General features: G+C 39.2%; 3 protein-coding genes, 1 long non-coding RNA gene and 2 other non-coding genes across 8 annotated transcripts in view; 4 read left to right on the forward strand and 2 right to left on the reverse strand.

Annotated features, from left to right (window-relative positions):
- Nucleotides 1-2,355: 2,355 nt before the first annotated feature.
- anxa3a (annexin A3a) lies at nucleotides 2,356-7,317 on the forward strand. Of its 2 annotated transcripts, XM_044025396.1 has the most exons (14): nucleotides 2,356-2,398; nucleotides 2,694-2,725; nucleotides 2,808-2,852; nucleotides 2,986-3,064; nucleotides 3,176-3,270; nucleotides 3,957-4,070; nucleotides 4,271-4,361; nucleotides 4,435-4,514; nucleotides 4,633-4,689; nucleotides 4,811-4,904; nucleotides 5,520-5,615; nucleotides 6,470-6,528; nucleotides 6,927-7,049; nucleotides 7,173-7,317. In XM_044025396.1, the coding sequence occupies exons 2-14, from the start codon at nucleotides 2,711-2,713 to the stop codon at nucleotides 7,233-7,235; spliced, it is 1,011 nt and encodes a 336-aa protein (XP_043881331.1). In that variant the 5' UTR covers nucleotides 2,356-2,398; nucleotides 2,694-2,710; the 3' UTR covers nucleotides 7,236-7,317. The 2 variants fall into 2 exon arrangements, with proteins under 2 accessions (XP_043881331.1, XP_043881328.1); XM_044025393.1 differs by lacking the exon at nucleotides 2,356-2,398 and having other exon boundaries at nucleotides 2,808-2,892.
- Nucleotides 7,318-9,944: 2,627 nt separating this feature from the next.
- LOC122769943 lies at nucleotides 9,945-11,891 on the forward strand. The gene is made up of 3 exons (XR_006360482.1): nucleotides 9,945-10,265; nucleotides 11,121-11,180; nucleotides 11,794-11,891. It is a non-coding gene; the product is annotated as an uncharacterized LOC122769943 (long non-coding RNA).
- Nucleotides 11,892-20,193: 8,302 nt separating this feature from the next.
- On the forward strand, nucleotides 20,194-57,692 carry bmp2k (BMP2 inducible kinase). 2 transcript variants are annotated; one of them, XM_044025620.1, is made up of 17 exons: nucleotides 20,194-20,745; nucleotides 21,735-22,028; nucleotides 36,596-36,714; nucleotides 38,313-38,418; nucleotides 39,006-39,148; nucleotides 40,996-41,117; nucleotides 41,227-41,308; nucleotides 42,346-42,478; nucleotides 43,983-44,086; nucleotides 44,359-44,438; nucleotides 44,517-44,665; nucleotides 45,530-45,789; nucleotides 46,429-46,596; nucleotides 47,860-48,119; nucleotides 49,653-49,813; nucleotides 50,265-50,384; nucleotides 55,074-57,692. In XM_044025620.1, exons 2-17 carry the CDS (start codon nucleotides 21,890-21,892, stop codon nucleotides 56,288-56,290), a joined length of 3,363 nt encoding a protein of 1,120 aa, XP_043881555.1. In that variant the 5' UTR covers nucleotides 20,194-20,745; nucleotides 21,735-21,889; the 3' UTR covers nucleotides 56,291-57,692. The 2 variants fall into 2 exon arrangements, with proteins under 2 accessions (XP_043881555.1, XP_043881554.1); XM_044025619.1 differs by having other exon boundaries at nucleotides 20,195-20,745; nucleotides 49,650-49,813.
- A 285-nt stretch (nucleotides 57,693-57,977) lies between these two features.
- trnas-gcu lies at nucleotides 57,978-58,059 on the reverse strand. Its single transcript has one exon. It is a non-coding gene; the product is annotated as a tRNA-Ser (tRNA).
- An 8,885-nt stretch (nucleotides 58,060-66,944) lies between these two features.
- On the forward strand, nucleotides 66,945-67,026 carry trnas-gcu. Its single transcript has one exon. It is a non-coding gene; the product is annotated as a tRNA-Ser (tRNA).
- A 3,350-nt stretch (nucleotides 67,027-70,376) lies between these two features.
- Nucleotides 70,377-72,089, reverse strand: part of LOC122769793 (phosphatidate cytidylyltransferase 1-like) — a 4,432-nt gene continuing 2,719 nt past the window's right edge. Inside the window, exons 5-7 of the mRNA XM_044026626.1 lie at nucleotides 70,950-71,089; nucleotides 70,721-70,779; nucleotides 70,377-70,480 (exon numbers count right to left, since the gene is read on the reverse strand). Of these exons, the coding sequence (XP_043882561.1) occupies nucleotides 70,394-70,480; nucleotides 70,721-70,779; nucleotides 70,950-71,089 (286 nt within the window). The 3' untranslated portion in view covers nucleotides 70,377-70,393. The remainder of the gene's footprint in view (nucleotides 70,481-70,720; nucleotides 70,780-70,949; nucleotides 71,090-72,089) is intronic.

Below are 72,089 nucleotides of genomic sequence, written 5' to 3' on the forward strand. Positions count from 1 at the left end.
CCTCATCATCACCATCACCATAGTCACCACCATCATCATCATCACCACCATCATCATCATCACCATCATCATCATCATCACCATCACCACCACCATCATCATCATCACCACCATCATCACCATCATCATCATCACCATCACCATCATAGTCATCACCATCATCATCACCACCATCACCATAGTCACCACCATCATCATCATCACCACCATCATCATCATCATCATCATCACCATCATCATCATCATCACCATCACCATAGTCACCACCATCATCATCATCACCACCATCATCATCATCACCATCATCATCACCACCATCATCATCATCACCACCATCATCACCACCACCATCATCACCACCATCATCATCATCACCATCATCATCATCACCACCATCATCATCATCACCATCATCATCACCACCATCATCATCATCATCACCATCATCATCATCACCATCATCATCACCACCATCATCATCATCTTCATATTTTTGACTCCTCGACCTCCATCTTGACTCTGCCTAGTTTTTCAGACACAAAATGGCCGACGCTCACTTCACTTCTGTAGCTCAGTGTGCGATCCTTTCTACGAAAAAAAGACTGCGTCAAAATCCCGTCTCTGCTGCTGCCGTCGACGTCCTCTCTTTTTTTTCTTGATTCTTTTATTATCATCATTATTTTTATTATTATCTCATATTTTCTTTTATCGTCACTTTTCCGATGAATTTAGCGTAAAAATAGACGTATTTAGCTTGTGTGGTCGTGAAGAACGCGGCAAATGAAACTTTTCCAAGTGCAATTAAACGTCTCGTCTTCGCGCTCCGTCTTTGCGCTAAAAATGAAAACGGGATTTTCACGCCTTACCGCCGTTCGCCGTTTTCAGCGTTTCTTTCGCACTGAGCTGCGACAGCTGCAGATTTCACGTCGCATTTTCTTCACGTTTTTCAAAACAAATCAAAGTTTGTTTTATTTCAGTTTGGACGTCGATATTTTTCGTCTCTGCAACTGCGAACTTTTGCCTTAATGTTCACACACACACGTTTTTTTTATCATCATTATTTTACTCTGTAATAACGTATTATTGTTATTATTATAATTATTGTTACACTACTGATGTTGAACCACTGTAGTGTTTTTAAACGTGTGCGTGCGACACTGGTCGTCCCTTCGACTCCGCCCCCTCCATCGTCTTTCTACTGTGTGCCTATCATGAGACATGAGAATGGGGAATTGTGGGAAATATCGTTATATTTTTGGTGCTATCGTTCTGTGATGCTTTGAATATGATGCCTGTATTTTTTTGGTGCCTTTTTTTTAATAATTAAAGATTTTAAAAAATTCAAACTGTCATTTTACTTTATTTTTTAAAACTTTATTTTTCTTTACATTTATGGATTTAGAGTCATAAAATCTGTGGAATTAATAAATGATCATCATTTTATTATTTATTTTATTTGTATTTAAAAAATATTTTAAATGCAAATATATTTTTAAAAGTCATCTTTGTCATTTTTTAAATTCAAAAACAATTTATTTATTTATTAAACCTCATTTTAAAGATGTCGTCATATAAACTCACCCTAAAATGAAATGAAATAATCATCAGAATCTTCTTTTTTAATCCTAATTTCATGTCATTCATTATAATCCTGCAGATGTTTGAAATTTAAATTTGAAAAAGGTTGTTTTTGTTCACATGAACTCAATGAAAAGTGAAAAGCACTTTATTAGGTACAGAAAAGCACTTTATTATTTATTTATATTATGTTATTTACTCACTTTATTAAAGTGAGTTTTTACAGATGAAAATCTTCTCTGGGTGAAAGTGCCATGTTGAGGTCAAAGGCCACGAGAGAATAACTCGACTGGTTTAACCGAAACTCACGGCGGCCGAGGAATGAAGATTTTTCTTTAGGGCTCAACCTGTCTCACACCTGTCTCACACCTGCAGGTTAGTTAAAGAAAAACTAAATGTACTTAATAAGTGTCATTTATGTATGAATGAGTTTCAACAAAGGAAAGAAAAACACAAATGAACACGACCACACCCTCAAACACTGTTTTCTATCTGAATTTGTCTCGTTTGTCTTACAATTAAAATACAAGATAAGATGAGTTCATTAAAGTCACGTTAAGTAAGATAAGAAACGTTTTAAGATAAAAGTTAAGATAAGGTAAAGTAGGGCAGTCAATTGTATTAAATGTCATATTTTTATGAAGGTCAGTTTAACGAGCCGTCCCTGAAGGCAACACCTACCTGTGCACAGGGGGCGTGGCCAGGTGACTTTGGCAGGTGTTTCCAGTTAAACCTGAGACTCACACTCACACACACACACACACACACACACAGAGAGATCAGCAGCAGCAGCAGCAGCAGGAACATCTTCAAACGTCAGGTGATTCTTTTCATCTTCACTTTATTTCCATTGTTTTTGTTTGTTTTGACAGGATTTTACATTTTATTTCACGTGTTTAAAAGTGAAAAAAAGAAGTCAAAGATGGCGACAAGGTTTAAAGGGACAGTTCAGCCAGTTTGTGGCTGTTCAGTGACAACATGGCCGCCAGACATGACGTGTGTGTGTGTGTGTGTGTGTGTGTTAAATATTTAGATGAAGATAAACTTTATTTTCAGTCTCTTGTTCATGTTGTCATGACAACAGCTGAAATAAAGTGTGATTTGTTTGTTTCCAGGGAAACGTGTCGTCATCATGTTGTCGTTGTGGGTAAGAAAAAAAACCCCATTGTTCTTTTAGCGTTTTAAATAAAGTTTGATTTATTTCAAATGAGAATGTAAATGTTTTTCAGGACAATCTGGAAGATCTGCTGGATTCTGACTGTCCTGAAAATCAGGTTTCAGAGCGGGTTTTAAGGACTTTAAGACTTTTATATGGTGAAGGGTTAAAGGGTTTTAACTGCTCTTAAGGCTTTTACTCTTGTATTTAAGGGTTTTCTTTTTTAAGGGTTAATCGTTTGTTTGTTAAAGGCAGGAACGGTCATTCATCACGGAGAATTTGATCCGAAACAAGACGCTCAGACTCTGAAGGAAGCCATGGACGGGATCGGTACACGCACGACCGCGTACACGCGCGCGCATCTTACGCCGCACGCACACACACGCACGCACGCACGCACACATATTGTTGTTTGTTGACTTGTTTTTGTTTATTCTTCAGGAACTAAAGAAGATATTCTGATCGACATTTTGACTCACAGAGACAACGCTGAGCGTCAGCTGATCCGCAAAGCTTATCAGGACGCCACAGGCAATGTGAGGACTCTCTGTCTCTGTCTATGTGTGTCTGTGTCTGTCTCTCTGTCTCTGTGTCTGTCTCTCTGTCTATGTGTGTCTGTCGCTCTCTGTGTGTCTGTCTCTGTGTCTGTCTCTCTGTCTCTGTGTCTGTGTGTGTGTCTGTCTGTCTCTGTCTGTGTCTCTCTCTCTGTGTGTGTGTGTGTCTCTGTCTGTCTCTGTGTGTCTGTCTCTGTGTGTCTGTCTCTCTGTGTCTGTCTCTGTCTGTCTGTCTGTGTGTGTGTGTGTGTCTCTGTCTGTCTCTGTGTGTCTGTCTCTGTGTGTCTGTCTCTCTGTGTCTGTGTGTGTCTCTGTGTGTCTGTCTCTGTGTCTGTCTCTCTGTCTGTCTCTGTGTCTGTCTCTGTGTGTGTGTGTGTGTGTCTCTGTGTGTCTGTCTCTGTGTATCTCTCTGTCTCTGTGTGTCTGTCTCTCTGTGTCTGTCTGTCTCTGTGTCTGTCTCTGTGTGTGTGTGTGTGTCTCTGTGTGTCTGTCTCTGTGTGTCTGTCTCTCTGTCTGTCTCTCTGTGTCTGTCTCTCTGTCTCTGTGTGTTCAATCAGATCTTCAGATCGAAAACGAAATATTTTCACTTAGTAAAGGTTAAAAAAAAAAAACCTTTACTAGGTGAAAACATTTAGTTAAGTGAAGTTTGTGTCCTCGTGTCCTCTCAGGATCTGGTGGACGACCTTCAGAGTGAGACCCGCGGTGACTTTGAGGACCTGGTGGTGGCGCTGGTGAGAACTCCAGCAGAGTTTGACTGTCATGAAGTGATGGACGCCATCAAGGTCACTTTCATTTCATTTTACACTTAACTAAGGGAAGGAGTTTAAGGGCTTTTGATTTTTTACACTTAAGGGGTTTCCATAGTTTTTTAAGGGTTTTTACTGTTTTTAATGGTGTGCTTTTTTACAGTTTGAGGGTGTTGTTTACTTTTCTAAGACTTTTTAATATTTGACTTCCTGTTGTCTTCTTGTCTTCTTCACAGGGAGCCGGGACCAAAGACAGCGTCCTCATTGAGATCTTTGCGTCCAGAACCAACCAAGAGATCAAAGCTCTGAACGACGTCCACCTCAAAGGTCTAACGTCAATAAAGTTTGGTCCTCGTCCATGAGTTTGTCTTAAATGTTGGACGTCTTCTTGTCTCTGCAGAGAAAGAATATTTGCTGATTCGAGACCTGAGGGACGAACTGAACGGAGACATTCGTAAAGCGATGCTGCTCCTGGTGGAGGTTTGTGGTCATTACATCAGAATCTTTCAACGTTCTTGTTTTAATCTGCAGATTAAACTCATGTTCTAATCTGGGATTTACATTTTCCCTTAAAGAATACAAAGTGTTTTTGTTTCAGGGAGAAAGAGACGAGAGCGCGGACGTGAACGAACAAGAGGCCGTCCAAGACGCTGAGGTCACTTCCTGTTCTTATTAAAGAACTTTAAACAAATACAATCGTTACGTTATTTTAATTATGATATAATCTCTGTCTGTCTGTCTGTCTGTCTGTCTGTCTGTCTGTCTGTGTCTCACAGGCGATGTACCAGGCCGGAGAGGATAAGTGGGGAACAGATGAATCCACGTTCATCGAGATTCTCTGCAAGAAAAGTTTCCCTCAAATCAGACGAAGTTTGTTTTCAGTCCTTTATTGATCAGTGATCAGTTTATTGATCAGTTTGTTGATCAGTGATCAGTTTGTTGATCAGTGATCAGTTTGTTGATCAGTTTGTTGATCAGTGATCAGTTTGTTGATCAGTGATCAGTTTATGATCAGTGATCAGTTTATTGATTTTGTTGATCAGTGATCAGTTTGTTGATCAGTGATCAGTTTGTTGATCAGTGATCAGTTTGTTGATCAGTGATCAGTTTATTGATCAGTTTGTTGATCAGTGATCGGATCAGTGATCAGTTGATCAGTTTGTTGATCAGTGATCAGTTTGTTGATCGTGATCAGTTTGTTGATCATCAGTGATTTTGTTGATCAGTGATCAGTTTATTGATCAGTTTGTTGATCAGTGATCAGTTTATTGATCAGTGATCAGTTTATTGATCAGTTTGTTGATCAGTGATCAGTTTGTTGATCAGTGATCAGTTTGTTGATCAGTTTGTTGATCAGTGATCAGTTTGTTGATCAGTGATCAGTTTATTGATCAGTTTGTTGATCAGTGATCAGTTTATTGATCAGTGATCAGTTTGTTGATGTGTGATTTGAAAGATTTTCATAAAGTCTTTTTTTTTTTTCAGCTCTTGTCAAGTATAAGAACATCAGCGAGAAAAGTCTGCAGAAAAGCATCGAGTCAGAAATGTCCGGAGAACTGGAGGAGCTGATGGTCGCCATCGGTAATTCATCAATACTTCACTTAGTTCTGATTGTTAGTTTAATTTGTTGATCAGTGTTTGTCAAACATGGAAATGATGACGATCTGTTTAAGATATTTATTTTATTCATGTTCATGTCAGTGAGATCACACATCATCTCAGTGTAGTTCACACAATACACATAACCCAAAGGGAAGGCGGGACAAGCAAAAGCTTATCTAGTCCCGCCCCCATTACCCACACAATACATATATTCATCGTACAATACGTCATTTTTCTTTTTCTTAGGACATTTTGACAAAAACATGTTTGTTGTACACGTGTCCATGATACTCTGTCCTGAGAGACAGTTGTACACGTGTCCATGATACTCTGTCCTTAAAGACAGTTGTACACGTGTCCATGATACTCTGTCCTGAGAGACAGTTGTACACGTGTCCATGATACTCTGTCCTGAGAGACAGTTGTACACGTGTCCATGATACTCTGTCCTGAGAGACAGCTGTACACGTGTCCATGATACTCTGTCCTGAGAGACAGTCTCCACTTGTCTGACATGTTCAACGTCCCAAAATGATCCAATCAATAGAGGTCAATTCATCAGGTTAACTATAACTTGGATGGTGTGAGAGTCCTTTTGTGTTTGTTTGTTTGTTTGTTTGTTTGTTTTTTCTTTCTTGAACAATGGCACTACTTTTGCCACTTTCATTTTGGTGGGAAATGTCCCTGTCTGAAATTATACATATTCCCATTTAAGAAGCTGAAAAATCGTTTTGAATTCATTTAATAATTTAAAAAAAGCTGAATGATTGTCTGTGGACAAAGTTTTCTTTTAATATTTCTTGTAAAAGTGTTTGTTTAAATGTCGTCTGCAGTCAAGTGTGTGAAGAGCAGACCCGCTTACTTTGCAGAGCGACTCCACGACAGCATGGAGGTAAAGAATCACACCTGTTTTTCATCTTTTTAAACACCTGACCATGTGACCCGTTTGTTTGTTTGTTTGTTGTCGTTGTTTGTTGGTTTGTTGTCATTGTTTGTTTGTTGTCGTTGTTTTTGTTGTTTGTTTGTTGTCGTTGTTTTTGTTGTCATTGTTTTTGTTGTCATTGTTTTTGTTTGTTTGGTCGTTTGTTTGTCATTGTTTGTTGTCATTCTTGTTGTCATTGTTTTTGTTGTTGTCATTGTTTTTGTTGTTTGTTTGGTCGTTTGTTTGTTTGTTGTCGTTGTTTTTGTTTGTTGTTGTCGTTTGTTGTCGTTGTTGTTGTCATGTTTGTTTGTTATTGTTTTTGTTGTTGTCATTGTTGTGTTTGTTTCTATTGTTGTTGTCGTTGACAGGGCAGTGGAACCTGTGAGGCGACCGTCTGTCGCATCATGGTCAGTCGCTCTGAGATCGACCTTAAAAACATCAAAGCCGAGTATAAGAAACTGTACAAGCGCTCGCTGCTGTCTGACATTGAGGTGAGGCCACGCCCACTCTGCACCTGTGTTTGATTAAAGCTGCAGTAGGCGACACACACACACACACACACACACACACACACACAAATCCTGACTTCCTCCTGTCGTCATTGTGGTTTTCAGAAAGATTTGTCGGGACACGTCGGCGACTGTTTGAAGGCGATCTGTGGACCGGACGACGACTGACCTTTGACCCTTGATCAGCAGTCTGAGGGCGAAGCCTGTGTCTTCACAGGGAAATAAATAATAATGATTTTAAACATGAAAACAGATATCATGAACATTATTAAACGACTAAAACATTTACATGAAGACAAAGCTTTTATTTTGTGGATTTAAAGTGTCCGTAAACGTATACTTCCTGTTTTGTGTGTTCCACTTCCTGTGGGGAGGTCATCTTTTACAGACATGTTCAGGATGAGTCTGAGGTCTCACATATCAAGTTTCAGGTGGATACAACAATCCCTGTTAGAGCAGAATCAAAAAGTTTAAGTATAGTTCTGTCTGCCGTTACCGGGGGGCGCTGTTTTTAAAATGGAATATTTTGACATAGGCGGCTTCAGGGTCGGACTATCAGCAATCCTAGCAGGTTAAGTTCAGATTGGACCGGGATTGGAAAAGTTGGTTGGGATCAGACCTTCCATCGCAAAGTTAAAAGAGTTTTGTTGTCTGTTGTGAAAAATGTGAATTTGCGCCAACTTTGGCGCCCCCTATCTTGTACGCCATGCGACATTTTAAAAAACTTTCAGCAGCTTCAGCTCGTCAACTTGTCCACAGTGACCGCACCAAGTTTGAAGGTGATCGCCCAAAAGCTGTAGGAGTTGTTAGTTCAAATACCAAATGTCATATTGTCTGCCGTCACCAGGGGTCGCCGGACTGGTTTTTTTTGTCGCAGAAATCCGACTTTGCATCGTCGCCATGGCAACACCGTTAAACGTTGTGCCATCATATTCAGCACGCACCATCTACCATGTGTTTTGAGTCTTCCCACCTATTTTGAGGTTGATACGGTAATCTCTGTAAAAGTTACTTTTTTTGTTTATTTTTTGCCACCACCAGGAGGTGCTGTTTTCAAACTTGACAGTTTTTGCATAGGCATCTCCAGCAATGGCCCGTCATCGATCATCGCAAATTTTGGTTGAGATTGGCCCTTCCATTACGAAGGTATAAGAGTTTCGTTGTGTGTTGTGAGAACTTTGCCGGCGGGCGTGTTTGATCACGCGTGGGACACTAGAGGGCGACAAGTGCTTTTTTTTTCAATTCAATGAAACTTTATCGATCACTTAAATGTTATGAGAACTGTGTGCTGTTGTAAAACCTCACCAAAAGGAACGCAGTAACGCAGCGTTTGCTAACGGAAACAACGCGTTACATTATTAGTTACTGAGTAAAGTAACGGCGTTACTAATAACCAGTGGGGATTTTGGTGTGTAATCCAGAAATATTACTCACACACCTTCACAACAAACACACAGTAGCCAGTGAGAGACACAACAGTGCAGCTGAATGATGTCATCACACAAAGTAATATGTAATATGCAGACGCAACAGGACATAATGATCTAGATCTAGCAAAACAGAAATAAACAAAAACTAAAAGACAGATGAAGGAGCTGAAAGGAAGATGGATTTACAGTATCTAAAAAAAAGTGGGAGTGGCTAGGCGCACAGAAAGAAGCAGGAAAGAGGAAAATATAATATGGAGGATCAGATTTGGTCAGACAGGATTAAACAACACATTATTTCTCATCAATAAAGTCAATACAGACAGATGTGATCACTGTGGGCAGGAGGAATCCATTCATCATGTCACAACACAACGTCACAACACAACGCCACAACACAACGCCACAACACAACGTCAAACACAACGCGCGCACAACACAACGCCAACGCCACACAAACAACAACGCCACAACGCCACAACAACGCGCACAACACAAACACAACAACACAACGTGCCACAACACAACGCACAACACAACACACACGCAACAACAACACAACACAACACAACAACAAACACAACGCCACAACACAAACGCACAACAACACAACAACAAACGCCAAACACAACGCAACACAACACAACAACGCACACACAACGCACAACACAACGCACAACACAACGCCACAACCACAACACAACGCACAACGTCACAAACAAACAAACAACAACGCACAACACAACCACAACAACACACGCACACAACGCCACACAACCAAACACAACACAACACAACGCCACAACACAACCACAACACAACACAACGTCACAACACAACATCACAACACAACGCCACAACGCCACAACACAACATCACAACACAAGGCATGTGAAACACAGGGAAACGTGCCCTCTATAAAACAAATGTGTCAAATTTAGCATGATAATCTCCATATTAGCAACAATACAGAAATCACACAAGCGCACATCACAGAAGGGCAGACACGCCCTTAAATACTTAACCTGCCGTGTCAGGGTAAAATATAAAAATAAAAACTTAAAACATACATTTTTTGTAATTATAAAATGAAAAGGCAAATAAAATAAATAGCAGGTATTTAATAAATTACAGTACTGAACTAAAATATACTGAAGTAACTGACCCTGTTACATATGCATATATGGGTGGTTGTTTTTTTGTGTTTTGTATTATCTATCTATCTATCTATCTATATATATGTATATATATAGATAGATAGATATGTATATCTATCTATATATATATGTATGTATATATGTATATATATATAATTCTGACTTATTTTATTATTTTTACTTTGAAGTAATGGTTCAGTTTGATCAACATTTCGATCCACACTCCATACCAGATGGTGGCGCTAATGTCGTTTGCCAACCGCCGTAAAAGCTCAGAGAAGAAGACACCACGCGCCTGCTCGTCCTCACGCAGGTGTTTTTCAGTCAGCTGATGAGCGCTGATTGCTTCTTCCTCCTCCTCTTATTTAATCTTCCTCCTCCTCACATTCCCGTGATGTCACTTTGAAGAGAAGCTGCACGAGCCGTGGAACGAAAAAGTGTTCCGGGAGGAGGGAACTTGTGGCGGTGACGCGCCAACCGCCGTAAAAGCTCATAAAACAACGCGGGAAGTTTAAACATAGAAGAGAGAAAAAAGAAAACTCCCGCGGTGTGACGTCAGACGCCGAGAAGGTGGCCGCGTGCATCAGCTCCTGTGTTGGACCTGGTCCAGAATGGTGAGTTCTCTTAATGAGGACTCGCACTTAGACCTGCTCAAGTCTGCCTTAGTTATTTGCTCAATTTCAGCTTCATTTTAAGCTGAGTTTGTAAAATATAACATAACAATAATAATAATAATAATAATAATGATAATAATAATGATAATAATTCTTATTACAGCAGTTAAATCATTGGTTTAAATGGGGCTGCAACTCATTTCTATTTTCATTAACCTGTGATTTATTTTCATGTTTGGGCCATGAAATGTTAAATGTGGTTCACTGTTTGTAAATTCAGTTCTATTCTTAAATGAGAGCAAAGAAATGAGGAAATGTTCACATTTAACAAAATAAAAACAATCTGAAACTCAAACACTTGATTAGAGTTTCAGATTTAATTAACACTCCATTATTAAAATAGACAAGAGAAGACTAAAATCAAACTAAAATGGCTGCTGTGCCACTCATGAGTTTTTCACTGGACGGATGGATGGACGGACGGACGGATGGATGGATGGATAGCTTTATTAATCCCTTGTCATGGTAGCAGCGGTACAAATGAATCTAAAATAGAATACACTCACGATCCAAAAACAAAAAGAAGAAATTCAGAAGTTAAATGAAAATGAAATGAAATGAAATTAAAAACAGTGCAATACACAATGAGCCAAAACAGTACTACACACTATATATAATAAGATTATAGTGGATTTTAAGGTATTTGCGGGTAGATTATTTCTGTTTGATGATTGGATGTTGCTGTGATGCATTGTGGGTTACGAATGGTTTCCTGTGCCGTTCTTTAAGGCTTGAGAGACTTATTTGTTTTTTTTATGTTAAATGTTTAAAACACAAACTTTTTTTGTGTTAAAGGAACAACCTGCTTCCTGCTCACGGACACCGGGTCGGAACCGCCATAGACAAGAGCCTGAGGTGAGTGACACCTTAATAATATAATTTACTGCATCTTTGAAAATGTTATGTATTTAACTGATTCAACTGCAATATATTACATTACATGTCATTTAGCAGACGCTAAACATATATGTGTGTGTGTATATATATATATGTATATATATATATACATATACATATATATATATATATATATATACACATATACATATATATGTATATGTATGTATATATATGTATATATGTATGTGTATATATATATATATATCATATTAAGTTAATCACACATGTATAATATAAGTTGTTTGTGTGTTGCACTTAAAAGACATCCCTTAAATCTTAATCAACTTTATTCTCCATCACTTGTGATTATGTTCATGTCTTTGTTTCACTGTTAGAATAGAGTGTTTATATCTCAGGCTGGGTGTAGCATGTGTGTGTAGCGTGTGTGTAGCGTGTGTGTAGCGTGTCTGTAGCGTGTCTGTAGTGTGTGTGTGTAGCGTGTGTGTAGCGTGTGTGTACCTCATACAAACACCTGACCTAGTTATTTCACACCTGTAACAGTATGAACTTGAACATGGTCAAGGCTGGAGACTGGACTCACACATTGTTTTGTTTGTTTTTCCCGCAGATTGATCGTCATGAAGATCGTCAAAGAGTAGGTGTGATGATTTCATTGTGGGTGGCCGCTGTGTCCCCACTCTTTCTTGGCCGCTGAGCCTACATCTCTCTGCACTGTCCAACATGGCCACGTTCTTTCTATTCTCCTGCTTTCCATCTGTCAGATAGCTGAGGGTTGGACATGGAGCATACGCCACAGGTTGGTTTTGTATGTTCTGGTCCACTTTGTTGGGTGATTGTCTGATCTGGTCCTTGTTGGTTATGTTTTTGTGGAACTGCTGAACGAGTGATTTGAAAGAATGAGGTGATTGATGGAGTGTTTGAGATTCTCTCTCTAAATGAATGGGTTGTGTGTGACTGAGATGCCGTGATTGAATAGTTAAGATGGTGTGAGAATGTGATTATGTTCAGCAGTTCACATTAAAGTAGATCCGGTGTCTTGAAGGGTTTAGATGCTTGATAAGTTATAATGCACTAACATTTCCTTTTTAGGTCCGTCTACAAAGGGTGAGTCCATATTTTTTTATGTCTTCTCTGGGGGGGGGCTACCTTCTTGCCCTCCATGTGTGCTAGGGTTTGCAGAGTAGGGGAATAAACAAAAGAAAACTTGTGTCTTGTGTTTTTTTGTAAGTGAAGGTACTTAGGTGTCGGCAACTGACTTCCTGGTCTGGCTGCTCACAGCTAACTACTGAGTTTACGTGCAAAGGCAAGAACACGCCTCTCTATGGAGGCGTTTTCTTGCCCATAACCACTTTTTCTTTCCAACTGTTACGCAGGCCGCGGGCCATCGCTGTTCCGGCCGCCGTGTCGATCTGTCCTGGCCCTCCTTGTGCCTTTCCTCACAATATCAGGAAAAAACAATATCAACTTGAACTATAGTGATGTTGGAGGACCAGATCTTAAATGAGGTTTAAATGGATGTTGGTGTACAGTTAAAACTAGATGGTAGGAATAAAGTTACGCTCTGTCACAAGGTTTAGACTTCTTGGCCGCTGTGCCTTTTTTTTCTTTCTCTCTTCCAACGTGGCCATTAATCTACCGTTAGCCCTAGAGCGTTAAAGTAGATCCTGGTGATCTACAAATATAGTCCCTGGCTTTGGATGGCAGCCCTGCCATAGCCTTTGTATGGCCAATATGTCCTTTAATGCAAGTAGGCCATGATCGCTAACTGTGCCCGCGCCTTCGTGACATACTTGTGTTCTTGTACGTCTGGCCTTGCGCGTATAGTCACTTTACATAGGCCAACATGGGTGCCCTCCGCGTCCATGCACAGTAAGTGAACTAACCTGTACTTTTCTTCTAGCATCAATCAAGAGGAGCACCGACATCTCTGCATGTCCACCTTAATTAGATTGCGTTTTAGTTACAGAAAATTTCAAATGTTAAGTAGTTTTTCTCTCTTGGCCGCCGTGCCGTGTGTGTGTGTGTGTGTGTGTGACTGTGTGTGACTGTGTGTGTGACTGTGTGTGTGTGTGTGTGACTGTGTGTGTGTGTGTGTGTGTGTGTGACCGTGTGCGTGTGACTGTGTGTGTGTGCGTGTGACTGTGTGTGTGTGTGTGTGTGTGTGACCGTGTGCGTGTGAGTGTGTGTGACTGTGTGTGTGTGTGTGACTGTGTGTGTGTGTGTGTGCGTGTGACGTGTGTGCGTGTGACTGTGTGTGTGCGTGCGTGTGTGACTGTATGCAGGTGTGTGTGTGTGTGTGTCGCGTGTGTGTGCGTGTGACTGTGTGTGTGTGTGACTGTGTGTGTGTGACTGTGTGTGCGTGTGACTGTGTGTGTGGTGTGACTGTGTGACTGCGTGTGTGACTGTGCGTGTGTGTGTGTGTGACTGTGTGTGTGACCGTGTGTGTGTGTGGCCGCGTGTGTGACCGTGTGTGTGTGACCTTTGGACCAAGACTAACACTCCAGTAGACTTTACTGCACCAGAAAGGTGAACAACATTTATGCTGCGAGACTGACAAGATGCACACCAATTAGACGACAATCAAATTCTTTCAAAAACAGGTCAAATTTTAACAGGTAACTTTCAGGTAAGTATTAAAGGCCTTTGCCACATGATCTTTGTCGGTAAATCGTGTCCACTCAATTTACAAAGTTAATTTGCATCTAACCATTTACAAAGGCATTACAATAATCTCATTTTTTTATTCTGAGTGCAAAGGCCTTTATTTACACAGTGACACATGCCAAGACTGCTGTCAGTCTTGGCATGTGTCTGTCTGTCCTGTGTGTCTGGTGTCTGTCTGTCTGTCTTGTGTGTCTGGTCTCTGGCTGTCTTGTGTGTCTGATTTTTGTCTGTCTTGTGTCTGTCTGTCTGTGTGTCTGGTGTCTGGTGTCTGTCTGTCTTGTGTGTCTGGTGTCTGTCTGTCTTGTGTCTGGTCTCTGTGTCTTGTGTGTCTGCTGTCTGTCCTGTGTGTCTGCTGTCTGTCTGTCTTGTGTCTGGTCTGTCTGTCCGTCTTGTGTGTCTGGTCTCTGTCTGTCTGTCTTGTGTGTCTGGTGTCTGTCTGTCTTGTGTGTCTGCTGCCTGTCTGTCTGTCCTGTGTGTTGGATTTGGTCACTTTGTTATTCCAACTTAAATGGACGATTTTAAAGTTGATTAGTTTGAGTTTCTGCAGGATATTCTCGTACCTTACTTTGAAGTGGCTTTAATTTAAAGACTTAATCTTGAATCTCAGTTAACATAGTTGTAACTTGGACTGTTGACAAACGTGGACGCTGATGAATGGTGTAGTAAATGCATCAAAGTTTACTGTAGTTTGTCTAAAGTTCTTTCAAAGTGCTGTAAACATGTAGTAATTGATTATGATGAGTGAGACCAGGTCTTTATTCTCAACTGGTAATTGCTTTGATAAGTTAACTGATTCCTGATTTGATTATAAAGCTAAACTTTTGATTTATATGCCAGTGTAGTCACATTAGATTGTAGGTGTTATTCAGCCCATGGATAATGTTATGATATACTTTAAATCACACTTTTGTTATCCATTTAACGCTTAAACTTTACGCACCGCCATCAGCCTTTGTAGTCGCTAACTGAAGTCGATATTCAATATTAATTCTGACTTGTCTCACTCTGCCAAGTTTGTTTCCCTCTAAAGGAGTTGAACCTTTTTGTGTTCATAGTCTTTTTGCGCGTCATGTTGGGAGGCCTCCCAGCAGGGGATTTTTATCTTCCCCTGCAAAACTATGCGTTACTCGCCTTAGGGATGCAGGGCTAGCATCTGCATAGTTTCTTTCAAAAATTAGATTGTAGGTTGCAGGATTAGAGCGCGTTTCTTTTCTTTAGGAGGACACTAACCTGGCAGAGAGACAACTCGGATTATTTAAGTCAAAGTTGCGCCAAATGTTCAAACTTTATCTTTCGATACGACGACTTGAAATAAAACCTTTATTCTGTGGGCTGAATTCAGACAGAAGTTGGCTTCATGTTAAAGACTGTTGTGCAGGTACCCTCTTGTAGCAGGAGTGAGCAGCTGCAGCTTTATTTATTTTCTTGGATTGACTTGGTGTCTGGAGCTTTGTGGTTAACAGTGATCATGTAAGTGGTCTTTTGCCTCTTGTTTGTGAAGCTGGCAGCTGGTTGTGATGATAATGATAGAACTTTATGGTTTGCCCAAAGTGGGATTTTTGATAGAGCATTGGATTAACACCTCACCAAACACTAGCTATTTCAGCGAACACGTGTCTGTAGTCCGTTATTACCCATGACTTTCAAGTTTCACAATTTAGGCAGTTTGTAGAGTCTTTAGGAAGATGCTTAATCCCAATGTCTTGGTTGGTTGCATGAGAAACTTCTGTCTCTTAGATGTGTTGGCGAAGTTCCTCCTCTGATTTTTGTAGACTTGCCCTAAAGTTTCTCTCCGCTTTAACTCTTGTTGAGCTTTGCATTAAATGATTCCTCCAACTTGTCTCCACATCAATGTTTTTCTCCCTGCAGACTTCCACCACCCACTGCTGCTGTTGCATCTGCTAAAGGTAGCCGTATCCTGATTCACTGCGTCTTCATGTGTTGGGTAAGAAGTGTCATTAGACTACTAACAATGTAAACACCTTTAAATGCTTGATCTCATTTACCCAAATGCTTCATCAGTTTAGGACAGACAATCATTGACTTTGACATAGTTGGGGTCAGTAATCTGACCTCTAAATGTTTGGGAAACCATGCAAAAGATCGCAAGCTCTCTGCATGACCCAACAGCATCGATGTTTGAGTTATTTAATTGCTCAATTTTTAAATCAGTCATGATTTTATGAGCTGGGTCTTCTTCACACAGCAGAGAACAAGGTAAAGTCGACTCATAACATGGTAAGGCATTTGGTCCTTCCCCTTCTTCTCTGTGTGTGTGAGGAAATCTGGCCACGGATCCTGACTGAGTGGCATACCATGACTGTGCAGTTTCCAAAATCAGACAAGGATCCATCTGATTTTGAGACTCGGCCTGTCGTGATATGCTTTTATCTTCCTGCGAAACAAAGGATTGGAATGGACAGGTTTGTAGTGTAAATCACATCACATGTAGATGGTGAAGCATTTGTTTAAATTGGGGTCAAACATTTTCAGGCGTCTGCTTTGTCAATACTCTGATGCCACGTCTTGCCAAACACACGAGAAGCTCTGAATTGTGAAACTGCTGCCTCTCGCAGATGTTACAACAGCAATGGTTGTTGAAAGGCTGCAGGGAGAGAAAATGAGATCTGAGGACGGGAAAGTGGAATTGATTTCATGCTTAGCAAAATGAGGGTTTCAGCAGAGGACCTTTTTGTGGCGAGGCTACGGAATCAGAAGGAACGTTTGTCTGGACAACTGTGAGATTTAAAGTTTTTCATTCAGCCAACCAAGACATTGAGGTTAGCATCATCCCAAATGGCTGGCAAAGATTGCTTCTAACTGTCAGTGTAGGACAGGAATGGCAGGTATAGGTTAGGGAGGGCATCCATCGGTGAGCTCTGACTGGACGTGAGGACCTGTCACACTTGACCAGGTGAGCTACCTGAAGATTTGTCATTTGTTTACTTCTTTTTTGTTTTCTTGTGACTTCTCAAATTCTTCCTTGTTTTGAAGAACGCTGCAGCGCATTCCTGGATCAGAGGACTCCATGTTGGACACCACGACCCTGGAGAAGTCCTGTCCTGGATGGCTGCGGTGATGACCTAGCACATGATGAACCGACCCTTCTACGACGAGGACTTTGCCCAAGAGGAACCGACCCTTCTACGACGAGGACTTTGCCCAAGATGAACTGACCTTTTCCACGAGATATCTTAGGTACGTTCTTTCAGATGGTAATCAATATGTGTAATCCATACTTACTTAATACTAAAGTGTGCTGAGTCTTATTTATTTTATTTTTTTTGTTAGATCTTGGACCTTGCCAAACTGTACACATGGCTCAATGACTGCTACGTCACTCTGCCCAACAGGACATGGTCACCGAGATTTTTTCAATTTTTTGTTAAGTGGACTTTAACCCCCCCCTTTGTCCCCACTGACCCACCAATTTTTAAATCAGTCAAGATTTTATGAGCTGGGTCTTCTTCACACAGCAGAGAACAAGGTAAATTGAGTCGACTCGTAACATGGTAAGGCATTTGGTCCTTCCCCTTCTTCTCTGTGTGTGTGAGGAAATCTGGCCATGGATCCTGACTGAGTGGCATACCATGACTGTGCAGTTTCCAAAATCAGACAAGGATCCATCTGATTTTGTGACTCGGCCTGTCATGATATGCATTTATCTTCCTCTGAAACAAAGGATTGGAATGGACAGGTTTGTAGTGTAGATCACATCACATGTAGATGGTGATGGTATACAGACACTGCTACTTTCAGCCTGTAATGTTAGACACTGAGAACTTGTATTTATTGCCTTCTTTATATCAAGTAAAACTTTTGTTCTTAACTTTATGGTTGACTTGTATTTTTTCAGTGATTCTGTGATGAGTGTTATTTTGACAAGTTAGTGCTTTGAACTTAAAGATGTGGAATTCTTTTAAAACAAATTGCACTGATCTGTTAGTGTAGCCTTGGCACCTTTTATCTTAACCAGAAAACTCAAACCCTATATGGATTTGTACAAGGATTTAAAGGGAATATAATAAATTGGACTCTAAAGCAGGGAATGCTACAGTGGATGGTGATGCTGCTAGTTGCCCCCATCTCACAACTTCCTTACTTGTAGCCACTAACACTAAATATGGCTAATGCATAAAAATATGCCACTACAGATGTATTTTTACTATTTTATTTCATCTGGCTTTTCATTTTATCTTTAAATTCTGTCTTTACCATTTTATGCTTAAAGGTTTTATTTTTCTACCATGGAAAGCACTTTGTAGACTTGTTTTTATTTTATGCTTAAAGGTTTTATTTTTCTACCATGGAAAGCACTTTGTAGACTTGTTTTCATTTTATGCTTAAAGGTTTTATTTTTCTACCATGGAAAGCACTTTGTAGACTTGTTTTCATTTTATGCTTAAAGGTTTTATTTTTCTACCATGGAAAGCACTTTGTAGACTTGTTTTGAAAAGGGCTTGCAGTACCATTAACACCAGCAGCAATATGAGATGCTTATATTTCTTACTCTCAGCCTCAGGCAGGTGATGTGATGAATCACAGCCAGATAACGTTCCACACATTAGTGCAGGAAAATATTCAACAGTTAAACACCAAAGTGTGAGGCACAGTTGTACAAAAAAAAAGTAAAATAAATGAATTTAGAAAATATCAAAGTACTATAGTCGATGGCCACGTCTGCCTCTACAGACACGTCGATTAAGTGGTTCTTCAGAAGGAAATTCTCTCTCTTTTGGCTCATAAACACGGTGTGGTGATAAAGAGACTGTGTCGGAAACTTGGTTTGTTCAGGAGGATAAACCACACAAACTTGAGCTCGAACCCTATTAATAATGTTTGGTGGTTGAGTGAAGCGACCAGCAGGGGGCAGCAGCACACACTTCACTGTCACTACAGTGAGTGAGGATCCAAACAGGAAGTCGGCTGCCCAGACTGATGGGTTCATGCAGTCATGTGATTGGATTTAGCTCCTCCCCCTCCTCCTGCTCAGCTCTTATATAATCTTCATCTTCACCATGTGCTCGACCTACAAACACTGACCTGGATACAGATGTTAGTTCTTCGGTCTCTGTCAGGACAAACTTGCTCATTCTGTCTGTTCAACAACAATAATAATAATAACAATAATAATCTGGATTATTAAATAGAACTGAACACATCTTTGTTCACAGTCATCGTCACTGCAGATGATTATTAAGGGGTTTGATTATTACCAGGCTCCTCTCCTGTGGAACCAGCTTCCAATGATAGTTCGGGAGGCGGAGCCTCTCTCTGTATTTAAAGTTAGACTTAAAACTTTCCTTTTTGATAAAGGTTATAGTTAGAGCTGGTTCAGGGAAGCCTGTGGCCAAGTATTCTACTCCTAATTCTAGGATGGGTCAAAATGCAGAGGAATACTTTCCATAAGGGGATTAATAAAAACTAACTTTGAAACCTGGACCATCTCTTAGTTCTGTTGCTATAGAACTAAACTGCTGGGGGATTTTCCTGTGGTACACACACATTCACTCTCTCACACTCAGCATTTGATTATGACTTTTTATATATCATTAACCTTGTCTCTTTCTCTCCCTAGTTTGTGTCTTTCCTTCCTTCCCTCTCTCTCTCTCTCTCTGTATTCTCATCATGCAGGTTGCAGGATCCAGATCCAGTTTTCGAGGCTACGCTTATCATCACCATTATTATTGTGCTATAATTAAAAGTCGATATCAGTAACTGTATAAACTTGTAACCTGATACAGTTGTTGTGTATCTGCTGCTGGTCTCTCTCTCTCTTCTGTCTCTACCTCATCTCTCTCTTGTCCTTTCTCTCCCCCCATTTTCTGTCCCCCACCTCTCCACTGTCCCCCATTTTTCCTTTCACCCCAACCGGTCGAGGCAGATGACCGCACATCTCTGAGCCTGGTTCTGTCAGAGATTTCTTCTTCTGTGTTTGCTCATTGTGTGAACTGTTGTGTTTCTCTGCTCTCCTTCATGTTGTCTATGTACAGACCTGAGATCATGTATGTTATGATTTGGCGCTATACAAATAAAATTGAATTGAATTGATTGATTTGATTTCTGTCAATTTAAAATATCACAATCCATATTGTAATTTTGATTTATCTTTTCATAACTAATAAAATACTAAACACTAAAGCAATAATTAATGTAGCTTTTCACAAAATGGTTTGTTTGGTAAATTATAAATTCATTTCATTACCCTTGATATTGTTTTTAATTATATTGTTTATTGATATTGTTAAATTAGGCACTAATCGCGTTCCACAGAGGCTTCACTTGCACCAATCATAACAATAGAGGTGGGCGGGGCCGCGTCAGGTTAGGTTGTCACTCTCGTTGGGGAAATAACAAACCACCCACTTCTACTTTGTACGGTTCACAGTGAGTGAGTCACGAGAAGTTCAGTGTCCAGGAGACAGACGCCGAGGACCGGGAGGACACGCACCACCTACCCGGAGGACTCCTCTCAACAACCGGACGCTGCACTCGTATCATGCCCAGGCTCCACTTGTGTTAGCCCGGGCTCCCGCTCTCTCAGCCCGGACTCTCCTCGCAGAAGAACCGCTGCGGCTGTTAGCAGTGTTAGCCGCTAACTCCCGAAGGTAACGTGCTAATAAGCGCGAGTGAAGTGAAGAAGTCGCGCTGAGGCTAACGGAGACAAGGCTGCTCTGCGGGGACACCGGGTGGGACATTTCTGTCCTTTCTTTTTAACCACCGGAGCGGGTGTGGATAAACGCGGCGGCGGCGGCAGCTGCGTCTGCGTCGCTGTGCTCCCCGCTGTGTCGCGGCGTTTCCCGCTGCTCGTGTCCTCACAGTCGGCGGAGCTGCCCGTTAGCAGCGGCTGTTAGCCTGTTAGCCTGACAGAAGCTAAGACACCATCATCTCTTTGGTGAGTGAAGTCTTTATCTCACTCTGTTGTTCTGTTTTTATCTTTATTACTGTTTGTTTATCCGTTTTTAAAGACTCGGACATAAACAGCGTGTAAATCACTCACACGTGGGCAGAAAAGTCAAAGAAAAAATCTAAATCTGAGGAAAAATGAAGTCAATATTAAAATAATACAAGGAAGAAGATCATTCTATGTATGCTCATTTACAACAATATACACCTTTGAAACCACGGTGTACTATTTTAAATTAACACAATTTAGTGTTCTAAAGGAAAAAGTTTCAGTTTGTTAATATTTGTCTGTTCAATGGAAAAAGAGTAATATTTATGGTTTGTTTAAGATCATTTATGACATATTTTTCACAATTGTTTGACATATTGTCACAAGACCAAATAACAAAACATTAATTTAATAATCTGTTCATTTGTCAAATATTTTCTGGATTAGTTAAATAAAATGTCAAAAACATGATTCAGTTTGAATGATTTCTTTGTTTTATGGAGCAAAGTAACCAGAAAATAAAGAAGCTGAAAAATCACACAAACTGGTTTTAATTAGTATTAATTTGACAGATTAATAAATTATGAAATTAACTGTTAGTCGCAGACGTGTTTTTAATATAAAATCAAGTGTAACCTGCATGTACGGCAAGTGCAAATAAATGTGCAAACCAGTTGCATGACTCTTCTAACAGTGACTATGAGTCAAACTCATTTTTTGCCATTTCATAAAGTATTGAAGAAAGATGATGTTTAACAGTTTTGTTCTGTAGTGAACTCAATTATCAGAAGTTGATTAATTGTTAGTTGATTAATTCAACGTATCAATGAATTGTTGTCGCCTAACTCAACCAGGTATTGTGATTGTAATTATTATGTTTAATCTCCAGATAAAATGGAGTAGTTTGGTCTGGAAATTGTTTCATTGTTGTTGTTTTTGTTTTCATGGCCATGGTTTTAACCACACTTCCATGTCATGTGATTCTACAGGCGGCAGCGGCAGCAGCAGTGGAGCATGCAGGAGGAGGAAACACCCCAGATAAAGAGATAGGACAGGAGAGGGGGGCGTCGACTTAAACTGGACTGTGTGGTTTTGTCAAACCACCGAACAGGGATTACTTTTGGTCGCAAAGAGAACGTGAACGATGAAGAAATTTTCCAGAATGCCAAAGTCGGAGAGTGGCGGGCTCGGAGCGGCGTCCAGCAGCGGAGTCAGCGGCTTTCTCGGGAGAGTGTTCGCCGTCGGCCGATATCAAGTCACTGTGGAGGAGCTCATTGCAGAAGGTAGGAGGAGACAGACCACCCCGGGAATGTCCTATCATGATTATCCTGACCCAATTCATCGTTATTCACAATATTATCGGGATTTTTGCAACAATGGAGCTGCGACGAATGATTATTTTCATAATGGATGATTTATCTGCCATTTGTCCATAAAATGTGGAGTGGGGGTGGAGTGGCTGAGTGGTTAAGACCAGTACTCTGTGTGCGAGAGACGTCATGGTCGCAATGGTCGCAAGTTCGATTCCACCCCTGGCTGATTGTGCTCATACCCATTGTAAGTCGCTTTGGATAAAAGCGTCTGCTAAATGACATGTAATGTAATGTAAAAATGTCATAAAATGTGGATCTTGGTTTCTCAAACCTGGAAGTTTAAAAAAGCTAAAAAACAGAGTTGAATCAAGTAAACGCTTAACAATAAGCTCTGATGCTAAAGGCGCAGCTCCTTGTTGTGGTACTGTAAAATAAATCCCTAGGACTGTATGTTGCTGAGCTGGTCAGTTTTCTCATGTCACTCATATGAAATCATGAGACGAAAATTTCGCCGTCTTATTTTGAGAAATCGTTATCATCCATGTTTTCTGGGACACGCCCATCACCGAAGGACCCGCCCCAATCTTTTTTTTTAATGGCTCAGTGATTTTGGTCTGAAGTCGTCAGTGAAAATGTTTTTGTCTAAACATCTGTTCATATCCTCACTCTGAGGGAAACGGCTCGACCTGCTTTTCCACCTCAGACATCACCAGAGACAGAAAGTGTGTGTGTGTGTGTGTGTTTTCTGACATAAACACTGACCTTGTCAGGACCAGTCGTCCTCATGGAGACCAAAACTTGAGGCAGAACCTCATTTCTGAGGAACTGGTTGACAATTAGGACTAAGATTTGAATTGTGGTTGTGGTTAGGGTTAGTCATTAACTGGTTAGGGTTAGTGATAAGACTTAGTTTAGTGTTTGAATGAATGAATAAATGAGTGTGTGTGTGTGTAAACATACAGTAAAGTTGAGAAACACTCAGTACAACATGTTCTTGCAGGTTCTACTGTTTGCTTCTGCTCCTTTGTTTTCTTTCAGGAGGAATAAAACTCTTAATCTCTCTTTATAGTTTTCTCATTTTGAACCTTTTTGATGTCGTGTACTAAGTTGGATTGAAACTGACGCAGCTGTGGATGGTTGTTCTGATTGGTGAAACATGATTATAGATACAGTGGTGTCAAATATCAGTGTGGTTGTCAGGAGGAAGCAGAGCAGCGTCTGTCATGGTTGACTTTGTGGCTAATGTAGTTTTTTTGGTTGTAAAATGTTGAGCAGAAGGATCTTAGTTTAGTTCACTTTATTCTAGACTAAACAATAAAGACAGTTACAAAACAAAAAGTCACATGCGTTAGAATTCTGCAGGACAATTGAAGCAGTGCGTCCACCTGCATGACTGATCACACCTGGAACCAACAACACAATTTGCCGTTATTCAGTTATTCAGACATAAAAGGTGCTGCCTGTAAACCGCGAAAACATTTTAAAAAAAAGTTTGACCATTTTGATCCTTTAAAATGTAAATTGTTTAAGTCATGAATTGTTGCTGACAGATTATATCAAAGGTTATTGTGCAGCAAACAAGCAAAATTACTTTTATACTTGACTAATCTGTTGATTATTTTCTCTGTGAAGTAATCCCTTTTTTAAAAGAAAACACTCAAAATTGTCGATTAATTTAGTAATTCATCAGTAATCCATTAATTGAATAATTGTTGCTGCCTTATAAGCTAGAGCAAAATATAAAATCATTTAAAAATCGTGTGTGTGGAGGCTGATAACTACACGTGTGAGAGGTTATGTGATCACGTAAGCCCACCTCTAATGGTCATGTGACACTGAATCCTGCTGAGTTTCATCTTCATTTAAATATCTTTAAGTTAACCGTCACGATATAATCTTCTCTCTCTGCGTGGTTTAAACCTTCAGTGGAAATATTTACATATTTATAGGATTTGATCGACCAGTTGAACATTTCTCAACTTTCCAAACTTTGAAATTTCTCAACACCTGCAGCAACCGTGAAGCTACAGATCTGTAATGAAGCTCGGCAACATTAGACGCCGTCATGTTCACACAGAGGTCACAGAGAAGAAGGAAAGGCGTAGGTTTTTAACAGAACAGCTGTTCTTTCACTAACGCTTCACTGCTCATCACTGCAGAAACAAATACAATCCCAAGAATCACAGTCCTGAGAAGCTGACGCCACAGACGTGTGACGGTGAATCTTGTCCGTGATTGGACGCTCGTTCCTCTGAAGTCCTACCGTAGGTTCTACCGTAATGACAAGTAGACGGATCACCTGACCATAGTTTCAGAATTCTCTAGATATCACAGACGGTGACACAGACTCGACACAGGACGTGAATTCATGATAACAAAGAGTGTTTAATGTTTTTAAGTGTGACTCTGCAACTATTACAACACTGTAAACTTGATCTACACGCACGCGCACGCACACGCACACACACACACCAACCAACCAAAACCCCCAGCAGTCATGAGTCAGTGTCATCAGAGAATCATGTGAACCAAACTGTCAAACCTCGTCTTTCTTTAATACTTTATATTAAACACACAACGTCTGCAGCTAACGGTAACTGATTAATCTGTGAAATCAATAATAATGAAAACCAGTTTGTGTGATTGTTCAGCTTCTTAAATATGAATATTTTCTGGTTTCTTTGCTCAGAGAAATCATTTTGGTTTGTGGATAAAAACAAGATCTTTCCAGGTTTCTATGAACCTAACAACTAATCCCATAATGGAGAAGATGATCAGTAGATGTACTTGGTGTGTGAAGGTTCTCGTTGTCTTCAGAAGACTCTGTAGTTCGCTGATTTATTCGTTTTCCAGTGGTGTCTCAGCAGCAGCAGCAGCAGCAGCAGCAGTCATTTCCGTCCTGTCGTCTTTAACCTCTGTGGTTTGTGTCTCTGACTGACGGCGTCTCCAAGAGGAACTCACAAATGATGAGTAGGAACAGGAAGCATCTGTGAGCTTTTTTGACGTTTGTCCACAATCTCCTTCTGTACCAGGTTCCTTTGTCAGGACCTGGAAACCAGTGATGTAGAAATAAATGTGGAAATAACTCGAAATGTCCCGAAACCACAAGTTTATTAGTTTGTGCAAAAGCAGTAGAACAACATCATTCTCAATATGACAGTAAATGTATTTAAACATAAATCCTTTGTCTTCTGCTTTAAACTACTCTTTATTTTAGGTCTATTATTGTTTGTTCTTTGCTTTTATGGAGCAAAGCAACCTGAACATATTCACATTTAAGAACAAACTGGTTTTAATGAAAAAGAAAACTCTTAAAGGGGACATATTATGCAAAATCCACTTTTTAACCATTTCAATCCTTATATTTGGGACTCTGGAGGCCCTACCAGTCTCCAAAGTGTGGAAAAAGAATACTCAGTCATGTTTTCGTTAAGTATAGGCCATAAAACACTCCATGTTGAATTCCCTGCGCTTATGACGGCAGCGAATGTTACCGCCCCACCAGTAAGTTTACTTGGAGAGCTCCACCTTAGCTCCACCTTGTCCCTGCGAGAGTGCAGGCGAGGGAGGAAGAGCGCTATTATGTCAACGCGGAGGGACAAGTGTGCTGTTGGTGGCTGCACAGTGGAGCACAGTGTTTTACAGAGGATTTTATATATGAAGCTAATGTGCCGATGATAAAGTCAGCAAACGTGTGTTCGTGTGTTCGCACCACTTCACATCAGTATTTAGTCAGCGACGTACAAACACACACATTATTAAGAAAAGGTCACATAGAGGTCATAACTGACCATTCTGACACGTCCTAATTAAACATATTTGTTCAGTACGTCCTCCATGACCGGAGCACACACTCAGTCTGATACACTCACATACAGCAGCTGTTTATGCAGCGATCAGCGGTGGATCAGTGGTGCTGTCCCTAAGTGTTTGTAACTGATTTACAGTTGGACAGTGTTCGGCTCCATCCTTATGTAGGACGTCTCTTCCTGTGACGCACGCTGACATGTTGATATTGTCAGAGAACTAGTGGAGGGAGGGGGAGACGAATGAGGGGAGGGAACAGGAGCTGAGCGAGTGAGCGCTGTAAAGAGGACAAATCAGAAACCCCCTGGAAGAAGTGGGTGTGTGTTTGCCTGTGTCTCATTTGCATATAAAGGGAGCGTTCTGAAAGGGCGGGTTTAGCAGGGTTATTGAACTGCTATGATGCTTCATCCTGATGGTGTTTTGACCAAAGCGTGTCACTGACATGTTCATTAGGACACCAGGGAACTATTTTAATGGGGGAAATAGGGTATAATATGTCCACTTTAAACTGATTAATCAATGATCAAAATAGTTAGTGGAGAAAATAATTGACTCATGAATCAACTATTAGTCGCAGCCTTAATGTTACATTTAAAATAATGTGCAAGTCAAATATTAAAAGCACAATGATAATAATAATATTTATTTAGCACAGAGTTAAGTTAACAAAAATATGCAAGCTTACATTTAAGAAGTAAAACAATCATTAAAAACATCATCATGCAAAAATCAAAGAGTAGGGAAAAAAAAAAATACGGTCTTTCTTTAAAGTCAGCATTCAACATTTACCAAAAATCTGAATAAAACAACTTTATTCATAAAGAAACTAGAACTTTTGATAAATGATAAATTATGATATTAACATAATGTTTTACATACTCAGTAGATGAACATTGAATTTTTCTTTCTTTCTTCAAATTGGGGATCTTGGCGCGTTCTTTTTCCAATATCTTATAATACTCTGATACAGATATTGTGCCAATAACAGAGAAACACCAAAATAAATCCTTCTTTTTAAACAGAATTGGCCAAACATACAAATAAAAACAGAAGAATCACAGTCGTGTTTATTGCCAGGTAAAGTTTACACGATATAAGGATTTTTTATTATTTTTCCTGGTCATTTGTACAAAACAGGAGCAAAATAAAATAATAAAAATACAATATCTATATTTATATATATATATATATATATATATATATATATATATATACATAGATATAGATATATAGATATATCCATACCCATATACACCCCTGTGTGTGTGTGTATATATGAATGTAAATTTAAACATCTGTGCAGTATGTCAGAGTTGATGATGTCGTACAGCTCGGTGGATGGAGGTGGGAACAGTAGTCTTCTGTTATCTGGTGTTGTTTACACACTGAAGCAGCATCGCTGTAAAAACAGCAGTTCCCTCACTATCTAAGGAAAATGTTATTGCTGTTCCACTGATATGAGCCACAACAGTCAGATTCTTATTTTATCTAAAGTGTGTCAAACACAGCAGCTGTGACTGAAGAGGCTTCACCTCCACTTTCATTTAGTCATTTCTAACACAACCAACGCGCTCATCTCCACACACACACTCTGTGGCATACACAGAAACACACACAGACAGAAGCGCACACGCTCACACCTCTGTGGTGAACCTTCGACGGCGGCGGTTTAGACCGCGGGTGACACGAGGGACGAGGTGAAGAACACAGCAACCGTTCGCCTGGAAACACTGTTTGCATCAGTGCTGTCGACACGACGTGCGGCTCACTGTGGTCAGGGAGTTGAACGTCGACTGAGCTCTTATCATGTAAACACGGAGGATTCTGCCGACGCAGGGAAACGCAGTGAAAACATTTACAGCTCTTTTCTGATAGTCAAGATTTCAATATAAGGCTTAAAGGGGTGGATCTAAGTGTGATTGTGTGAGGTAATTGGTGCTGAGCGAGCCGACGTCAACAGGAAACCACTCACTCTCCCACACCAAAGTCCATAGAGGAAATCAGTGATTTTAAAATCACAGCACAGAGTTGTTGATCCAAGTCAAATGTTTATATTTGTGAATTCCACATTTGAAATATTTGATTTAGACTTAAGTCAGTGACACAAAGTGACCACACGAGGCAGCAGAGGACCAGCAGCTCCTGTGTCCACGCAGCTAAAATCACTGATTTTCTCTATGAGGTTTGTCGTGGGAGAGTGAGTGGTTTACAAACTCCAGCCTCCTGTTGAAAAAGTCTGTCTCACAGTGAGATAAAGATGTGAGCATGTGACGTAGACATCGTAGACTTAAACACTTGCCTCAGTTTGCATCAAAACTCAAAACCTTTTAATTCTTCTCAATATTGATTCATTGTCATTTTATTTATATTTGTGAATCAGCATGTTCCTGTTTTTTTGTTGTCATTGATGCCCCTCCCCCTCTCTTGGTGGACGACGATCACACTGTACTGCTGATGAATGGACACATTGTGAGTCTTTTGTTGTCTCACTGCAGCAGCGTGGAAAGAATGCTGGTACGATGCAGCGCTCGCTGCCTTTGTGTTTGCTCATTGAGCCCCGTCTGTTTCTGCTCTGAGGCCCCGCCCACTTTTTTCTCTAACTTCAAATGAATAATTTTTCCGTAATTGTCGCCTGATCTGACGTGGATGACGAGCCAGACATGGGCGTGGAGTGACACGCTAAATTAATAATTACAGTTATTACACTTTTATTTACATTCACTTCACAAACCGGTTTCAGATAAAAAAGGAAAACGGATTTAACAGATATTTAAGCTCTAGTATGTAACTTTTACTGCCACCAACTGTGGTTATTACGGTCATTTCACTCTGCAGACATGCTGGAGCAGAGAAATGAGAATCAAAAACACAAGCGTATTCAATAAGGGAAGTGCTCCAGGTCTGTGGGGGGCGCTGTTGTGCAGCTCCATGAGCAGCCGTGAGGATACTCTGGGATTACTTACCAGAGCAAACGACTGCAGAATTAAAAACTGTGCTGTTACAGGAGGATAACCTCTTAAGTAAGTAAGTAAGAACGTGTTTCTGTTGATGCAGCTGTTTTGTTTCTTTCTGCAGATCATTTTTCTCACGTTGCATTAGTTTTTGTTTTGGTCTGTGTTTGTGAATCTCTTTGGGTGGTTGCAGTGTGTTTGCCCCCCGTCAGCCACCGTAGTTAGCTGCTGCAGTTTGAGCTCAATCTCAGCTCCAGCTCCGACACACGTGTGATTTGTGTATGACGGCCCTGGATTGGACCATGAGTCAGAGGTGGTGAGTGATCCTGACCGAGGCTGTGGTCACTGGAAACAAGACGTGTCGACGTGTCCGTCTGCTCAACACCTCACCGCAAGAGGTGAGGTGATACACTGTGCACGCTCCTCTGTCTTTTTGATCTGTGCTCACAAAACTTTGCAGAGTCATTGTATCTAACGTGCAGTGAGACTCTGTTGGAGTCATTGCTGAGAGTTCTTTTGTCTGAACAGAGGTTTGATGAGTCTGATGTTGGCTTTATTGGTGGCTGTAACACAGTATTCATGTCAACAAATATTCTTTATCTTTATTTAAAGAAAAGAAAATGATTTTAAAGGCAGAGCATCAGTAAAACCTGTTGCTTTTGTGTTTTAGTTTGCACGTATGGGCTTTGGTCTTCTCTTCCTCGTGGTCGGTCCTGCTGTTGTAACATTTATCCTCTGTGTCTTCGTTTCATTGTAAATCCTCTGCAGCGATGCCTCTCTGTGCGTGTGTGTGCGTGCAGGTGTAATTGTACATACTGTTGAGATGTGAGACGTATGAGAACCAGCTGCCAGAACCTTCCACTTCTCTGAGCCCAGTCACTGCTGCACCTCCTCTTTCGACCTTTTATGGACGTGTGTCTCACAAACACGCACATCTGAGTAACAATCTTTTTTATGTCTTTATATATCAGGATATAAATCTAATCAGTGTTTCTGTAAGTCTGTGTGATAAAGGAGATAGACTGTATGTTGATATAAAGCTGCACACAGGTGGTTTCTCTGGACTCATAAAGAGTTTGATACCGTAAAATAAATAGAATGTGTTATAAAAGAATAAAAAAATCAAAAGTACTATAGAAAAACAACAGATTCACACAACTGTCAAAAACTGGAGTATAAAAAGAGAAAAATAAGAATTATATACAATATAATCATCTAGTCTTTTATGACTAGAATTGGAAATGGAGAATTTTCCCAGGCCCTGACTGGACTCTCTGTGACTCTGGACTCAGGTTCAGTGAGGAAGTTTAACTAGTTAGTCAAATATCTGAGTTTTTTATGATTTAAGCTGTGTTACAAATGTTGTTAGCTTTAGCATTAACCACTGGTGAGAGTGAACAGTCAGTTAACAACAAGTTAAGTTGAGTAAACGGGTAACAGTGAGTTAACAGTGAGTAAACGGGTAACAGTGGGTAAACAGTCAGTTAACAGTGAGTAAACAGGTAACAGTGGGTAAACAGTCAGTTAACAGTGAGTAAACAGGTAACAGTGGGTAAACAGTCAGTTAACAGTGGGTAAACAGTCAGTTAACAGTGAGTAAACAGGTAACAGTGGGTAAGCAGTGAGTAAAGTGAGTAAACAGGTAACGGTGTGTAAACAGTGAGTTAACAGGTAACAGTGGGTAAACAGTGGGTAACACAGTGAGTTAAACGGGTAACAGTGTAACAGTGGTAAACAGGTAAAAACAGTGAGTTAACAGTGTAAACAGGTAACAGTGGGTAAACAGTGAGTTAACAGTGGTAAACAGGTAACAGTGGGTAAACGGTGGTAAACAGGTAACAGTGGGTAAACGGTGAGTAAACAGGTAACAGTGGGTAAACAGTGAGTTAACAGTGAGTAAACAGGTAACAGTGGGTAAAACAGTGAGTTAACAGGTAACAGTGGGTAAACAGTGAGTTAACAGTGAGTAAACAGGTAACAGTGGGTAAACAGTCCGTTAACAATGAGTTAACAGTGAGTAAACAGGTAACAGTGAGTTAACAGTGAGTAAACAGGTAACAGTGGGTAAACAGTCAATTAACGGTTAACAGGTAACAGTGGGTAAAACAACAGGTGGGTAAACAGTAAACAGGTGGGTAAACAGTGGGTAAACAGGTAACAGTGGGTAAACAGTTTAACAGTGAGTAAACAGGTAACAAAGTCAGTTAACAGTGAGTAAACAGTAACAGTGGGTAAACAGTGAGTTAACAGGTAACAGTGTGTAAACAGTGAGTTAACAGTGAGTAAACAGGTAACAGTGGGTAAACAGTGAGTTAACAGGTAAGTAAACAGTTAACAGTGGGTAAACAGTGAGTTAACAGGTAACAGTGGGTAAACAGTTAAGTTAACAGGTAACAGTGGGTAAACAGTGAGTAAACAGGTAACAGTGTGTAAACAGTGAGTTAACAGTGAGTAAACAGGTAACAGTGGGTAAACAGTGAGTTAACAGTGAGTAAACAGGTAACAGTGGGTAAACAGTGAGTTAACAGGTAACAGTAGGTAAACAGTGAGTTAACAGTATAATCGACAAACCGGCTTGCTGCTCCCTCACTGAGAGGATCACAGAGGCACTCGCAGAACTCGAGACTGTTCACTGTCCTCGCTCCCAAATGGTGGAACGATCTCCCCATCGACATCCGGACAGCTGAAAGCCTCCACATCTTCCGACGCCGACTAAAAACACATTTGTTCCGACTCTACCTTGACTAAGACGACAAAAAAAAAAAAATTGTATTGCACTTATGACTAGCACTTCATAGTTTGTTCTACTTGAAGCTCTTACTTACTTCTAGCTCTTATTTGTACCCAAATGTTTAAATGCACTTTTGTAAGTCGCTTTGGATAAAAGCGTCTGCTAAATGACATGTAATGTAATGTAATGTAATACAGTGAGTAAACAGGTAACAGTGTGTAAACAGTGGGTAAACAGTGAGTTAACAGGTAACAGTGGGTAAACAGTGAGTTAACAGGTAACAGTGGGTAAACAGTGAGTTAACAGTGAGTAAACGGGTAACAGTGGGTAAACAGTCAGTTAACAATGAGTTAACAGTGGGTAAACAGTCAGTTAACAGTGAGTAAACAGGTAACAGTGGGTAAACAGTCAGTTAACAGTGGGTAAACAGTCAGTTAACAGTGAGTAAACAGGTAACAGTGGGTAAGCAGTGAGTAAACAGTGAGTAAACGATTCACCAGGTTCCTTACTGTTACTCGTCTGCTGGACTCGCTGCGACTCTGGAACCCTGACTCTGGACGCAAACTCTTGTCTTTGTCATTGCCGTGACTTTGGACTGTGAAAGCAGGTCAAAGGTCAGAGGTGACCTTCACGATGGCCTGTGGAACAGACGTGTCAGAAACTCTGTTTTCCCATCACATTAAGCGAAGCTGAGAGTGTCAGTGAAGACAGATGATGATGTTTTTAGTTTGTGCTGCAGCACAGATGTTTTCCCTCTAAAGAATGATGTCATCGCTGTGATAACAGACCGCTCTCTTGTCTTTCTTCTGTTATTTCACTCCCACACTTGAACCCACCACAGAAAGACACAAACGGAGAATATGCTGCAGTTCAGCTGTGAAAACGCCTCCTCCACATTTAAAGAAGGAAAGCTTGGTTTCTCTGTGAGAAGATTGGAAGCAGGCTGAGGTATTTCCTCCAGGAGGCCCCCATCCCCGAACATGAACCCTCAACACTTCCCCTACATGTCTGCAGAGCGGTTTGTCCTGGAGATAAGTGGACGACGCTGTAACTGACGCTGCATGTGCTTTCACTGTTACTGTGAAGAAACAGAAAAATAACTAGTGCAACCTTTAAATATAGACATTTATTTTACTGGAAAACATGACAACTATGTCATTTAGGGCTGAGCAATTCATCTTCTTAAATCGAAATTTCAAATTTCAACAGAACAATTAGCAAAATTGTCGAGGCCTCAATTGAATTGTCCCATTTTGTCTTACGCCAACAAAAAAATGTAATATGTAATGTAATATGCCCACTTACTTTAGTTCTGAGAGTGAAACCGGGGGAAAGAGCTGAAACAAAGTGACATTACCTCATTAGAATGTGAGTTATTTATTATTGTTCATCAGCTGTGGTTGAAGCAGCTTCAATTGATCTTCTCTGTGGACAAACAGGTGCCAGTTGTTTTCCACAGTGAATGGAGGAAATACATTTCCATGAAGTGGATGGTGAGCTCTTCACCAGCTGCTCCTGCTAATTACAATTATGACTTTGTGGTCTGCAGTGCTTCAATGAATCCTCTTAGGTGTGGTTTCATACACATGAATGCAGGGAGGACTTTGATTTACATGAAGCATATGATTCCAAATGTAAAAGCAAATGTTTCATATGATTGAGTCTCAGTGACCTACTTTAACTTTTCTAATGTGTTTAAGCACAGTTACACGACAGACTGGCGTCACGCTGGCTTTTAACAAGTGTCTGACGGATTCTTCACCACCGTGTTATTTCTCTCTGCTGCTTTGAAGACAGAAAAAACGATGCTTCAACGCAGTCCAAAGTTCTCCAAATGTCTTCAACGCAGTCCAAAGTTCTCCAAATGTCTTCAACGCAGTCCAAAGTTCTCCAAATGTCTTCAACAGTCTAAAGCACTTTTCAAAGTTCTTCAATGCGCTTCTAAACTTGTATAAATTAGATCTGTGGTGTCATCAAAGACACCGACACTGAAGACAGGTCTGAGCAATAGGTTGAAAATCAAACTTTCCTATTTTAGCAATTTAACTGAGATCAAAACATATTTTATTTTGAAGGAGTCCCAATATGTTCTCAGTTTAATCAATCATTTCCTGTTGTGGAACTGATTTCAACTTTAAATGAATGTATTTGTATTTTTCAATGTGGGCACACTTATTTTCTCTCCACTGTGTTGATGCGTTTGTCAGAGTTTGTTGATGTGGAGCTGCATTTGAGTCAGAACTGGTTCTGTTTCATTCCGTTCCTCTTCTTCTTTTTGAGTGGCATCATGTCATTTGCATGTTTCCACTCACATGCACACAGCTCTCTGTTATTGTTGGTGGTTGAGGCCAGACTCGTGTACAGTGAGGCTCATTCTGTGTTGTCGTTGGTATTCTGGACACAAGTCATTCCATCCACAGCCTCTCAGGAGAATAACGCTCTGAATGGTCGAACACTTCCGAGGCTGGCAAAGTCCTGGGAGGCAACAAAAGATCCAGATCCAGGAACAGGTCCACATGAAGAATGGGTGGCTTGGTCTCCTCTCAGGAGCAGGACTCACAGTCCTCTCCCACATGTGGAGATGTGAGGGAGGTTCCTCATGATTTAGATTATAAAAAGATAAAATATTCATCTTTGTTAATGATTCGGATTTAAATGGTTAGATGTCTTTCTTCTTGTAATCATTTCTGACAGGCCGTACACAGATGTGCAGTGCTGCCCCCCACAGGAGAAAATGTCCCAAGTTCTCTCCACCCACAGTATCTTTATCTGTCTGTCAACCACCCAATCAGCTGACTGTTGTGGGTGGAGCCGGTCTAACTCCGCCCTGGCCGTATATTTTAGGGTGCCAAAGAATGGCACGGCTCAGGCTGGTTATTTTGGTTCTATTTGTAGTGGAAACACAAAAACATCCGGTACCAAACTGGTAGAAACACGTCTTCCAGTGTCTGTGATGTGTCAGTGTGGAGTCATTGTCAGAGATCTCCTCAGAACAGCTGCAGTTTGAGCTGGGTCATGCATTCCGTCGGGTCTAGTTCTAAACATTACACAATACTTGAGTGAGATTGTTTTTGGCTCGGCTGTAACCATGTGATGATAACGGTGATGAACGCTAACGGCAGCAACACACAGGAAGTTAGCCACACATTAGTGTGTTGGCTTCAGGACATTAAAGCTGCTGACGCCGACTACTTTCTAAATCAACTTCATGTCGTAGTAACATAACAGTATGTAAAAAATAACATGGAACATTATACATTTAAGTTAATTTCAATGGTGACAGCTGTGAGACAAAACATTCACCCTCACAAGGAAGTGACGTCACTGTCTTTTTATTTTGTTGTTAATTAAAATATGAATATTTGATGTGTTGAATCAGGACCTGAATGTCGTGTTGTGGAAGAGACGGAAGAAACGGAGCGAGCTGAGCAACCAGACCTCTGTCACAATCTGTGCTTCTCCTCATCTTAATCTGTGAACATTAAGTTCACAGATTAATCTAATAAACTCTGGATGATCCCAGATGATCACAGATGATAGACACAGACAATAACAGAGCAGCAGGACATGGTTGATTCATTCAAGATGAGACCTGAGCCGATGATTTACTCGTGGTTAACAGTTGATTTACTGCTTAATAATTATTGTGTAACTCATAAACCGTATAAATAAAGGAATCACTGGTGTCATCTGGACACTTCTACGTGAACATGATTTAGGTTCAGGACAGGTTTTAGTGTGGTTTTATCTGCTCTCTTCAGCTTCCTGGACCTTTGCCCTGACAAATGGATTTTGCCTTGTGAAACTTGGTCTGATCCGGTCTGTGCTGTCCCCCACATGTTCATGCCTTCATCCTCCAGTCTGATCTTTCCCACGTCTGTGTCCTACGGAGATGTGCACACATGCTTTCTTTAGGTTAAAGCTAAATCTGCATCACGGGTCTCACAGGAAGTCCTGAGAGCTGCTACTTCCTGCTGTTCTTTCACAAGACTGTGTCACATGATTGAGAAAGCCAGTTTCTTTGATCTTTCAGCTTCTTAAATGTGAATATTTCCTGGTGTCTTTGCTCCATAAACAATGAAATCATTCAAACTCAAATCATTTTGTGTTTGTGCACAAAATCAAGACATTTGAGAACATCATCATTATTTCCAGAGTTTGACAAACACTGGTCAATATTTGTTGATTAATCGAGAAAATAATTCACATTCTAGTCCAACGAGCTTTGACATCAGTAAGAAGAAGATTCACTTAAGTTTCCTCTTAATGAGCGACCAGGAAGCTGTCTCTTGATTGGTCCTCTGCCTCAGAACAACATCAGTCTCCTGTCATCTGATAACGTGTGCTACAGTAGCATCACTGTGTTGTGATAACACTGAGCTTCTGCGTTTGTGTTCACGTCCAGGTCCTCGGTCTCCTGGAGACACTCGTCTCTAACCTGCAGGCACTAACTCTGTGTGTGTGTGTGTGTGCTGCATTAACCTCACAACAAGAGCTGATCAATATATGGATATTATATCTATATATGGTGTGTGATTTTCTCTGTGGGCTTTGGTGTGGGAGAGTGAGTAAAGAAAAGTCTTTTAGTTGTTCATACAGCAATAACAATGAGTTGATTAATGGAAAGATTGAGTGATATTTCCTCCCAGATTGCAGATTTATTCCACTTTGTCTTTGCTGATAAATCCTCTGTAGATCTTTTAAAGCAGGATGAGTCTCTGCTGGAGTCTGAACAGTGCTAACTAACGCACAGAGCCAGATGCTAATGATTTATCTTCTTGTGTAAATATCTGTGATTACAGCTTTATCCTAAATTAACATTCAATTATGTACAGTGACTTTTAAGAAGAACAAATGTTTGTGGACTGAGCCTCACAGCTGGAGCATGACATGTTTATTCGTGTGTGTGATCAGAGTAAACATTGACATGGTCTGAACTCTGAAACGTCTCTGCAGCTGTTGCTTTCATGAAATGACGTGAGCCACATCTCATTTTTCTTGTGTCATTGTCACAGTTCATCACATGGTCACCTTTCATGTGTTTACAGGAGGCTTCTCTGTGGTGTTTCTGGCTCGGACACACAGCGGCGTCCGCTGCGCTCTCAAGAGGATGTACGTCAACAACGTCACCGACCTGAGCGTCTACAAGAGGGAGATCACCATCATGGTGAGAGAAACACCAATCACATCTGTCCTTCACAGCCCAAACCCTCACTCACTCACTCACTCACTCACACATACAACCAACAGAATAAAAGGACTAATCGCACACTTTTATCTGTTAGGATATGTAATCTATTGATTCATAAAATGTAGAAAAATATTATAAATAAGAAGCTGAAAAATGACAGAAGCCACAATAGTTGGCAGTTAATGTAGTAATGGATCAGCTGTTGCTCACCCTGTTTCCTGTCCCTGTTATTTAATGATATTTTAAAGTGATTATACACCATGTGTTTGTGCAGCTGAAAAATCACACAAACTTGTTTTAATTATTAAAAAAAACACACTCATCAAATCAATTATGAAAATTGTTGACTGATTATCCATAAACTGTCAAATTAATTGATTATGAAAAGAATTAAGATTTTTAATTGTGTTTACATCAACATAATTCATTATCTGTAACATTTGAACATTCTTGGTTTTAGCTGCTCGTCTTTGACTGGAAACACTTTATTACAGTTTACTTTGAACTAGAAGAAGCTCTTGTTTTATTATTGGATATGTCTCCAGGGCATTGTGAGTTCTCAGGTATTTAGTTGAAGGAAATGGGACACGTGTGAAAACACTCGCTGTCATGAAGGGAAGGTGCATATATTTAAACGTCCTCATTCCGTCCTCCTCACACGTCCTGTTTCACAGCATTCCTCCTCGCTGCTGCTGCTGCTGCTGCTGCTGCGACAGTGTGTTAATAATGTACCTGCACACACAGCAGATGATGATGATGATGAAGATCGGAGGTGTCTCATTTATTGTGGAAGCAGCAGATCGTGTCGTCTTCAATGTTTGACCTGGGTTAGTGTGTGGGGACAGTGTGTCCCCGCACACAGCTGACATTAAAGAATAGATCACATATGAGCTTCTGACCCAGAGACAGAACAGCTTAAATGCAGCTGACTGTGTGTGAGCGCCCCCTCGACGTCACATGTTCACGTCTTTATCTCTCTGTGAGACACACTTTTCCAACAGGAAACTCTCCCACACCAAACCCCAGAGGGACAATCAGTGATTTTAGCTGCTGGTCCTCTGCTGCCTCTTGTGGTCACTTTGTGTCACTCAGGTCAATCTGAACAAAGGATTTCAAATGCCGAATTCACTAAAATCAGACATTTGAACTCAGTGATGGAGGCAGCAGTGTGTGTGTGTGTGTGTGTGTGTGTGTGTGTGTGTGTGTGTGTGATGTTAAAATCACTGATTTTCTCTATGGGCTTTGGTGTGGGAGAGTGAGTGGATTACAAACTTCAAAAACATGTTACTATTTCATGTTACTGTTACTTATTTCACAAGTGTAATGTTACAGAAGGATCTTACACTTTGAAGTGAGAAACAACATCACTATAGATCCCTAGGACTGTATGTTGGTGACTTATAAAGATATAAATATTACACACTGATCAAGTGATTGTGAATGATTTGTATCGAGATTTGTGAAGATATTGTGTGCTTTATCTTCTTCCTCTCATCCCTCTCTTGTCTCTCCCTCTCTCTCATGTGTTGTGTGTCCCCCTCTCTCTCTTGTCTCTCCCTCTCTCTCGTCCACAGAAGGAACTGTCAGGACACAAGAACATTGTGGGATATTTGGACTCAGTCATCAGTGTGGTGTCAGATAGTGTGTGGGAGGTTCTGATCCTCATGGAATATTGTAAAGGTAAAAAAAAAATACAATACCTGTGTCTCACGGTCTGTGTGTCTCTCTCACAGTCTGTCTGTGTCTGTGTCTCATGGTCTGTCTGTGTCTGTCTCACAGTCTGTCTGTGTCTGTGTCTCATGGTCTGTCTGTGTCTGTCTCACAGTGTCTGTGTCTCTGTCTCTCTCACAGTCTCTGTGTCTGTGTCTCATGGTCTGTGTGTCTCTCTCACAGTCTGTCTGTGTCTGTATCTCATGTCTGTCTGTGTCTGTCTCATGGTCTGTCTGTGTCTGTCTCACAGTCTGTCTGTGTCTCACGGTCTGTGTGTCTCTCTCAGTCTGTCTGTGTCTCATCTGTCTGTGTCTCACTCTGTCTGTCTCAGTCTGTCTGTGTCTGTGTCTCACAGTCTGTCTGTGTCTCTCTCACAGTCTGTCTGTCTCACAGTCTGTCTGTGTCTCATGGTCTGTCTGTGTCTGTCTCACAGTCTGTCTGTGTCAGTATCTCACGGTCTGTGTGTCTGTCTCACAGTCTGTCAGTGTCTCACGGTCTGTGTGTCTGTCTCACAGTCTGTCTGTGTCTCACGGTCTGTGTGTCTGTGTCTCGTGCAGCGGGTCAGGTGGTGAAGCAGATGAACCAGCGTCTGAACGTGGGCTTCAGTGAGTCCGAGGTTCTCCACATCTTCTGTGACGCCTGTGAGGCCGTGGCTCGTCTTCACCAGTGCAAGACGCCCATCATCCACAGAGACCTGAAGGTGAACCATCAGAGACCACAACAAAACCAGGAAACACTTAGAGACTTTCACTAGCTGTGCTATGAGCGCCCCCTGTCAGTCTAAGTCTACCATCTCTACATCACGTGTTGACGTCTTTATCTCACTGTGAGACTGAAATTTGTAATCCACTCACTCTCTCACACACACACACACACACACACACACACACACACACACACACACACACACACACACACACTCTCTCACACACACACACAAACTCACACACACACACACACACACACACACACATGTATATACAGACACACACACTCTCACACACACACACTCTCCCACACACACACACACACACACACACACACACACACACACACACACACACATACACACACACACACACACACACACACACACACACACACACACACACACACACAGGAGTTGTTGATCCACTGCTGCCTCCATCACTGAGTTCAAATGTCTTCTTTTTTCAATTCGGCATTAAAAATCTTCATTCTGATATAAGTCAGTGACACAAAGTGACCACACGAGGCAGCAGAGGACCAGCAGCTCCTGATTGTCTCTCTGAGGTTTGGTGTGGGAGAGTGAGTGGATTACAAACTTCAGTTTCCTGTCCAAAGGGTTTTCTCGATCAGTGGAAATGGTCTCTAAGAGTGAGTGGTTTACAACAGTTGGGGGCGCTCACAGCATTAGGATGTCAGTACTTAAAGAACTTAAAGAAGAAAGATTCCTCTGGTTTCACTTCACTCCTCTGCTTCCTCTTATGCTCCCTTACTTCCTTCTCCCTCACGTGTCCAGGTTCTTTGCTTCTCCGCCTCTTTTCTTCTCAGTCTTGTAACATTAAACTTCCTCTCTCTGTCTGAGCCTCTGTCGCCAGGATCATCCCACTTTTGAGCCGACTTGATTTCCACAGTGGGGTTTTTTAAAATGAAAGGTGGCGTGGAGCCAGTGTCAGCCTGGATGCTTGAACTCTCCTCAGAGCCTCGTCAGTGGGGGGCGCTGTGCTCGGTCCAGCTGGAGCAGGCTGGAAACAGAGCGGCTCCTTCAGCTCCACAGTCCTGTGTCTGTCTGCTCTCAGCCTACGAGGCTTATGTAACATCACAGGGACACAAAAGAGCGAGGAGGAGGAGGAGGAGGAGGAGGAGGAGAGGAGGAGGAGGAGGCCCAGTCACACGTCCACGTCCAGGCAGAGTGAGAGTGCAGAAAAAAAGCCCTTTAACCCTGAGCTGTGTGCGCACACACACACGCACACGTTTTTCCTCTCAGAAAGTTTTGCCATGTCATTAAAACCTTATTTTTTGTCATCTCTGTCAGTTTTTGATGACGCGTCTCATATTTAATATTATTTTGGTTGAAAATACTGAACATAATGTCACTGACAGACTATAAATGTTGTTCTAGAGTCAGAGACAGTTTTATATTTCACCAGGTGCAAAAAATAAATCCACCTCAGCGATGGAAACATTGCTTCAAATCTCTGTAATAACAGATTAAATGACAGTGTTTTAATCTGTTTCAGCTGAGATTTTTCTTCTTTTCTTCTTCACCTCTCTTTCCTGTTAACAAGTGTTTTTACTTTCTGTCCTTAAAAGCTGTAATTAACTGCTTTACTTAACTTGAAATGATGTTGATTATTTATACCAACACATTTGTAACTGTTGATTCACGTGTTCAATCAAGTTCCTGAGTTCCTCCTGAAGACCACACATTTATTCACTTCTGTGCTTTTAGTTCACAAAGGAGCGTTTTGGTGGAGACATGGATCTAGAGTTGGGTTTAACAACCTTTTGACCCTGTTGTTAATCACTCGTACAAACTGTTTCCTCCTGTGTTTGTTCCTGCAGGTTGAAAACATCCTGTTGAACGACCAGGGGAATTACGTGCTGTGTGACTTTGGCAGTGCCACTCACAAAGTTCTGCTGCCTCACAAAGACGGAGTCACTGCTGTGGAGGACGAGATTAAGAAGTGAGTCTCACGCACGGCTCCTCTGACATCTGTGTGACAGCAGCACTCGTTTGTTCTTTAATGATCAAGAAATAAGAAAGTCTAAATAACCTCTGCTTCCCTGTCTCAGGTACACTACTCTGTCATATCGAGCACCAGAGATGATCAACTTGTATGCAGGGAAAGCCATCACCACTAAAGCCGATATATGGGTATATGTATACATATATATATATATATGTGCGTGTGTGTGCGTGTCCGACATAAGAATCAAAGTTAAAAAGACTTAAAGGAGACATATTATACCCTATTTCTCCAAGTTAAAATAGTTCCCTGGTGTCCTAATGAACATATCTGTGACGCTATGCTTTGGTCAAAACACCATAAGGATGAAGCATCATAGCAGTTTAATAACCCTGCTAAACCTGCCCCTTTCAGAACGCTCCCTTTACATGCAAATGAGACACAGGCAAACACACACCCACTTCTTCCAGGTGGTGTGTCGACGCCGGCACGCTCACGCTACCGTGACAACAGTTGAACGTGAACCGTTGCCGTTCAACTAGGGCTGGGCGATTAATCGATTTTAAATCGAAATGAGATTTATTTGTTTGGGCGATGTTAAAAAAATGAAAATCGATTTTTCTGATTTGTCCTCTTTGTACGTCGCTGACTAAATACTGATGTGAAGTGGTGCGAACACACGAACACACGTTTGCTGACTTTATCATCGGCACATTAGCTTCATATAAAAAATCCTCTGTAAAACACTGTGCAGCCACCAACAGCACACTTGTCCCTCCGCGTTGACATAATAGCGCTCTTCCTCCCTCGCCTACACTCTCGCAGGGACAAGGTGGAGCTAAGGTGGAGCTCTCCAAGTAAACTTACTGGTGGGGCGGTAACATTCGCTGAGTGTTTTATGGCCTATACTTACACTAAGGGGGACCACGAAAACATGACTGAGTATTCTTTTTCCACACTTTGGAGACTGGTAGGGCCTCCAGAGTCCCAAATATAAGGATTGAAATGGTTAAAAAGTGGATTTTGCATAATATGTCCCCTTTAAAAATCCTGACAACATGCTTTCTCCAACATTTAGCAAAGCAAATGTGTTCAACAGAGGCGTCTGGTGTATGTAAAGAGTTTTATTATTGGTTGTTCTTGTACATTTGACCCTGGTTGTTTTTAAATGTGTTATAGAGATTCATTTTATTGACATGTCATTTGTGTGTGTTTGTCTCTGCAGGCACTCGGATGCTTGTTGTACAAGCTGTGTTTCTTCACTCTTCCGTTCGGGGAGAGTCAAGTCGCCATATGTGACGGAACCTTTATTGTTCCTGACAACTCTAGATTCTCCCTCAAGTTGCACTGTTTGATCAGTAAGTTTGTGTTTAGTCACTAAGTTTGTGTTTGGTCACTAAGTTTGTGTTTAGTCAGTAAGTTTGTGTTTAGTCACTAAAGGTTTGGGTTTGATCACTAAGTTTGTGTTTGATCACTAAGTTTGGGTTTGATCACTAAGTTTGGGGTCACTAAGTTTGTGTTTAGTCACTAAGTTTGTGTTTAGTCAGTAAGTTTGTGTTTAGTCAGTAAGTTTGTGTTTGGTCACTAAGTTTGTGTTTAGTCACTAAGTTTGTGTTTAGTCACTAAGTTTGGGTTTGATCAGTAAGTTTGTGTTTAGTCACTAAGTTTGTGTTTGATCACTAAGTTTGTGTTTGATCACTAAGTTTGGGTTTAGTCACTAAGTTTGTGTTTAGTCACTAAGTTTGGGTTTGATCAGTAAGTTTGGGTTTGATCACTAAGTTTGTGTTTGATCACTAAGTTTGGGTTGGTTTGTGTTAGTCACTAAGTTTGTGTTTAGTCACTAAGTTTGTGTTTTCACTGGTCACTAAGTTTGTGTTTTGATCACTAAGTTTGGGTTTAGTCACTAAGTTTAGTCACTAAGTTTGGGTTTGATCACTAAGTTTGGGTTTAGTCACTAAGTTTTGTTTAGTCACTAAGTTTTGATCAGTAATTTTGGGTTTGATCACTAAGTTTGGGTTTGATCACTAAGTTTGGTTTAGTCACTAAGTTTGTGTTTAGTCAAGTTTTAGGGTTTGATCACTAAGTTTTTAAGTTTGGTTTAGTCACTAAGTTTGTGTTTAGTCACTAAGTTTGGGTTGATCACTAAGTTTTTGATCAGTAAGTTTGTGTTTGATCACTAAGTTTGGGTTTGATCACTAAGTTTGTGTTTGATCACTAAGTTTGGGTTTGATCACTAAGTTTGTGTTTAAGATCACTAAGTTTGTTTGAAGTTTGATCACTAAGTTTGGGTTTGATTAAGTTGTTTGATCACTAAGTTTGGGTTTGATCACAAGTTTGGGTTTTCACTAAGTTTTTGATCAAGTTTGGCTTGATCAGTTTGGGTTTGATCACTAAGTTTAAGTCAGTTTGTGTTTAGTCACTAAGTTTGGGTTTGATCACTAAGTTTGGGTTTGATCACTAAGTTTGGGTTTGATCAGTTTCTTGATCAAGGTTTATCACTAAGTTTGTGTTTGATCACTAAGTTTGGGTTTGATCACTAAGTTTGTGTTTAGTCACTAAGTTTGTGTTTAGTCACTAAGTTTGGGTTTGATCACTAAGTTTGTGTTTGATCACTAAGTTTGGGTTTGATCACTAAGTTTTTTGATCACTTGATCAGATCACAAGTTTGGGTTTAGTCAGTATCAGTTTGGGTTTGATCACTAAGTGGAACTAATTTATCTAATTAACATATGAAAGCTGGTCTAATGCATTGTTGTCTTAGTGGACAAACAGAGGAGTTGCAGGTCAGCAGCCTGTGAGGTTGAGTGTCGGTGTAATAATACTAATAACAATAATAATGTTGTTGTTTTCTCTCTGTTCCAGGATTCATGCTCGAACCAGACCAGGAGAAGAGACCAGACATTTACCAAGTTTCCTACTTTGCCTTTAAGTTTGCAGGGAAAGACTGTCCAGTGCCAAATCTCTGTGTAAGTCACTGACCACAGACTTTTTCTTTTATCTAAACCTCATTTCAAACTCATCACACCACTTTTCCAATGAAAACTGAAGATGAACGAGTGAAAACATAAAATTGGAATGAGTTGTGAAATTATTAATATGTTATAAATGATCCTTTTTTTATCTATAATTATTACCATTGTTAACATGAAATGTGTTTTATTTATTTACTAATAATATCTACAATATAAATAATCCTGGTCATAGCAATACCCACAATGCTCTGCTGCTCTGTCTGCAGAAGTCGGTCATTCCCACGTCTCTGCCTGAGCCTCTAACAGCCAGTGAGGTCGCTGCTAAGAAAAGCATCACAAAAGCCAGGTACTTTGATTTCTCTGTCTCGTGGTGAACTGACTCTGACGGAGACGGATTCACATAAAAACCTGCGACTGTCTCCAGGATCACGGAGTGTGTCGGACCGACGGAGACGTCCATCGCTCCTCGACAGAGGCCGAAGGCGGCCAACAGTAACGTGCTGCCGCTCGCCAACGCCGTCACCCCCGTCAAGATGAGCGTGCCTTCAGCGCCGCTCAGCAACGGACAGAAAGGTCAGCCTTTATTTCTGTGTTAGTGAGGAACATCTTCATCATCATCATCATCATCATCATCATCATAATCATAATGCATTTCATTCATAAGTGCCTTTCTGACACTCAAGGGCAAAACTCACAAACAACAACAAGAAACAGGACGACAGTAACCAGAAAATGGAGAGGAATTACAGAGCGTACACTACTGAACTACTACTGTATTTAATACTACTAGATTTAATGGTTTACTTCATGTACTACTATTACTACTACTGTATTTAATGGTATACTACTGTACTACTATTAATACTACTATATTTAATAGTATACTATCTGTTTACTACTGAATATAATAGTTGTAAGCAGGTGGTATTGAGGGAGCAGGAGGAGGATCTCAGGGAGCGGGAGGAGGATCTCAGGGAGCGGGAGGAGGATCTCAGGGAGCGGGAGGAGGATCTCAGGGAGCGGGAGGGGGTGGCGATGTTGTGGATGACCTTATAGGCATACAGGAGAATTTGAAATTGCATTGTTAGACTGACTGGGAGCCAGTGGAGTTGTTGTAGGATGGGGTGATGTGTTGGTATGAGGGGGTCCTGGTTCTGGTGATGATGCTGTAGCTAAATTCTGGACCCTTTGATGTTTGTGGAGGATCTGTGAGGGAGACCAGAGAGGAGAGAGCTCATGATTGTTCATGATTGTTCATGATTGTTCATGATTGTTCATGATTGTTCATGATTGTTCAGGTCGTTTTGTTTTTGATTTTATATTCAAAACTATTTCATCCAACATGACCTTCTGTGTTTTTCACCTGAGGTCTGTATGTTCTGACGTCTCTGTGATGATGATGATGATGATGATGATGATGATTCTGTGTGGTCTCAGCTCCGTCCCCGGGCTCAGTGCAGCCACAGTCGCAGCTGCAGCTGCAGCCTGGTAGTCAGCAGCACCGTGTCCTACAGCAGCTTCAGCCTGGAGATCTGCGTCTGCAGCAGCTACAACATCAACAAGCTGTGCAGCAGCAGCAGCAGCAGCAGCAGCATCAGCAGCAGCAGCAGCATCAGCAGCAGCATCAGCAGCAGCAGCAGCATCAGCAGCAGCAGCAGCAGCGGCATGCTAATGCACAGCATCTGCACTACCTGCAGGTACATCATCGTTATTATTATATATCACAATAACACAGAGAGTCTCTAGATCTGTGTCCCATTATATTGGAAATGTATAATAATTATTCTTATCATTGTTCTATTGTTTTACAGCCTTAAAGAGCAGAGTGAGCGCTTTACAAAGGTCTAACAGTGACGTAAAGATGTGATCATGTGACGTAGATATCAGAGATTTAAAGTGATGTAGATTTTATTAACTGCTTAAAGTCAGTGTTTTCTTGTTAGACCAGATTCATGACAGGATTTTTACTGAAAAAATAATAATATGAACAATAATAATAATAATGACCCATTTCCAATTGAACTGACACAGATCTAAACCTTATTCATGTAAACCTGCTAAGGTTTATGTATATATTTTACTAAAGAATAACATCTTACATACACAGATGAAGTTGATATTTATTTGTCACACGGTCTGATTTTTCTGTTAAAATACTATTTTTAAGTTTAACAGGAACAAATGAAATGAAATGTTAAAATTATGAACAAATCTGCTTCTTTCGTGGTGTTTCCTGTGTTTTTGTCACTGCTGTAGACTGAATTCATTCTGTGTGTAACATTGTGAACGAGCTCAGCAGCGTTCACATGTTTAACGTCTCTCTGACTCGTGTCCAGTACCAGCAGGCCGTGCAGCAGCAGCAGCAGCAGCAGCAGCAGCAGCAGCAGCAGCAGCAGCAGCAGATGATGATGATGATGATGCAGCCCATGTACCAGCAGCAGGTGGCTCAGGCTCAGGCTCAGGCTCAGGCCCAGGCCCAGGCCCAAGCCCAGTACGCAGCCATGGTGAGTTCCTCTGTCACAGGTCTGGACCTGGTACCAAACCCGTCTGTGCTGCTGATAAATAAACATCCACCAGAGGGAATTAGCTTCAAACTCAGAATCATGACAGGATTTGAAAACAGAAGATTTTTATCCAAAACTGCAATAAATAGATTGAGCACATGACGGTGAAACACATGGAGACGCAGCGTGAAACCTCACGGAGCTGAAGATTTCCTTTTAATGTCACAACGGCCTCAAAGCGCTCGCTCCGCTCCAAACGCTGGCAGCTCGTCACGTCTCCTCTCGAAACGCCTCGCGTCGCTGCCAAACACGATTGGAAGCAGACGCTCAAAACTTCCTGCTGACTGCGTCCAAATATTCAGAAAACTCGTATTTACACAGCGACGGAATCAAACACACACACACACACACACACACAGGTCCTCCAAATGTGCGGCGCACACCGAACACACGCCATCTGTTTTATTTCAGAAGCAATCTGGTCTGAGCGAAGCCACGAGGGGATCGGACAGAGGGAGGAGCGGAGCAGTCACTTTGTGACATATGAAGCAGTTCAGACGGGGGGAGAGAGCGCCACCTACGTCTATTACTTAGTCCCAAGAAAACTAAGATCTGTTTCACAAGCACAAGTTTCTGTGTGAACTTGGACCTGCGGCTGAGTGACACCATGAAGCTCTGATCAGCTTCATGTTTTTAACTGGAAATAGGAAAAAAGAGATGATTCATTCAGATTAATAAAAGCACAACCCTGAGGATTCATTTCATGTTTCACACTGGGTTCCCGTGATCTCTGCGTCACATGCTCACGTCTTTATCTCGCTGTTGGTAGGTGTTTGTGGACCACTCACACACACAGACTTTCTCTTAAACTGAGGCCACAGAAGTAGGTCGGCTCGGTGAAGCAGAAGATGCTCCAGATTATTTTCATAACTTGGCCACAAACCAAAATGACTGAGTGTGAATAATTTCTTTGTTTTAAGGAGCAAAGAAAGCAGAAGCTGAACATCGCTGCATGTGAACGGCCCCGGTTTCTTTGCCTCCTCGTATCTAAAGCATCTTTAAAGTTGTTTTTGTTTGTTGGTTGTTTGACTGTCGCTCCCTCGTCCCCTCTCCTCCACCGTGTCCCCGGCTTTTTCCAAATCCAGAACTGGTTACTAACGACATTTCATCGCTGCGTTCGCCGCCCCCATTGTTTCACCATTGAAGTCAAAAGTCCGTCCCTCATTCCCGTCCCCTGTTCTCCCTCTCTTCCTCCCCTAACAGCTGCACCAGTACCACCAAGCTTTTGTCCAACAACAACAACAACAACAACAGCAGCAGCAGCTTCATCAGCAGCAGCAGCTTCATCAGCAGCAGCAGCAGCAGCAGCAGCAGCAGCAGCCTCTCCCCTACATGTCCTCCCCTCTTGAGTTCCAGATTCCCCTCGGCTCTTATAACACGACCACACCCTCTGCTGGACCTGGACCTGGATCTAGAGCAGGTTGTGGTCTCTCACCTGTGGATCCTTCACACACTAACAGCAGGTACCGTCTGTCTTCCGTGAACTCACTGTTGTGTGTGAATGCTGGATTTATTGGTTGTGAAGGTCTGACTCCGCCTCAGTGGGTGGCGCTATATCCACTCAGTTTCCTGTTGACATTTACAGTGTTCTCGTCTTGTTGTGTCTGTACTTGCTGCAGTTTAGACGTCGTCTCCTCTTTACTTCAGGGTCAGAGACCGGGGAGGACATGTTGGACAAGTCTGACTCCAGTCTGACCAAGTGTATCCATGCAGGAGTAATCAGACTATGTTAGTCAGACCAAGTGTTTCCATGCAGGAGTAATCAGACTATGTTAGTCAGACCAAGTGTTTCCATGCAGAAGTAATCAGACTATGTTAGTCAGACCAAGTGTTTCCATGCAGGAGTAACCGGACTATGTTAGTCAGACCAAGTGTTTCCATGCAGGAGTAATCGGACTATGTTAGTGTGACTAAGTGTTTCATGCAGGAGTAATCAGACTATGTTAGTGTGACTAAGTGTTTCCATGCAGTAATCAGACTATGTTATTGTGAGTGTTTCCATGCAGGAGTAATCAGACTATGTTAGTCAGACCAAGTGTTTCCATGCAGGAGTAATCAGACTATGTTAGTCAGACCAAGTGTTTCCATGCAGGAGTAATCAGACTTGTTAGTCAGACCAAGTGTTTCCATCAGGAGTAATCTATGTTAGTAAGTGTTTCCATGCAGGAGTAATCGACTATGTTAGTGTGACCAAGTGTTTCCATGCAGGAGTAATCAGACTATGTTAGTGTGACTAAGTGTTTCCATGCAGGAGTAATCAGACTATGTTATTGTGACTAAGTGTTTCCAGGAGTAATCAGACTATGTTAGTCAGACCAAGTGTTTCCATGCAAGTGTGTTTGCATGCAGGAGTAATCGGACTATGTTAGTGTGACTAAGTGTTTCCATGCAGGAGTAATCAGACTATGTTAGTGTGACTAAGTGTTTCCATGCAGGAGTAATCAGACTATGTTATTGTGACTAAGTGTTTCCATGCAGGAGTAATCAGACTATGTTAGTCAGACCAAGTGTTTCCATGCAGGAGTAATCAGACTATGTTAGTCAGACCAAGTGTTTGCATGCAGGAGTAATCGGACTATGTTAGTGTGACTAAGTGTTTCCATGCAGGAGTAATCAGACTATGTTAGTCAGACCAAGTGTTTCCATGCAGGAGTAATCGGACTATGTTAGTCAGACCAAGTGTTTCCATGCAGGAGTAATCAGACTATGTTAGTCAGACCAAGTGTTTGCATGCAGGAGTAATCGGACTATGTTAGTGTGACTAAGTGTTTCCATGCAGGAGTAATCAGACTATGTTAGTTTCACTAAGTGTTTCCATGCAGGAGTAATTGGACTATGTTAGTCAGACCAAGTGTTTCCATGCAGGAGTAATCGGACTATGTTAGTTTGACTTAGTGTTTCCATGCAGGAGTATAATCTACGTATAATCTAAGTATATCTACAGTATAATCTCATGTACTGTGACCTGTGTTTGTTTCACTGGCTCTCTGCAGTAGACTCCCCCTGCTGGCCTCAGACGGGATGACTCCTCCCTCTCAGAGCTGCACCGTCAGTCACCCCCCCGACATGTCGGGCTGGAACCCGTTTGGAGAAGACAACTTCTCCAAACTGACGGAGGAGGAGCTGATCGACCGCGAGTTTGACCTGCTCAGAGCGAGTGAGTGAGCGCTGACCTTCACTGTTAAAGGGGAGGAGCCAATCAAAGGTTCCATCGTGGACTAATAACAATGATCTTCTCCAGAACTTTACAATAAATGTGGAATTCCATTTTGTTCACAATAAAAACACATTTATGATTCAAAATAAATCTATAAATAAATGACGCATGCGTGTGGGAGAGTGAGTGGATTACAGTCGTCTGTCTCACAGCGAGATAAAGACTTGATCACGTGACATAGCTATCATAGGGTCTCAGCAGCAGGGGGCGCTCACAGCATAGTCAGTGTTGACCATGTGTGTCACGGCCTCGTGCAGCCACAACAACCCAGAACTTTCCCTTTAACTGCTTTCTGTTTTTAAAAGAACAAGTGTCGATGCCGTCCGTGGACGTCTCCGTGGACGTCTCCGTGGACGTCTCCGTTGACCTCTCTGTGATCTTCTCCTCGCAGATAAACTGGTGGAGAGAACAGCGAGCGTGGAAACGGAGCGACTACAGCCCGCCCTCGTCGCCACTAAGCCCCTCCCACCCGAGGATCTGTTTGGCTCAGTCCCGTTTGTGTCCAGCGCAGGCAAGTCTTAGAGGAGTCTGTCCCTGAGGACCCGACACTGTGGAGCCGCCTCTGTCCTCTCTGAGCAATGATGTGTACATTAGCTTGTTCTTAGCTTCAGTGCTGGTGCTTTTGTTCACTCTTCATCTGTTTTTATACATTTTTATAAATCCAACGCCAAACATTCAGCAGTGAAATGGAATGCGGCCGCGGACCAGAGCAAAAATCCTCGTCGGTACGAATCATTTCAAATAAATGAAAGAGATGTTGGTGCTGGTACTACACTGAAGGTACTGATCCAGTCGAAGTCATCAGAACTGGCTTTATATGAAAAGTACTTTTCCTCTCACTGCTGCCGCCAATATAAAGAATTGATCCATATTTTAAATATTTTTCAGTACTGATCACTGGTACCAGTTCATTTAAACAAAGACAAAAGTAGTGAACAGACGTTACAGCTGGTTCTGGTTCTGGTTCTGGTTCCAGGATTCATTTAAATACATGTTTGTCTAAATTCTGAGGAAATCGATTTTTGTCACAGAGTCGTGAGACACTTTTCTTAATTATTATTAACAATAATAATAATTAACATTCAAACACTTTATGCAAATCAGCAGCTCGACTGTGTTTGAAGTGATGAACGTGTGAATCTTCCAAAACAAACGCACTCGCCAAATTTCTCACAAAAACTAATGTACACTTCCTGTCCCCTCTCATCAGCCTTCAAAGCTCCGCCCCCTAAAACCCTGGAGCTCTTGTTTTTGTGACATGACAACATTTTATGACAAAAATCAAAAATCTTTCATACAAACAAACTCCATGTGAGGTTAAAGGGAGAGTTCAGGTAGCGGCGCCCCCTGCTGCTGAGTCTCTGATCTCCGTCACATGATCGCGTCAAGTTTGTAAAACACACACACACACACACACACACACACACTGCTGCCTCCATCACTGAGTTCAAACGTCTTATTTTGTAAAATTCGGCTTTTAAAATATTTCATTTAGACTCAAATCAGTGACACAAAGTGACCACACGAGGCAGCAGAGGAGCAGCAGCAGCTAAAATCACTGCTTCCCTCTCTGAGGTTTGGTGTGTGTGTGTGTGTGAGATAAAGACGTGATCATGTGACGTAGACATCGTAGAAACTTAAACTAACGTAGATTTTATTCACTGAGGCTAAAATCATCTTTTTAAAAACCTGGTCTGAACTTTGACCCTTGTGATGATGCAGCAATAATGATGATGCTCGTCACTCTTTTGATAATCACGTTAGAGATTATATTTAATCCACGCTGTGGTGAACTCATCTCGCAGGTTTAAAGATGCAATATAACATTTTTATTCATTTTTATTTTCAATGGAGACAAAATTCAGTTTGAATCAAAGAAAAACCAAAAAAAATCTAACTTTTATTTCGCTCTCTTTTTTTGTCGTTTTTGAGGCTGGAATGAAAAAATGTCTCAATTTTTGGATCTGCCTTTTTTTGTTTTTACTGTGTTTGTGTGTGTGTGTGTGTGTGTGTGTGTGTGTGTGTGTGTGTGTGTGTGTGTGTGTGTGTGTCTCAGGATGTTTGATGAAGTCACTGCCAGCACACGCCACTCTGAGGAAACGTGTGTGTGTTTTTAAATAGAACACGCGTGTGTTTAAATGCATTTAAACACACGCGTGTGTGTGTGTTTTTAAATGCATTTCATGAACTTTTCTCCCATTTTAGAACTTTTGAAAGTGCCTTCATGTCACTTCTTGTTTTTCACCAACAAACTCTTGACTTTTACCCAGTTTTTATAGAATTGTCTTCTTCACAAATGTGACTTGTGTTATTGTTGTTGGTCTGACACGTGTGTGTGTGTGTGTGTGTGTGTGATGGCACATTCTTGGGATTAAATAGCGTTGAAAGGAAGTGATGACATCATCGTCAGAATGTTTGATATTGAAGTCATTGTCACACCAAAGGGCTGTTTGTTGCTGTTAATTCATTCATTACATGCAGACATGTTAAAGGGACAGTTCAGGGCCCTGAGTCTGTAAACCACTCACACACACACACACACACACGTCTGTAACAGTGAGATAAACTGTAAGAATAACACACACACACACACACGGTAAGTTGAGATCACTTCCTGTTTCTGCTCACGCTTGCGTTACGTCTCTTCATCTCACGTTTAACGTCTTTGTTTTCTTTCTGTCATGTAGTGAGGCGGCCATTTTAGTCTGAAACATCTTGTTCATGTGTTCTGGTTCTGGTTCTGGTTCTGGTTCAAGCCAAAAACAGAGAGACGAGCGAGCAGAGACTTGAAGTTTGATTTCTTATTTTCTTTGAAATAAAAACAGTGAGGTCTGTTTACATCTGTGCTTCTTCTGCTTCCTCTTCCTCATGTGTTTCTGCTGAGTCATCACATCAGCTGTAGATGTTAGAGCTTCTGCCACTCAACAGCGCCACCTATAGATCCATACGTTCTTCTTCTACTCCACTTCCTGTTTCCTGTATGAAAACTGTGAGTGTCAATGTTTTTTTTTCTTTACTGAGAAATAAAAGGAAAACATTAAAAATCACTTTTCACTTTGGTTCATTTTTTTATCACAAGGTTTAGAAAAGTTTGAATGTTTCCACCTTTGACCTTTGCCCCCAGAACAAGATGTTTCCTGACGATAAATGGCCGTCTTTAAGTCAGCGCTCTGTCCTCCAATATCACGCCCGGTGCTCTGTCCTCCAATCACACACCAGCGCTCTGTCCTCCAATATCACGCCCGGCGCTCTGTCCTCAATCACACCCGCTCTGTCCTCCAATCGCCCACGCTCTGTCCTCAATTTCTGTCCTCAATCGCCCGGTGTTCTGTCTCAATATCCGCCCGCTCTGTCCTCAATCACGCCCGGCGTTCTGTCCTCAATCGCACACCAGGCTCTGTCCTCCATCTGTCCTCCAATATCACGCCCGGCGCTCTGTCCTCCAATCGCACACCAGCGTTCTGTCCTCCAGCCACGCCCCGACGCTCTGTCTTCCATTCACAAACACGTTTAACTATTTTTTATTTATTTACTTTTATTTGTTTAAGGGCTTTTTCAGGGTTAAGACTGGTTTTAGTTTTAGAATTGGGTTAAGGGTTAAGTTAAGGTTAAGGGGTTAGGGAATGCATAAAGTCAATGACGTGTCTGTGTGTGAAACATTTCTTTTCTCTTTCAAACTGATTTTAGAGACTTTTAATAAATCAAACTTTCCTGTTTCAGTGAATGAGTTAACATTAATTAATGTTTTCATCTGTTTAATCTCCTATTTAAGTCTGTCCAGAAACTCCTTCAATTTACTCTTAACTCTTTATTTGGACAAAGCTTTATTTTTGAAACATTCATTCGTTCATGTTTAATCAGATTTTTAAAGAGAGTTGTTGTCGGGCAGAGGAGACGATAAAGACACTCAGTATTTGTGGGTGAATGAAGGTGTGAGAGGGTGAGACATTTATTACATGACATTTTTATTTTTTACTGTTGATATAAGAACAAACACCTAATGTTTATCATCAGATTCAGTTAAAGTGGTTCACACGTTCACACGATCTTAAAATGACATTAAACTTCATTTGTTCACTGGGATCAGCTTTATATTAATGTTCGTTAAAAAAATGTTTAATAACACTGAAGATGTGAAGGTGAATTAACAAATTCATGTACAACACGGTCAAATGTTTTAGTGAATAGTCGAAATTCACTGATTCATCATTTCAGTTGCTTCATAAAAATCTCCTGAGTCATGGTTTTAAAATCCTTTAATGTGATTTCCTTTTATTTTTTATTATTTTTTAAAAAAATTGACGTTATGTTCTTAATCTTTTATTAAAAAGATTTCTGTTTTAATAACTTTTATTATTCTTTTAATTAATTATTGAATATAACTTTTTTACTGATATATAAATAGAAGAAATGAATGAATGAATTTGGTTATTAAATGTGAAAACAGGAAAAGCTGCTCAGGTTGTTTGGTCACATGACGTCGTTTTTGTTTACGTCCTTGTTTACGTCTTTATCTCAGTAAATCGAGCGTTGGCTGATGTTTCATCACTTCCTGCCAGTTTGGACGTGGAGACGTCGTTTGTGTCTCAGCAGGAGGTCTGTGTGTGTGTGTGTGTGTCTTCACAGACTTGGACTGGTTCCAGTTGTTAATGAGACGTTTTTAGTCGTTTAGGAAAAATCATTTTTTTTACCCCAAAAAAAAGTCTTTAATCAGAAAATAATCTGCGCACCGATTGACAGAAACACACACAGAGACAGAGTGTGTCCAACCTGAGTCTTGTAGTCCACATGTGGACCACCATACATTTTGAATTTTACAGTTTTTGACCTCTTCAGAAACCGTTAATCTCATTCTAAAACAAAGTGTTGGGATTATGACGTTAATCCTAATCTTGATCTTCTCGAATTTCTCCTTTTTTGTTCATCGTTAGATTTAAAGCCGCAATATGCAACATTTGTCTTTTTATCAATAATAATCCCTGGTGTTTGTATGTTAGATTAGATTATGATGATGATGATGATGTAGTTCCTCAGAATTTCTTCTACTGAACAGTTGCAGACTTTGTGACTTGAGCGCCCCCTGCTGACCATGTTTGTATTGAAGTGTTTATTTTGAAACACTCAATAACATTTAGTTATATAATGTAATCATTTCTGCATATAATACATAAATAAAAGCTTGTTGTTGTTTGTTTTCCAGGCTCCAGTTTGATGAAAAGCAAACAAACAAACATCAAAACTATCACCGTCTCTGATCTTCAGCTTCCTGCGGTGAAGCAGATCAAAAGCGGTCGAGTGGACGAAGGGTCCGACAGCGACAGCGACTTTGAGTCTGATCCTCCGTCGCCGAAGAGCAGCGAGGACGAGGAGGAGGAGGGGGAGGAGCTTTTGACCTGTGAACACGGAGAAGATACAGAAGCCGACGATCTGGGTCAGAACCCACTGCTCACGGATTCTGACGATGAAGACGACGACGACGACGTCAGCGTCAAGAGTCGACAAAAGAAATCTGTCACCGGCAGGAGGAGCCCTCCAGCTGACTCCTCCCCCTCCACTCTCATCACTCCTCCTAACGCTGTGGAGGCAGTGGATGTTTTTAGATCTGCCCCTTTTCATGGAGGAATCGAATCTGCGGGGATCATTTCCACACAGGTGAGCCCCGAACAACAACCACATCCCCGCCGCGTCACCACAGACGACTTTGACGTCTTTACCAAAGCGCCGTTCAGTCGTCACCTGTCCAAGAGCAGCAGTGACGTCCCCCTGGGCCAGACTCCTCCCCTCTCTCTCGAGAGCATTGACATTTTCGGCTTCTCTCCCTTCGAGCCGCCGGGCTCCACGGCGCCCCCGCCTGTCACCTCCAGAAGTGCGGACGACATCTTCCGTCCGCCGTTGGACGAGTCGGCGAGTTGTCAGCAGCCGCCGCATCACAAGCAGCGAAGTCTTCACAAACTGTCTTCGCGTCAGAGGAAGACCCGGCAGGACGCCGCCAGCAAGCGACACCACGGTACGCCCACCGGGGGGCGCAAGATCAACAAGCCCACGTACCGCACGCCAGAGCGAGTCCGCCGGCACAAGAAGGTCGGACGCAGAGATTCGCAGAGCAGCAACGAGTTCCTGAGCGCGTCCGACTCCAAAGAGAACATCGGCGTGGACGTCACCATGGCGCCGTCTGTGGCGGCAGACGACGCCATCTTAGATCCGTTTGGGGCGAAACCGTTTCACCTGCAGGACGTTTGTCGTCATCACGGCGTCGGAGACGGGATGAGTCTGAGAGAGAGCGAGACCATGGACGACTTTGGGGCGGTGCCTTTCACCGAGCTCGCTGCACACAAAGGTTTGGAGCAGCAGGGGGCGCCGTCACAGCCACTGGACCTGGACCCGTTTGGCGCCGCCCCCTTTCCCACCAAACACTGACTTTCACCTGAGGCTGGAAAAAGTCAAACCACTCTTCAGGTTTGGGTCTTTTTTTTCTTTGTGTGTGAAACTGTGACACGATGACCTAAACCCTGAGGACGTGTGAGCGCCCCCTGTGTGCTGATGCCTGTAATGCTGCAACAAACCAGAAACGCTCGAACTGTACTGTGATTACAAACTTAGAAGGAGAGTTCGGAGTTTTTAAAGTACCTGAACTCTTCCTTTAACACGCGACTTTCTAGATAGCGTTGTTTTTAACCGTGACGCCTTGACCTGAGCTCCTCCCCTTGACCTTTTTTTTTATGCATTTGAGTTGCAGTCGTTGCCGTGAAAACATGAGGAGGGACGAATGTTGTTTTTCTTCTTTAAAAACATTTTAACATGAAATAAAAAGTCATACACTTTTTCGTTATATCCAGTGTATTTAAAGTTTGTTTTTTGGACACAAACAAAATAAATAAATGAAACTAAAAAGAGTTTGAACAAACATTCAATGACTGAAGTGAGTGAACAAGTAAATATGCTTTTGTCTCATTTCTGTCATGAAGTGGTTAGAAGACATGTTGACCTTTGACATTGCACTTGGCCCTGATCAGAGTTTGGAAAACAGGTAAGTACATCGGTGTATTTATCTGTAACATAAACATCAACAATACTATTTTACAACTAATTAACTGTCAGAAATCATGAACCTGATTTTGAACTGTTGAATGACTTTCATTATTAGTTTCAGAACCACTTTAGCCTGTTCTGTAGAAACATAGCAAGTAACTGCCCACTGAACCTAAACAATCACAGACATAAGGATGAGACCCCGCCCCCTTTACCTCTGCGTTGCTTTTTTTCTATCAACAAGAAGCAAAAGGTTTACAAAAACTAAACCTCCTTTGGTTTAACCTCTGGGTTAGAACATATTTTCCAGGTCTATTTAATATGATTTTTTTTTCCTTTTCCAGGTCATTACATGACAGCAATTAAATCTCCGTGTCCTCCTGTGTATCACCTGACGTTCTGAAGACTTTGTCACACATGAAGTTTAACAATGGGACGCAATCATGTGTTTACTGTGTGAAGGAGTGAGTTTCCCAGGATGCTTTGCAGCGTGTCAGTGCTGTTGTGGAGCTTCAGGACACAAGTGAGTGTGTCTCTGACTCAGTAGAAAACCTGAAGACTCGAGCCACCAATAAAACATCAGCAGCATCAGCAGGTGAAACAGCTGGTGACTGGAGCCAATGTAGTTTAACTGACCTGTAACAACGTAAGAAAACAAAAGAAGAAAAATTTGACAAAAAAGTCATACTACAGTATGACATTTTTGACAACATGCTATACTATAACTTTTATCAAATTTGTATGTCATGCTATGGTATGACATCATACTATACTATGACTATTTTGGACGACATACTATACTACGACTTTTTTGTCACATTTTTGACGCAATACTATAGTGTGACTTTTTGGTCAAAATTTGGACGACATACTAACCGATGACGTTTTTTTCAAATTTTGAACGACATATGTCATTTCGGTGACTTTTTCGACCACATACATCTTGAAGTCTGTCATCTTTGATTGCCTTGTTTCAGTGCCTATACTTGATTTCTCAAATAAACTTATTGACACAAGACAAAGTTCTACAACAAGTGTGTAGTTAATTGTTTGCATGCTGTAATACAGACTCTGTCGACAAGGGTGGGATTCGAACCCACGCGTGCAGAGCACAATGGATTAGCAATCCATCGCTTTAACCACTCGGCCACCTCGCCATGCTTTCCCTGTTTTACAAAGTAATATTACGGAAAAGAGACGACATGCTATACTATGACTTTTTTGTCCAAATTTGGATGACATATTATAGTATAACTTTTTTGTCTAAATTTGGACAACATACTAAAGTATGACTCTTTTCTCAAATTTTTCATGTCATATTATACTATGACTTTTTTGTCAAATTTTGGACGACATGCTATACAATGACTTTTTTGTCAAATATTGTATGTCATGCTATTCGATGACTTTCTTGTCAAGGGTGAGCGACATGCCGTATGGCACGCATCTCATTTGACCTTGCTGCTCGATGGCGCACCGTATTGAAATTTTCATATTGCCGCCTCTTTTCATTTCCGTCATTTTATAGTTTTCATTTGTCAAAATTTTGGCGGGAAATAAATTATAGATATGTTTTGTCTCATTTGGACCACATGCTAAAGTGCTGACTTTTTATTAAATTTTCACATCATATTATAGTACTTTTTGTCTCATTTTTGGACAATGCTAAAAGTATGACTCTTTCTCAAATTTTCCACGGCATATATATTGTGACTTTTTATCCAAATTTTCATGTCATATTATACTATGACTTTGTCAAAATTTATGTCATATATTCGATGACTTTTTTCTAAATTTAGGCGACATACTACACTTTTTTTGTTAATTTTGCGTCATATTATAGTATCTAGTTTTTGTCAAAGGGTAGGCCGACATGCTGCTCTATGACATCCAAATTTTGTATGTCATGCCTATTCGGTAAACTTTTTCAAAATTTGAACGACATGCTACACTATGACTTTTTTGTCAAATTTTTCACGTCATATTATAGTATCAGTTTTTTGTCAAAATTTGGACGACATGCTATACAATGACTTTTTTGTCAAATTTTTCATGTCATATTATACTATGACTTTTTTGTCAAAATTTGGATGACATACTATACTATGACTTTTTTGTCAAATTTTGTATGTCATGCTATTCGATGACTTTTTTTTCAAAATTTGAACGACATGCTACACTATGACTTTTTTGTCAAATTTTTCACGTCATATTATAGTATCAGTTTTTTGTCCAAATTTGGACGACATATTATAGTATGACTTTTTTGTCTCATTTTGACAACATGCTATACGATGACTTTTTTGTCCAATTTTTCACGTCATGCTATAGCATAACTTTTTTTTTTATTTTCACGTCATTTTATAGTTTGCCTATTTTGTCAAAATTTGGACGACATGCTAAAGTATGACTTTTCTGTCAAAATTTTGACGAAATATTATAGTATGACTTTTTTGTCTCATTTTGGACCACATGCTAAAGTATGACTTTTTTGTCAAATTTTTCACGTCATATTATAGTATGACTTTTTTGTCAAAATTTGACGACTTGCTAAAGTATGACTTTTTTTATCAAATTTTGTACATCATATCATAGTATGACTTTTTGTCTAAATTTGGACAACATACTAAAGTATGACTCTTTTCTCAAATTTTTCACGACATGCTATATTGTGACTTTTTTGTCAAATTTTTCATGTCATATTATACTATGACTTTTTTGTCTCATTTTGGACGACATACTAAAGTATGACTTTTTTTATCAAATTTGGACGACATGCTATACGATGACTTTTTTGTCAAATTTTTCATGTCATATTATACTATGACTTTTTTGTCTCATTTTGGACGACATACTGTACTATGACTTTTTTGTCCAACTTTTGACGACATACTAAAGTATGACTTTTTTTATCAAATTTGGACAACATACTATACTATGACTTTTTTATCAAATTTTGTATGTCATGCTATTCAATTACTTTTTTTTCAAAATTTGAACGACATGCTACACTATGACTTTTTTGTCAAATTTTGTACGACATGCTATACTATGACTTTTTTGTCTCATTTTGGATGACATGCTATAGTATGACTTTTTGTCAAATTTTGGACGTCATATTATAGTATGACCTTTTTATCCAAATTTGGACGACATACTATACGATGACTTTTTTGTCTCATTTTGGACCACATGCTATACGATGACTTTTTTGTCAAATTTTTCACGTCATGCTATAGCATAACTTTTTTTTTAATTTTCACGTCATTTTATAGTTTGCCTATTTTGTCAAAATTTGGACGACATGCTAAAGTATGACTTTTCTGTCAAAATTTTGACGAAATATTATAGTATGACTTTTTTATCTCATTTTGGACCACATGCTAAAGTATGACTTTTTTGTCAAATTTCTCATGTCATATTATAGTATGACTTTTTTTTATCAAATTTTGTACATCATATCATAGTATGACTTTTTGTCTAAATTTGGACAACATACTAAAGTATGACTCTTTTCTCAAATTTTTCGCGACATGCTATATTGTGACTTTTTTGTCAAATTTTTTCATGTCATATTATACTATGACTTTTTTGTCTCATTTTGGACGACATGCTGTACTATGACTTTCTTGTCGAACTTTTGACGACATACTAAAGTATGACTTTTTTATCAAATTTGGACGACATGCTATACGATGACTTTTTTGTGAAAATTTTAACGACATGGTATACTATGACTTTTTTGTCACAATTTGGACGACATACTATACTGTGACTTTTTTATCAAATTTTGTATGTCATGCTATTCGATGACTTTTTTGTCAAAATTTGGACGACATGCTACACTATGACTTTTTTTTCAAAATTTGAACGACATGCTACACTATGACTTTTTTGTCAAATTTTGTACGACATGCTATAGTATGACTTTTTTGTCTCATTTTGGACGACATGCTATAGTATGACAGCTTTTTGTCATTTTGAATCATATTGCCGTGACCGTTGGGCGACATATTTATCCAAATTTAATTTACATATTATAGTATGACTTTTTTGTCTCATTTTGGACCACATGCTATACGATGACTTTTTTGTCAAATTTTTCACGTCATATTATAGTATGACTTTTTTGTCAAAATTTGGACGACATGCTATACTATGACTTTTTTTTCAAAATTTGGACGACATGCTATACTATGACTTTTTTGTCAAAATTTGGACGACATGCTAAAGTATGACTTTTCTGTCAAAATTTTGACGAAATATTATAGTATGACTTTTTTGTCTCATTTTGGACCACATGCTAAAGTATGACTTTTTTGTCAAATTTTTCATGTCATATTATAGTATGACTTTTTTTTATCAAATTTTGTACATCATATTATAGTATGACTTTTTGTCTAAATTTGGACAACATACTAAAGTATGACTCTTTTCTCAAATTTTTCACAACATGCTATATTGTGACTTTTTTATGTCATATTATAGTATGACTTTTTTGTCTCATTTTGGACGACATGCTGTACTAAGACTTTTTTGTCGAACTTTTGACGACATACTAAAGTATGACTTTTTTTATCAAATTTGGACGACATGCTATACTATGACTTTTTTGTCAAATTTTTCAAGTCATATTATAGTATGACTTTTTTGTCAAAATTTGGACGACATGCTATACTATGACTTTTTTGTCAAATTTTTTTATGCGATACTATAGTGTGACTTTTTCGTCAAAATTTGGACGACATACTATACTATGACTTTTTTGTCAAATTTACGACATAAAGTATGACTTTTTGTCAAATTTTGGACATCATATTATAGTTTGGCATTTTTGTCATATTTTTGAAGACATGCTATACTATGACTTTTTTGTCAATTTTTTGACGCGATACTATAGTGTGACATTTTTATCAAATTTTGTACGACATGCTAAAGTATGACTTTTTTGTCAAAATTTTGACGCCATGCTATACTATGACTTTTTTGTCTCATTTTGGATGACATACTAAAGTATAACTTTCTTTTCAAAATTTGGAAGACATACTAAAGTATGACCTTTTTGTCCAAATTTGGACGTCATATTATAGTATGACTTTTTTGTCTCATTTTGACAACATGCTATACGATGACTTTTTTGTCTCATTTTGGACAACATACTAAAGTATGACTCTTTTCTCAAATTTTTCACGACATGCTATACTGTGACTTTTTTATCAAATTTTGTATGTCATGCTATTCGATGACTTTTTTGTCAAAATTTGGACGACATGCTATAGTATGACTTTTTTGTCAAATTTTGGACGTCATATTATAGTATGACCTTTTTGTCCAAATTTGGACGACATATTATAGTATGACTTTTTTGTCTCATTTTGGACCACATGCTATACGATGACTTTTTTGTCAAATTTTTCACGTCATATTATAGTATGACTTTTTTGTCAAAATTTGGACGACATGCTATACTATGACTGTTTTTTCAAAATTTGGACGACATGCTATACGATGACTTTTTTGTCAAAATTTGGACGACATGCTAAAGTATGACTTTTCTGTCAAAATTTTGACGAAATATTATAGTATGACTTTTTTGTCTCATTTTGGACCACATGCTAAAGTATGACTTTTTTGTCAAATTTTTCATGTCATATTATAGTATGACTTTTTTTTATCAAATTTTGTACATCATATTATAGTATGACTTTTTGTCTAAATTTGGACAACATACTAAAGTATGACTCTTTTCTCAAATTTTTCACAACATGCTATATTGTGACTTTTTTATGTCATATTATAGTATGACTTTTTTGTCTCATTTTGGACGACATGCTGTACTAAGACTTTTTTGTCGAACTTTTGACGACATACTAAAGTATGACTTTTTTTATCAAATTTGGACGACATGCTATACTATGACTTTTTTGTCAAATTTTTCAAGTCATATTATAGTATGACTTTTTTGTCAAAATTTGGACGACATGCTATACTATGACTTTTTTGTCAAATTTTTTTATGCGATACTATAGTGTGACTTTTTCGTCAAAATTTGGACGACATACTATACTATGACTTTTTTGTCAAATTTACGACATAAAGTATGACTTTTTGTCAAATTTTGGACATCATATTATAGTTTGGCATTTTTGTCATATTTTTGAAGACATGCTATACTATGACTTTTTTGTCAATTTTTTGACGCGATACTATAGTGTGACATTTTTATCAAATTTTGTACGACATGCTAAAGTATGACTTTTTTGTCAAAATTTTGACGCCATGCTATACTATGACTTTTTTGTCTCATTTTGGATGACATACTAAAGTATAACTTTCTTTTCAAAATTTGGAAGACATACTAAAGTATGACCTTTTTGTCCAAATTTGGACGTCATATTATAGTATGACTTTTTTGTCTCATTTTGACAACATGCTATACGATGACTTTTTTGTCTCATTTTGGACAACATACTAAAGTATGACTCTTTTCTCAAATTTTTCACGACATGCTATATTGTGACTTTTTTGTCAAATTTTGTATGTCATGCTATTCGATGACTTTTTTGTCAAAATTTGGACGACATGCTACACTATGACTTTTTTGTCAAATTTTGGACATCATATTATAGTTTGACTTTTTTGTCATATTTTTGGACGACATGCTTTAGTTTGACTTTTTTGTCAAATTTTTGACGCGATACTATAGTGTGACTTTTTCGTCAAAATTTGGACGACATGCTTTAGTTACACTTTTTTTGTCAAAATTTGACGACATGCTAAAGTATGACTTTTTTAATCAAATTTTGTACGATATACTAAAGTATGACTTTTTTATCAAATTTGGACGACATGCTATACGATGACTTTTTTGTGAAAATTTTGACGACATGGTATACTATGACTTTTCTGTCAAAATTTTGACGAAATATTATAGTATGACTTTTTTGTCTCATTTTGGACCACATGCTAAAGTATGACTTTTTTGTCAAATATTTCACGTCATATTATAGTATGACTTTTTTGTCAAAATTTGACGACATGCTAAAGTATGACTTTTTTTTATCAAATTTTGTACATCATATCATAGTATGACTTTTTGTCTAAATTTGAACAACATAATAAAGTATGACTCTTTTCTCAAATTTTTCACGACATGCTATTTTTTTTTACTTTTTTGTCAAATTTTTTTGTCAAATTTTTCATGTCATATTATACTATGACTTTTTCGTCTCATTTTGGACGACATGCTGTACTATGACTTTTTCGTCGAACTTTTGACGACATACTAAAGTATGACTTTTTTAATCAAATTTTTTACGATATACTAAAGTATGACTTTTTTTTATCAAATTTGGACGACATGCTATACGATGACTTTTTTTGTGAAAATTTTGACGACATGCTATACTATGACTTTTTTGTCAAAATTTGAACGACATGCTATACTATGACTTTTTTGTCAAAATTTGGACAAAATACTATACTATGACTTTTTTTTATCAAATTTTGTATGTCATGCTATTCAATGACTTTTTTGTCAAAAGTTGGACGACATGCTATACTATGACTTTTTTTCAAAATTTGAACGACATGCTACACTATGACTTTTTTGTCAAATTTTGGACGTCATATTATAGTATGACCTTTTTGTCCAAATTTGGACGACATATTATAGTATGACTTTTTTTTATCAAATTTTGTACATCATATTATAGTATGACTTTTTGTCTAAATTTGGACAACATACTAAAGTATGACTCTTTTCTCAAATTTTTCACAACATGCTATATTGTGACTTTTTTATGTCATATTATAGTATGACTTTTTTGTCTCATTTTGGACGACATGCTGTACTAAGACTTTTTTGTCGAACTTTTGACGACATACTAAAGTATGACTTTTTTTATCAAATTTGGACGACATGCTATACTATGACTTTTTTGTCAAATTTTTCACGTCATATTATAGTATGACTTTTTTGTCAAAATTTGGACGACATGCTATACTATGACTTTTTTGTCAAATTTTTTTATGCGATACTATAGTGTGACTTTTTCGTCAAAATTTGGACGACATACTATACTATGACTTTTTTGTCAAATTTACGACATCATATTATAGTTTGGCATTTTTGTCATATTTTTGAAGACATGCTATACTATGACTTTTTTGTCAATTTTTTGACGCGATACTATAGTGTGACATTTTTATCAAATTTTGTACGACATGCTAAAGTATGACTTTTTTGTCAAAATTTTGACGCCATGCTATACTATGACTTTTTTGTCATATTTTGGACGACATACTATACTACGACTTTTTTGTCAAATTTTTGACGCAATACTATAGTGGGACTTTTTTGTCAAAATTTAGACGCCATGCTATACTATGACTTTTTTGTCTCATTTTGGATGACATACTAAAGTATAACTTTCTTTTCAAAATTTGGACGACATACTAAAGTATGACTTTTTTGTCAAATTTTGGACGTCATATTATAGTATGACCTTTTTGTCCAAATTTGGACAACATATTATAGTATGACTTTTTTGTCTCATTTTGGACAACATACTAAAGTATGACTCTTTTCTCAAATTTTTCACGACATGCTATATTGTGACTTTTTTGTCAAATTTTGTATGTCATGCTATTCGATGACTTTTTTGTCAAAATTTGGACGACATGCTACACTATGACTTTTTTGTCTCATTTTGGATGACATGCTATAGTATGACTTTTTGTCAAATTTTGGACATCATATTATAGTTTGACTTTTTTGTCATATTTTTGAAGACATACTATACTATGACTTTTTTGTCGATTTTATTCACGCGATACTATAGTGTGACTTTTTCGTCAAAATTTGGACGACATGCTTTAGTTTGACTTTTTTGTCAAAATTTTCACGTCATATTATAGTATCACTTTTTTGTCAAAATCTGACGCCATGCTATACTATGACTTTTTTGTCATTTTTTTGGACGACATACTATACTACGACTTTTTTGACAAATTTTGGACGTCATATTATGGTATCAGTTTTTTGTCAAAATTTGGACGACATGCTATACTATGACTTTTTTGTCAAATTTTTCACGTCATGCTGTAGTATAACTTTTTTTTTATTTTCACGTCAATTTATAGTTTGCCTATTTTGTCAAATTTTGTACGACATGCTAAATTATGACTTTTCTGTCAAATTTTTGACATCATATTATAGTTTGGCATTTTTGTCATATTTTTGAAGACATGCTATACTATGACTTTTTTGTCAAATTTTTGACGCGATACTATAGTGTGACTTTTTTCATAGTATAGCATGCCGTCCAAATTTTGACAAAAAAGTCATACCATAGCATGACATACAAATTTGATAAAAAAGTCATACTTAAGTATGACATGAAAAGTTTGAAAAAAGTCATACTATAATGATGTCCAAAATTTGACAAAAAAGTCATAGTATAGCATGTCGTCAAAAATGAGACAAAAATGTCATAGTATAGCATGTCGTCCAAATTTTGACAAAAAAGTCATAGTATAGCATGTCGTCCAAATTTGGACAAAAAGGTCATAATATGACGTCCAAAATTTGACAAAAAAGTCATACTTTAGTATGTCGTCCAAATTTTGAAAAGAAAGTTATACTATAGCATGACATAAAAAATTTGATGAAAAAACGTCATACTTAAGTATGTCGTCCAAATTTTGACAAAAAAATCATACTATAATATGACGTCTAAAATTTGACAAATAAGTCATACTTAAGTATGTCATCCAAAATGAGACAAAAAAGTCATCATATAGCATGTAGTCCAAATTTTGACAAAAAAGTCATACTTTAGTATGTTGTCAAAAGTTTGACAAAAAAAGTCATACTATAATGACGTGAAAAATTTGACAAAAAGTCATAGTGTAGTATGTTGTCCAAATTTTGACAAAAAAGTCATACTGTAATAAAACGTGAAAAAAAATGACAAAAAAGTCATAGTATAGCATGTTGTCTCTTTTCCGTAATATTACTTTGTAAAACAGGGAAAGCATGGACGAGGTGGCCGAGTGGTTAAAGCGATGGATTGCTAATCCATTGTGCTCTGCACGCGTGGGTTCGAATCCCATCCTTGTCGACAGAGTCTGTATTACAGCATGCAAACAATTAACTACACACTTTGTCTTGTGTCAATAAGTTTATTTGAGAAATCAAGTATAGGCACTGAAACAAGGCAATCAAAGATGACAGACTTCAAGATGTATGTGGTCGAAAAAATCACAGAAATGACATATGTCGTTCAAAATTTGAAAAAAATGTCATCGGTTAGTATGTCGTCCAAATTTTGACGAAAAAGTCATACTATAGCATGTCGTACACAATTTGACAAAAAAGTCATAGTATAGTATGTCGTTCAAATTTTGACAAAAAAGTCATAGTATAGCATGTCGTCAAAATTTTCACAAAAAAGTCATCGTATAGCATGTCATCCAAATTTGATAAAAAAAAGTCATACTTTAGTATATCGTACAAAATTTGATTAAAAAAGTCATACTTTAGTATGACATGAAACGTTTGAAAAAAGTCATACTATAATGACAACCAAAATTTGACAAAAAAGTCATACTGTAATATGACGTGAAAAACTTGACAAAAAAGTCATAGTATAGCATGTCATCCAAAATGAGACAAAAAAGTCATAGTATAGTATGATGTCAAACATTTGACAAAAAAGTCATAGTATAGTATGTCGGCCAAATTAGGACAAAAAGGTCATACTATAATATGACATGAAAAATTTGACAAAAAAGTCATAGTATAGTGTGTCGTCCAAATTTTGACAAAAAAAGTCATACTTTAGTATGTCATCCAAATTTAGACAAAAAAGTCATAATATAATATGACGTGAAAAATTTGACAAAAGAGTCATAGTATAGCATGTCGTCCAAATTTTGACAAAAAAGTCATACATTAGTATGTGGTCCAAATTTTGAAAAGAGAGTTATACTATAGCATGACATACAAACTTTGATAAAAAAAAAAGTCATAGTATAGTATGTCGGCCAAATTTTGAAAAAAAAGTTATTCATGACATAAACATTTGATAAAAAAGTCATACTTTAGTATGACATGAAAAGTTTGAAAAAAGTCATACTATAATATGAGTTGAAAAATTTGACAAAAAAGTTATAGTATAGCATGTCGTCAAAAATGAGACAAAAATGTCATGGTATAGTATGTCGTCCAAATTTTGACAAAAAAGTCATACTATAATATGACGTGAAAAATTTGACAAAAAAGTCAAGGTATAGCATGTCTTCAAAAATATGACAAAAATGTCAAACTATAATATGATGTCCAAAATTTGACAAAAAGTCATACTTTAGCATGTCATAAAATTTTTATTAAAAAGTCATACTATAGTATGTCGGCCAAATTTTTTAAAAAAAGTCATAGTATAGCATGTCGTCCAAAATGAGACAAAGAAGTCATACTATAGTATGATGTCAAAAATTTGACAAAAAAAGTCATACTATAGTATGTCGTACAAATTTTGACGAAAAAGTCACACTATAGTATCGCATCAAAAATTTGAAAAAAAAGTCAAACTAAAGCATGTCGTCCAAATTTTGACGAAAAAGTCACACTATAGTATCGCGTCAAAAATTTGACAAAAAGTCATATATATAGTCCCCAAATTTTGTAAAAAGTCATAGTGTAGTATGTAGTCAAATTTGACAAAAAGTCATACTATAGCATGACATACAAAAATTTGATAAAAAGTCATAGTATAGTATGTCGTCCAAATTTTGACAAAAAGTCATACTATAGCATGACATACAAAATTTGATTAAAAAAAGTCATAGTATAGTATGTCGTCCAAATTTTGACAAAAAAGTCACAGTATAGTATGATGTCAAAAATTTGACAAAAAAGTCATACTATATTATGTCGTCCAAATTCTGACAAAAAAAATATAATCATAGTCCAAATTCGACAAAAATCATTTGCAAAACAGTCATACTATAGCATGTCGTCCAAATTTTGACAAAAAAGTCATACCATAGCATGACATACAAATTTGATAAAAGTCATACTTTAGTATGACATGAAAAGTTTGAAAAAAAATCATACTATAATGACGTCCAAAATTTGACAAAAATGTTATAGTATAGCATGTCGTCAAAATTTTGACAAAAAAGTCATTGTATAGCATGAGGTCCAAAATGAGACAAAAAAGTCATACTATAATATGTCGTCAAAATTTTGACAAAAAAGTCATACTATAATATGATGTGAAAAATTTGACAAAAAAGTCATACTTTAGCATGTCGTACAAAATTTGATAAAAAAGTCATACTTTAGTATGTCATCCAAATTTTGATAAGAAAGTTATACTATAGCATGTCGTACAAAATTTGACAAAAAAAGTCATACTATAGTATGTCGTCCAAATTTTGACGAAAGTCACACTATAGTATCGCGTCAAAAATTTGACAAAAAAGTCATAGTATAGCATGTCTTCAAAAATATAACAAAAACGTCAAACTATAATATGACGTCCAAAATTTGACAAAAAGTCATACTTTGGCATGTCGTAAAAATTTGATTAAAAAGTCATACTATAGTATGTCGTCCAAATTTTGTAAAAAAAGTCATATTATAACATGTCTTCAAAAATATGACAAAAAGTCATACTTTGGCATGTCGTACAAAATTTGATTAAAAAGTCATAGTATAGCATGTTGTCCAAATTTTGACAAAAAAGTCATAGTATAGCATGTCGTCCAAATTTTGACGAAAGTCACACTGTAGTATCGCGTCAAAAAACTGACAAAAAGTCGTAGTATAGTATGTCGTCCAAAATATGACAAAAAGTCATACTTTAGCGTGTCGTACAAAATTTGATTAAAAAGTCATAGTATAGCATGTCGTCAAATTTTGATAAGAATCATAGTATAGCATCAAATTTTGACAAAAAAGTCATACTACCGCGTAATAGATCAAATTTTGACAAAAAAGTCATAGTATAGCATGTCGTCCAAATTTTGACAAAAAAAGTCACACTATAGTATCGCTGCAAAAAACTGACAAAAAGTCATAGTATAGTATGTCGTCCAAAATATGACAAAAAGTCATACTTTAGCGTGTCGTACAAAATTTGGTTAAAAAGTCATACTATAGTATGTCGTCCAAAATTTGACAAAAAAGTCATACTATAATATGACGTCCAAAATTTGACAAAAAAGTCATACTAAAATATGACGTCCAAAATTTGACAAAAAGTCATATTTTAGCATGTCGTACAAAATTTGATTAAAAAGTCATACTATAAACATGTGATGTACATGTGACGTTGCTGTGAAACATGTGACGTACATGTGACGTTACTGTGAAACGTGTGACGTTGCTGTGAAACATGTGACGTACATGTGACGTTGCTGTGAAACACGTGAGGTACATGTGAAACACGTGTCATTCATCATCGTTACAATGCGTTCTTCTTACCAGATCATTCCTTCAAACAGGTTCTGAATGACAAGGTGCGACTGAGTCACGACAATCAACAGCGTCACATGAGTCCAAGCAAACTGGAATGAAGACAAACACAAACAGCAACAGTCACTGAACTGGAATATGGCCACGCCCTGTGACATCACAGAGAGCAAGACAGAGACAAAAGCGCGAGACGAGTTTGAGACGAGCGTGAGACGGACGTGAGACGAGCGTGAGACAAATGTGAGATTAGTGTGAGACGTATGTGAGACGAGCGTGAGATTAGCAGGACAAAGAGGAGGAGTAGAGGAGGAGTAAAGTTACTTGATACACACCATATAAAACTGCAGGCGATAATGTTTCTTGACTAAACTCAGCACAAACATGCAGAAACCTGTGAAGAGACGACATCACAACAGGACGTCAGGAGTTTACAACAACAACAACAACAACAACAACAACAACACATCTATACAACGCACACACACGTAGAGTGTGTGTGTGAGAGAGAGAGAGAGAGTGAGAGTGTGTGTGTTCTCTCAGGTACAGAGGTCACATGATCACCTGCGAGGTAAAGAGCAAATGAGATGAAGCGGTGATAACGAGCCAGGAACTGCAGAGGCTCCTCCCTCTGAACCAGAGCTCCAAAGTAATCTGCCAACGTTTCACCATAGAAGAAGTAATTAACGCACACCAGGAAGTACCTGAAACACACACACACACACACACACACGTTAAAAAAACACTCATTCATGGATCAGACCCTGGTTTCTTCGGTATGTTTGTGTATGTAACGTGTTGTCCTCACACGTATGTAACGTGGTGTCCTCACACCTATGTAACGCGTTGTTCTTACATGTACCTAACATGTATGTAACGTGTTATTCTCACATGTACGTAACATGTATGTAACATGTTATTCTCACATGTACGTAACGTGTATGTAACGTGTTATTCTCACATGTATGTAACGTGTTTTTCTCACATGTACGTAACATGTATGTAACATGTTATTCTCACATGTACGTAACGTGTATGTAACATGTTATTCTCAGCTCACATGTCCGTACGTAACGGTTAATGTCGTGTCTCACATGTATGTAACGTGTTTTCTCACGTATGCATGTTATTCTATGTAACATGTTATTCTCACATGTATGTAATGTTATTCTCACATGTACGTAACGGTATGTAACATGTTTTTCACATGTATGTAACGTGCATGTCGTGTATGTAACGTGTTATTCTCACATACGTAACGTGTATGTAACGTGTTATTTCACATGCGCATTTTCCACGTACGTAACATGCGTAACATGTTATTCTCATGTACGTAACGCGGTGTAACATGTTATTCTCACATGTATGTAACGTTTTTTCTCACATGTACGCGTATGTAACGTGTTATTCTCACATGTAATGGTATGTAACGCGTTATTCTCACATGTACGTAACGTTTTTCACATGTACGTAACGTAACGTGTTATTCTCACATGTACGTACGCGTTATTCTCCACATGTATGTGTTATTCTCACATGGCATGTATGTAACATGTTATTCTCACATGTACGTAACGTATGTAGCACATGTATGTAACTCACATGTAATGTATATGTGTGTTATTCTCACATGTACGTGTTATTTCACGTACGTAACGTGTTGTTCTCACATGTACGTAACGTGTATGTAACGTGTTATTCTCA

Source organism: Solea senegalensis, linkage group LG5 (assembly GCF_019176455.1).
Source record: "Solea senegalensis isolate Sse05_10M linkage group LG5, IFAPA_SoseM_1, whole genome shotgun sequence".
In the NCBI taxonomy this organism is placed as follows: domain Eukaryota; kingdom Metazoa; phylum Chordata; class Actinopteri; order Pleuronectiformes; family Soleidae; genus Solea; species Solea senegalensis.

Coding starts and splice junctions, on each gene's coding strand:
- anxa3a (XM_044025396.1), top strand. Junction 4,690..4,810: donor AGGCCGTCCAAGACGCTGAG/GTCACTTCCTGT, acceptor TGTGTCTCACAG/GCGATGTACCAGGCCGGAGA. Junction 4,905..5,519: donor TTTCCCTCAAATCAGACGAA/GTTTGTTTTCAG, acceptor TTTTTTTTTCAG/CTCTTGTCAAGTATAAGAAC.
- bmp2k (XM_044025619.1), top strand. CDS start 21,890: ATGAAGAAATTTTCCAGAATGCCAAAGTCGGAGAGTGGCGGGCTCGGA. Junction 41,118..41,226: donor GTGGAGGACGAGATTAAGAA/GTGAGTCTCACG, acceptor TCCCTGTCTCAG/GTACACTACTCTGTCATATC. Junction 49,814..50,264: donor GTTTGACCTGCTCAGAGCGA/GTGAGTGAGCGC, acceptor TTCTCCTCGCAG/ATAAACTGGTGGAGAGAACA.